This window comes from Canis lupus, chromosome 1 (assembly GCF_011100685.1).
Source record: "Canis lupus familiaris isolate Mischka breed German Shepherd chromosome 1, alternate assembly UU_Cfam_GSD_1.0, whole genome shotgun sequence".
Taxonomy (NCBI): domain Eukaryota; kingdom Metazoa; phylum Chordata; class Mammalia; order Carnivora; family Canidae; genus Canis; species Canis lupus.
Genome location: NC_049222.1, coordinates 31,560,265 through 31,632,353, shown reverse-complemented (window position 1 = coordinate 31,632,353; position 72,089 = coordinate 31,560,265). Strand labels below are relative to the sequence as shown.

The window sequence follows — 72,089 nt, the reverse complement described above, 5'->3', positions numbered from 1 at the left end:
CCTGCCTGCCCGACCCACAGCGCCCGCGCGGCACGCGGAGAACGCGAGCGCCACCTGCCGGAGCTCCGCGGCAGAGCACGCCGCTCGCAGGCCCGGGCCTGCCCGTCACCCAGCAACCGGACTCAAAACCACCTTTGTGCAGCGATTCAGTGGGCCGCGTCTTCTGCCAACAATCCTGGCTGTTGACCACAGTTAGGCTGAAAAAGTCTCAAGGAAGTTTATTCTGTTCCGAACAAACGCAAGCAAACTGCAGTTGGGATCCAGGCTGTACTCCACTTAAGCGAGAAGTGGGCAAGCCAGCAAATGCAGAGTTTGACACACAACACAGTTACGAGGTGCTTAGCCCCGACTGGACGCCGGTGAGGCACCAGGATAGAAGTGTGAACGGCCTACACGTGACGAACAGTGGAGAGATGAAGAATCTGTACCTGCATCCCACGACGGACGAAATTACATGAGGAGCGCAGCCGCGATTTATTCCAGAGTCTACCTCAGAGCATGGAATTTGGAGGATCTGAATTTCCCATTTTTCCCTGAGTTCCGTGGCCACTGTCACTAAGCTTAGATTAAGAAGTCATGATGACTTTTTTATTGTTGTGGGGCTTTTTGTTTGTTGTTTGTTTGTTTTGAGTCACCAATTAACAAATGATATATTTGGAATTTTGTTCTCAAAATAGCTGCTCTGCGATGCCCTAAGCATCCACTTGGCCTGCTCTCATAAAATCTTGCCAGGACAACTCTCAAAGGGCAAAATACTTTCCCTGCATTCACAAACTCTTCTATATGTGCTAATAACAGATGTCTGACAATGATCAGTAAAATACATTTGTCAATATTCTTAATGTCTAATGACATCAGAAAATCTTACTTGAAATACATACGTACCTACTTACATAAGTTAGTCAGTGAACACCCTAGTAAGTCAAGAACTCCACAGTGATTTGGTCACACATGCACAGCTGTGCAGTGAACCTGAAAACCCTGAGGGACCCCTTCCCTGCTGAGAGACTCTGGTGCTTCAGCCATTGTGTGGTCACTGTCCAAGCATATTTTAATGAGCTATACAGGTGTGCCTCCTCCATTAAGAGGAGACCAGGTAAATACAAATGATAGGAAATGGGCAAAGAAGTGTCATGTTGGATGCAAGATGCATAGACTTAAGACAGAATGCAATATTCACAAACTAAAATTCCTTAAGCTACTACTGTGAGAATTATATCTGAGGCCCTGCTAAAGTTTCTGGTATTTTACTATGATTTTACTTTTGAATACATAATATATGATATATTAAGTATGTTAGCACAAATTGCATCCATAAATACTCAACCAACATATTTCCCACCCACCCAGTGATTCAGCTGCTGACCTGATAAGACTTTTCTTACATGTCTTATTCTGTAAGTCTCATAATTCAGCTCGCGGGAGGCTCCTAGAACTGCTGTTGGCTGCTACAAATCCATATTTAGACATAAAATGAGCTGCTGGAAAACAGGCACACACCTCCTGTACATCTCTCAGAATCTTCCACAAAACTCTAAGGCCACTGCAGCCCTCATTCCTGCCAGAATATCTGCACTGTTCTGAGGGCAGGCATCATGGTTTCTGTAGCCTGTCTCTGAGGTATACAGATGGTAAGCACTGGGCAGGACCCCGGGGCTGATCCTTGACTTTTGTTCACCTCTTCTTCCCACCATCCTTCCTGTCCTTCACACTCAGCAAGGCGCTACTCACTGTCATCTGACCAAGGCAAAAATACTCAAGCCTTGGTGAAAACAAACAGGAAATGACATCAAATAAAATAAAATAATCATAGACACTGATATGGGCGGGAACCTTAAAACTCCGATTCAATCTCTGATCTGACTCAGAGCTTTGGTGCCCTCCACACACCCTGCCAAACGGTCATCAACATTTTAAAACACTTGAGTGATGGGAAATTACTCCAGAGTAGCTCTACTTGATGTTTAGATGAGTCTTCCTTGTATCAGCCAGACTATGATGTGTTATATATTCTATTTTGTATGTACGATCACTTATTCTCCTCAATAATGCTGTGAGGAAGATACTAATACCCTGCCCTGCAGCTGAGGAACAGAAGCTTACAGAGGTTAAGTAGCCTGCCCAGAGTCACCCAACAAGCAAGAGATGATGCAAGATTTGAACACAGGTGGTCTGACTCCAGAAGCTCTCTAAATTATGGGTTCTGCATAGCAAAATGATCTCCACCCCCTCTAACTCCCACTCATGGTCCTCGCTCTACCCCCCCAAGGCCAGAGGAGCATCTAATTTCTCTTCTCCGTGACCGCCTTGGCGATTAGCATAGAGGAGGTGCTGGCTCTTCTAGCTGCTATTCACCCGGGTCCTTCAACACGTCTCGTAGGACATGGCTTTTATTTCCCTCCTTCTCCAGGCCCTCTGATCTGACATATTCTACTTAGTCTATGTTCCTCTGAATATGTTACCCAGATCCTAACATAACCATATCCGTGATGTGGTTTGATCAGTGCAGTGTTGAAAGCACGACCACAGTCTGCATTCTAGACAAGTGCCATCCAACACAACTTTCTATGATGATAGATCTATCGTATAGTTGCACTGCCCTACTCGGGAACCACCAGCCATTCTTTGCTATCTAGTGCTTGAAATGTGGATACTAAAACTGAGGAACTAAATTTTTATTTTACTTCATTTAGCTAATATTATTTTTAGTGGGTACATAGTTCTAGATTCTGTATTTTTTAAAAAGATTTTATTTATTTATTTGATGGAGAGAGAAATAGCGAGAGAGAGAGAGCATGAGCAGGGTAGAGAGGGAGGAGCAGTCCAACAGGAGCTTGATCCCGGGACCCCAAGTTCATGACCTGAGCCAAAGGTAGATGCTCAACCAACTGAGTCGCCCAAGCATCCCTAGATTCTATATTTCTAAATCACATCCTGACTCATGTTAAGCTGAATGTTCTCAATAAATATGCCATCCCAGGGGCACCTCTGTGGCTCAGTCAGTTCAGCATCAGTCTCTTGGTTTGGGCTTAGGTTGTGATCTCAGGGTTCTGGGATCAAGCCCCACATCAGGCTCTGCGCTCAGCATGGAGTCTGCTTAAGATTCTTTCCCTCCTCTCTGTGCATGTGCATGCACTCTCTCTCTGTGTCTCTCAAGTAAATAAATAAATCTTTTTTTTTTTTAAATTATGTTATCCTCATCCTTTAATCCTCATGGCTTTGGGGACCTCTGAGTATACTTTACATTTATCTTTGACAGATGTCACTTCATGATCATTCCAGTCTTTTAAAATCATCCCCAATCTGATTTAGTCATTCAGAGTATTTAGGGACTCTCACACCAGTTTGTGTCACCTGCAAGTTGGCTAAGCATACTTGCTACATCTTTAGGAAACACAGCTAATGGTGTGTGAGTAACCAATGTAACTAACACTTACTGAGAGCTCTCTATGTGCTAAGAGCTGTGCTATGCACTCCAGCACTCTATATACATATCCTCATGGACACTCAGGACTGACTGGATCCACTGCCCACACTCACCTGACTAGACTGCTTTCTGTGATGAGGCACGTTCACATATATGGGCGCGGACATGCGCGCACGCACGCACACACACACACACACACACACACGCAGAACACGAGAAAAGCCCTTCCACATACTGAACATTGTCACTCAATCACAATTATCCTTGCTTCCAAGACTATGATTTTATAATATTTCCATGAATTTCATGAGAGTTCTTGTCAAATCTCTTGTTAAAGCACGTATTCACAATCTGTAAACACTGCCCTGAACTCCATAACAACCTATTAAGAAATATAATGAGTTCAATCTACCTTGATTTTTTTCTTAAACTCATCTTGACTCTGGGAACTATTTAATGGTCATTCCTCATTTAGTAACTCACTCAGTCAAGGACATGTTCCCATATCCATGAAGAAGAATTTAAAACCTGAGACATTAATGAAAATTTTGTTTCAGCTGTCTAGCTTGTCAAACAGCAATAGAGAAATGGATTTAAAGTTTAGAGAAAAAAACCAGTTCGCAATAAAAAGCAAGACTTCAAGGAGAACGTTTCATTTTAAAGATTTATTTATTTGAGAGAGCAGAGAGAGAGGCAGAGGGAGAGAGAGAATCCTCAAGCAGACCCCCTGCTGAGCATAGATCTAGCCCAATGTGGGCCTCAATTCCAGGGTCCTGAGATCATAGCCTGAACCAAAACCAAGAGCCAGACACTTAACTGGCTGAGCCACTCAGGTGCTCCCAAAGAGAACATTTTTTAAATGAACATATGTCTAATAGGACATTGAGATTTTTTGCCTGTTGCCCCAATTTCAACTAAAGCCCCAAGATGGAGTACAAGTGATAAAGGACTCCATAATCTTGAATCTGGACTGTCTTTGCAGAACTTTCTTAGGATGGCCTCAAATCACCATCAGCAATCTGCCAGTTGCCTGTAGTCTATATTTAAGAAAATCAGAATGATAAAGAAACGACACATTGGTGGGTGAGGATGTCTTGGCAGTTGTCAGACTGCTGTGCCATCTCTCTCCTATCTATCAGAGGTGGTAGTAGAGGACATTAGAGATGGGTAGAGACTCTGTGAAGCATCTGAAGAGGCAGAAAGAAAATCAGAAGAGTATATTGTCATGGAAACTAAGGAAAGAAACAGTTTCAGGGAAAAAGGGGAGTGAGCTGAGTGCTATTGAGATGTTAAGCTAAGAAGTGAAGGCATTGCTCATATTTAGCAAATGGAACACTGGCTTCCTTGATTAGAGCAATTTCCCCAGAATGGTAAGAGTGGAAGTGAGATCACAGTAAGTAACGTGCTAGTGACAGGAAGTCCAGACAATTTTTTGAATTAGGCTGTGAAATGGGATAGAGAGAAAGACTGATCAGTGAAAGTAAATGTAAATTCCAGGGAAGAATGTTTAACATTTTAAATTATCAGTATAAAGCATTCCAGAGAAATCAATCTGCAGTTTTATATGTACTCCATGGAGATCCCACCCTGGAGTGCAGGGAAAGTGATGAGCCTTGAAGAGAGCTGTATGTATGTACACCTAAATGTTTTAGTAATCTTTAAAACAAGGGTCAAAGTTCATTTGTTTAAGTTCTGCTGCATTAACCAAAATAAAAATGAAATAGAAAAGGAACTAAAGGATCACTCAAAGTTTGAAATTCCTGAAATGTCCAATTTATGCAACTTGTGGAAGATTTTTTTTTAAAGATTTTATTTATTTATTCATAGAGATGCAGAGACACAGGCAGAGGGAGAAGCAGGCTCCACGCAGAGAGCCTGACGTGTGACTCGATCCAGGGTCTCCAGATCACCCCCTGGGCCACAGGCAGCGCTAAACCGCTGCGCCACCAGGGCTGCCCTGTGGAAGACTTTATAAAGTTTTCTGAGAAACCCCGGATTGTTTCAGCTAAACAATTTGCACCTGTGAAATGGTCCCGGGTGAGCCCAGTAAAATAAAATGTTATAACCGCATACACACATGGATATGATCTTTCCATAGGTTATTCATAAAGTCTCAGGTTTCTAAACTGTGCTGTGTAACTAGATAGGACTAAGAACCTTTTAAGTGGAAATTTTATATAGTGTCATTTCAACCAAAAGAAAATAATGAAATTAAGAATACCTATCACTAGGGGGCACCTAGCTGGCTCAGTCTGTGGAGTGTATGACTCTTTTTTTTTTTTAAGATTATTTATTTATTCATAGAGACAGAGAGAGAGAGAGAGAGAGGCAGAGAGAAGCAGGGACCATGCAGGGAGCCAGACGTGGGACTCAATCCAGGGTCTCCAGGATCACACCCTAGGCTGCAGGCAGAGCTAAACCCCTGCACCACCAGGGATGCCCAAGAGTTAGGGTTAGAGTGTATGACTCTTGATCTCGGGGTTGAAAGTTTGAGCCCCACATTGGATGTAGATTACTTAAAAATAAATAAAATAAGAATAATGAAAGAATATGCATCACTGTTGGGAGAAGAAGCAGTGTGTGATGGTGTGGGTCCTGCAGGAGGAGTGGGGTCAGAGCACACAAGAAAAGTTAACTCTGGCTAAGTGGGAAGCATTTGATTTTGTCTGGTGCTTTAAGCTCTGGGGCTGGTCTAAGGCCTCTCTCCAGTGTGGCTGTCCAGTGTTTATCCCAAAGCATTTCAGTTAGCCAGTTTGAGAACAGGGTCATGCTTTCCAGTTTCTATTCCTGCTTTCACAGGGCCAAACAAATAAATAAACCAAACCTTGAAAAGTCAATAGACAAGGAGATGTGGGAGAATCAGGATCCAGCATCTCTGAGGCAGAGGAAGAAAACAGGTAACAGATACTTGCATTAGAGAGGAGAAGAGCCCACTGTTTAAAGATAAGAAAGAAGGAATAAAGTTACAGATGCTTGGGAAGTTGGTGGCAAGAAGTTGAAGGATTTTTCATTTGTTGACTTGAATATCAACATGAAGTCAAAGGCAAGGTTGACACCTGTGAATGGAGAGCTGGAGGTGTAGTGGGAGGTGTTTGAAGAAAATAGAGAGGAGATTTAAGAAATAAATAAATAAAACCTGCCATGGGATACATGACAGGGGAACTAATGAAAAGATTGTAGAGCTGTTGAGACCTGGACAGAGACCAGGAAGGTGAAATGCCCCCGAATGCATAGGTTTGGGGGGCTCTCCAACAGCTGCCCAGGCCATGTGAGGCTCAGAGGTGCTCCAGGATACAAATGCCAGCCAGGATATAAGGAGTAACTAGGAGAATGTTAGCAAGACAGCAATTGAAGCACTGGGCCATGAAGACTAGGCTGGATCGGAGTACCTGTCACTCCATAAATTCTTGTTCACAGAGAGAGAAGAAAACTAGAAACCTAATAGTTAGCCCTCTTCCCACCAAACGTAATTGCCCCACCCTACTGACTCTATGTTGTAAATATCCCTGCATTCTCTCCACTTCCATGATCTCACCACACAGTCATCAGCATCCACCATCAGCATTTCTCACATCCACCATTGATCACAGCAATGAGAAATCTTTTTCTTAAACACCTAAACTTTCCTTTTCAACTCGCTATCTTCCAGTAATAGGACAAAATGACCAACTCAAAGGGGAAGAGCAAAGGCACTGCTAATTGTTCTCTGGGCCTTTCAAAAGCATGGAGTTGTTCCTTTGGCCACATACATGCAAATCTACAAGGAAGATGATTGACATCAAGGGGAAATGGGTACTATTCAAAAGGCAATGCCCCACAAATGTTAGTATGGCAAACGGAAATCTACAGTGTTACCCAGAATGCTGTTGGCATTGTTGTAAACAAGCAAGTTAAGGGCAAGATTCTGGCCAAGAGAATGAATGTGCATGGTGAGCATACAGAGCCCTCAAAGAGCCAAGATAGCTTCCTGACATACATGATGAGAAGTGTTCAGAAAAAGAAAAAAGCCAAAAAGAAATCTACTTGGATTCAACTGAAGCACCAGCCTGCTCCATCCAGGGAAGCACACTTTATGTGAACCAAAAGAAAGGACCCTAAGCAGTTGGAACCATTCCCTATGAATTTATGAGGCATAGTAAGTGTTCAAAACAAAACCAACAAAAACTTCTGAACTGTAAAGACAAAACAAAACAAAAACAAACCCCTAAACTTACTTTGCTTTTGCCTGCTCAGACTTCTTTAGTGGTGTGTGAGACAGGATCTTAGCTAAAGATCAAGGTACTGCAACCACACAGCCTACAAGATGGTTTTCTTTCTCTCCGCTACAAACCCTCTAACCTGACATGCCTCAGTTAGTAAGTGTCCTCTCAAATGTGCTGCCCAAATCCTAGAGAGCATGGGACTAAACATACAAGAATGTTATCAGGGAAAATGCTTCTGAGAGAAAATTAAGGGACAGAGGAAGATAGGAGAACTAGGGGGCCAGAATGCAGTCAGACGTCCAGGGAAGGACAGAGGGGGCGCAGGGTGGGTGGAATGCTCAGATCTCTATGCAGGCTCAGGAAGGTGTAGCATGCTGCAGGGGAGTCATTGGGCTGAAGATGGCCTTTCAGGCCTCCTGTTTAGCTAAATTCTCAAATCCTTAATAAAGTTTCACAGGCCCTATAAAATCTGACCTTCACTCACCACTCCAGCCTTACCCAGCCCTGTTTTTTCTGCTCCAGCTATATCAGACTTCTCTCAAATCCAGGAACACAACACACTACTCTTCCTCAAGGCTTTATACATTCTGTATCCCTTATGGAGAAAGCTCATTCTGATCCCACCCCCACCTTGGCTTATCTATGTTCTTTACTCAGCCTTTACTCTTGTCCTCATTTAAATACCATCTCCTCAACTCCCCTGCCACTATCCCTCAGACTGGATTATGTGCCTCGTGATGTGCTCCTGAGATGGTTAGTTCTCTGATATAGAATAGGTCAGATGATTAAGCATCTGTCTAGTGTCTGACTTTGCTGCCAGAGGAGGTAGCTGCATGACAGCTGGACCCATCTCTCACTCACCACTGGACCCCAGGGCCAATATATGGCTGATGCTCAAGAGATATGCAATAATCCATCTTGACAGGCTGCTCAGTAAAAGAAGATCATGTAGAAGGTGGCTGCTAGCAAGATCAGGAAAATCACAGTCCTACAGTGCCAGCCACGGTGAAGGTTTAGGGAAAAAAATTAGCAAGCAGCCTAAAGCAGGATTAGAAGAGAAAGTCAAATAAAATGGTTTATTCTGTAAAGGAAAATTAAGGCCAAGATCATACTAACAATGTGAGCATTTTGCTGAACTGAGTGTGAATCTAGGATATAACTATAAGTATCTTTCAAACAACATGGCACCTGAAGGCTGTTCTCAGTCAGGATTAAATTTATCTGTATATAGCAGGGAACCTAAATATGAAGCTCTATCCATCAGGGATCCTAGGGATCCATCAAATAGATGGCACATCCAAAAGGGTTTAACCAGAACAAAATTTAAGGAAGGCACTATTACAGAGGTATGGCAGGATGAAGGAAACCAAAAAGGAATGGGTGAGGGAGCTCCCTGAGGTTAGCAAGAGTGAGAAGCCATTACCACCTCTAGGCTGAAGGGACAGTGGAGCAATAGTGTTACTGGAGCCCATCAGGAGCTGGAGCCAGGGAGAAGAGGCCACTGGGCAGGAGCTCTAGCCACAGAGGAACGAGCCTCTGCTAGAACTGAAACAATGCAAGCAGGGTGGTAACAGAAAAAAATCATCGTTTTCTTCTCCTCATTGATCTGCCAAGTGCCTCAATTGGCCAAACCCAAACAGAAGCCAGCGGGCAAGGGGGTGTCTTAGGGTACAGATCATGGAAGTCAAAAGTGAAGAATGGATCTGGGGGAAAGGGATGCAAATGGAGAATAAGCAATACAACAGCTTATTGATCTCAAATTACAGCAGATCCTGATGTAGGTGCCCCATGACCAAGATGCCAGCTCCATGGTCTTCAGCCACCCAGACTCCTTCTAACTTTCTGATCAATTGTCTTTAACAATTGGCTTCCTTCCTTACAGTCATATCATGGTCAAGATGGTTTCTGGTGCTTCTGATAACCATTCTCATTCCAGGAAGGAAGAAGGAGAAAAGAGAGAAGGCTGAAAGAGACTTTCCAGTTGAGTAGGGATTCTCTAGTAGCCAGCCCAAGACCGCCTCAATAGCTCATTCACTCCCCATAGCTGCAAGGGAGCCTGGAAGAGGTATGCAGTACTTTGGCTGGGCATGTTATTCCCAGAAAAAAATCAGGGGCTTTAGTAAAGAAAAGGTAGAATGAATACTAAGTAGACCTTCCTTTAAACAATGATTGAAGAAACATTGCCAGAGATGGACTTCCTGAAAGATGATATGAGTTTTCAGAAGGGAAAAACTTTTTTTTGCCTCATATAACAACTTTATGACCTAATATCTATTTAGGTTTCCACAGGTTCCTGTGATTCATAATCTTTCTAAACCACAGAGACCATTTGCTTTACATCTTCTTACTCACATAGTTCTCAAGGAATATCTGTCAATTAGTGATTGGCTGATTTTCTCAGTTGATGGTAATGAATCATACTTCCAGCTGATGAAAGATGAAAATTCTTCCTTCATTTGCTCAATACATATTGTGTGCTTACTATGTGCTAAGTACCATTCTAGATGCTGAGATACAGCAGTGAACGAAATAGGAAAAAAAAAATCTGTCTTCATGGAACTTCGCAGACTTTAAATATGCATAGATACATGTCAGTTGGTTCACTTGAAGGAAAATAAAGCTTCAAAGGGAAAAGGAGTGTTAGATAAGAGTTGTGATTTTCTGCAGTCCAAAAGACTTATGAAGACAACATATAAGCATACCCTACAAGAGGGCATGATTTGCAGGTAACTGAGAGGAAAGTAACTCAGGCAGACAATAGCAACAGGTAGAAGAGGTAGCTCCCTGGGGTACTTGGGTGGCTTAGTCGCTTGAGCGTCTTCCTGTGGCTCAGGTCATAATCCTGGGGTCCTGGGATCGAGCCCCATATTGGGCTCCCTGCTCAGCGGGAAGCCTGTGTCTCCTGCTCCCTCTGCCCCTTCCTCCTGCTGTGTTCTGTCTTTCACTCAAATAAATAAAATCTAGAAAGAGAAAGAAGGAAAGAAGAAAGAAAGAAAGAAAGAAAGAAAGAAAGAAAGAAAGAAAGAAAGAAAGAAGAAAAGAAAGAAAGAATACAGACGAAAACGAACGAAAGAAGAAAGAAAAAAGCAACTCCTCCCCCCTCCCTCCCTCCATCTCCCCCACTCACACTCCCCACTACCCTCCTCCTCCCTAAGAAAGAAAGAAAGAAAGAAAGAAAGAAAGAAAGAAAAAGAAAGTTTCCTAGGGAACGGATATAGTAGGCAGAATAATAGTTCCCCCAAAGATGTCCAAGTCCTAATCCTCAGAACCTGTGACAATGTTAGATGGCAAAGTTGCTAGTTATCAGACTTTAAAATAGGGAGATTATTCTGGATTCTTGGGTGAGCCCAATGTCCTTAAAAGTGGAAAAGTTGGGGGACGCCTGGGTGGCTCACTGGTGGGGCATCTGCCTTTGGCTTAGGGTGTGATCCCAGGGTCCTGGGATTGAGTCCTACATCAGGCTCCCCATAGGAGCCTGCTTCTCCCTCTACCTCTCTCTCTAGTCTCTCATGAATTAATAAATAAAAGCTTTTTAAAAAAAAAAAAGTGGAAGAGCTGGAAAATTATATCTGATGGATACAATGTGAGAAGAACTCAGCTCACCATTGTGGGCTTTGAAAATGAAGGAAGGGGGCCACATGCTGGGGAAAGTGGACAGCCTCTAGAAGCTGGAAGGGCAAGGAAATCAGGTTCTCCTCTGGAACCCCCAGAAAGGAATGCAGCCCAGCCAACTCCTTGATTTTCACTGAGCAAGACCTATGTCAGGCTTCAGACAAACAGAACTATAAGATACTAAAATTGTGTTGTATCACACATGAAACCAACACACATGGAAACACATCAGAAAGTTAGTGGACTAGCAAGGAAACATCACTGAAACAGAGTGGACAAGGGAAGGAGTGGAATACTTGCCCCTAGAGAAATAATTGGGGGCCAGATCATGTCATTTCTTCTTGGCCATTTTAAGGATGTTGACTCCCATTCCAAAGAGGAGAAGGGAAACATTACATAGTTTCCAGCAGGGCTGTTACATTGAAAATACACTGAGAAGGCAGGGCAGATGCAGTAAGATGGGTTAGAAAGCTATCCCAGTAAGCTGAGCAAGACTCAATGACTTCCTCCACACAGTAGCACTGGGCTGTGTGAAATGATTGGATTCTAAACGTATTTTGATGGCTGAGTTGACAAGATTTTCTAAAACACTGGATATAGAATATGAAAAATAAGAGTTAGGCATGATTCCAAGCATTTTTGTCTACGCAGCTAGAGTTGCCAGCAATTGAAATGGGCAGGAATGAAAGAAGAATAGGTGTGGAAGGAAGATCAGGAACTCAGTGTTGGATATGTTAAGCCTAAAATGTCTACTACACATTCTGCTGCATTATGTTAGTGTTCAAAATAATTCACTCCCTTTTCAGTTGACAGAGTACACTTCCTTGTCACATTGACTTTGGTCTTGACCACATGACTTGCTTTGGCCAATAGAATATAAGCACATGTGACATATGCTATGTTTAAAGGCATCAAAAATTTCCACCTGCCCTCTTGTTCCTACCCTCTGCTACAAGAAAATAGTTCAAGTCAGATATAGGTAATACCTTTCGCCAGTTTAGGGGTCTGAGAATGAGAAGATAAGGAGAGAAGATTCATCTGTGGAACAAAGAAAATCTGGACCTAACACATAGCCTGGAGCTGAGATGTAGCTGAACTGCAAATCCATGAACAAGAAATAAATGTTTGTCAGTGTAAGCCACTGAAATTTGGGGGTTATGTTCTTTTAAACTAATGCAGTCTAGAGTTTAACGGAGAAATCTAGGTTAATATATACATACAAAGCCATGAGACAGGATGAGATCACCAAGATTATGAGTAGAGATGGAATTAAGAAGAGGGTCAAGGGGCACCTGGGTGGCTCAGTGGTTGAGCGTCTGCCTTTGGCTCAGGGCATGATCCTGGGTCCAAGGATTGAGTCCCACATCAGGCTCCTTACAGGGAGCCTGCTTCTTCCTCTGCCTATGTCTCTGCCTCTCCCTCTATGTCTCATGAATAAAAAAATAAAATTTAAAAAAAGAAGAAGAGGGTCACAGGCTGCACACTGGGGTACTCCATTGTTAAGAGATTAGGGAGATGAAAGGGCACCTGGGCAGCAATGTCAGTTAAGCATCTGCCTTTGGCTCAGGTCATGATGCCGGAATCCTTGGACTGAGTCCTGCGTCAGGCTCCCTGTTCAATGGGGAGCCTACTTCTCCCTCCTTCTCCCTCTCCCTCTGTTGCTCCCCCTGCTTATGCTGTCTGTCAAATAAATAAATAAAATCTTTTTTAAAAGGGAGAGACTGGGGAGATGAAGAAGAACCCACTAAATAGGGATTGAGAAGGAGCTAGCGGCAAGATAGGAGGAAAAACTGTAACATGCTGTGTCCTGGAACCGGGAATGATCACTATATTAAATACTATTAACAATTTAAGTATGATGAGGACTGAGAGATGATAGTTTTAGCAGGTGGAGGTCACTGTGAACTTCTCAATAGTTTTAATGGAACAATCAAATGGAAACATCACTCTTTGTGATCATAGTCACCTATGCATTCAATAACTATTTCTTGAGCATCTACTATGTGACAAGCACTATTCTAGATATTTGGTATATACCAATGAAACATACACCCACCCTCCCCACTTCTCTCCCTTCAAAATCAAAACAAAACAAAACAAAATAAAACAAAACCAACCCTGTGCCCTCAAGAGGATTAGATTTTAGTGGAGAGAGAGACACATAAACAAGAAGCATAATAAATGACTCAGAAGGTGATAAATGCTATTTAAAAAATAGTGCAGGAAAGGAAAATATCAGGAATTCCTGAGGGGTTGCAATTTAAATAAGGTGGTCAGGGTAGGCTTCATAAAGAAGGTGACATTTGATTTATAGCTTTAAAGAGCGGATTCTCTGATCCAAGACTTTCTCAGGATTTTACTTTCCATGCCCTGTTTACAGCCCTCAGCTGGCATTAAGTAATCGAGTACATGTACAAGACCTGTGAGTGACTCTAAAGTCTATCTAAAATGTAATTAGTTGAATAAATTAACCAAGGGTAAAAAGCCAAGATTCAATCTTCACTTCTTTTGCTGTTACCATTAAAATAATCCAATTAGTACTGTGCTCTATCAGAAACACCAGAGAAAAATTATTTCCTATTAAGCCTGACAGAGGTTCATAGAGCATTACCAAGAACAAAAATCCATCACTATTAGATTATTTAAAACTAAATTAAGTATATGTTTCGAGGCTCATAGAAGAGACTAAACTGAGCGGGGATGTTAAGAGCGCCAGACTTGACACAGACAAGGGCCAAATTAATCTTTTTTTTTTTAAGATTTTATTTATTTATTCATGAGAGACAGAATGAGAGAGAGAGAGAGAGAGAGAGGCAGAGACACAGGCAGAGGGAGAAGCAGGCGCCAAGCAGGGAGCCTGATGTGGGACTCGATCCCAGGTCTCCAGGATCACGCCCTGGGCTGAAGGCTGCACTAAACCGCTGAGCCACCTGGGCTGAAGGGCCAAATTAATCTTGTGTCACATGAGGCAGACAAGGGCCAAATAAGGCCTTTTCTGTTCCTTCTTGGTTCTATGACTGTTCTCCTCAGGCTGTTTGAATGAACCCTACACTCACTCCATAAGCTCCTGATACACCTCTTTCCAAGGATAAGCAAAAATGAATAACAAGTAACAAAATCATTCCACACATTGTATCCAGTTTTAAATCACTTATTGGAATATATAGTAAGTGAGGGGCCCATCATTAGACACTCTTTAAGGTTTTAAGTGGAGAAAAAAGAGCTTTGATGAAAAAGTCTAGTCCGAGCACGATCCAAGAAACTTTCTCTAGTGATGGAAATGTTTTATAATTGGTGCTGTCCAGTATTGTAGCCACTAGTCATGTGGCTATTGAGAACTTGAGATATGGCTAATGCAACTTAGGAAGTGGATTTTTAACTTAAAAATTTGTTCATTTGATTTGAATGGCCACCTGTGGCTAATGGCTACTGGACTGGATGACACTGTTCTAGAGGTCTTGATTCTAAGCAGTCTTTCTACTGTTTCCCTTTCTTTCCAGAAAGGAGTTTTAAGGTGCCTTCTACCACTGACATTCCTACTTCTAATTTTTTAACCCTAACTACCTAATCTTAAACATGATCACCTTTTTCCTAAATGTGTAAAGGATGAAGGGACTTTTACCAATGGCCCAGAACAGAAGTAATTTCTTATGATCGAGATAGTTTCTTTACTTTTAAAATTTTGATATTTGATTTTCCAAAAGGAATCCCCAAAGGAGCAGACATCAAAAATACAAAACATGATATAATGCATAGTATACTAGGTGAAAAGAAAAATTGTCTGAATTCTCCCACAGGTAGCTCATTTATGTCCCTGACATGTAGAATTGCCAGTATATTCACTTAACATTTAACAGACAGCTAGTGGGTAAGACCCTGTACTGACATTATAAATACAAGATGTCAAGAACATAGGAGAGCAAAATCAATGACTCGATATGGAATTCCATCATATAGTTACTACAGCACAACAGCCTTACCAAGTTCTCTGTACCCCCACGATGGAGCAACTTCATGCCAACACATCATCCTTGGTAAATGCTAACATTGCAATTGGTCAAAGCTGTTTTCATCTGGCCCTGCCCTCCTCACCACACTCCTACACCACCCCACCACCAGCTGCAAAGACACTATTGCCTTTGAAGAGCTGAAAGCTTTCTTCCTTGACCCATATTAGAAATGTGACCTGGGAGTGTATATATTCAAAATGAGCACATCTCCATGAGCCATGAACTCCATTTACTTCATGACCTTTCAGACTTCCTTTCTTTGGGGTATAATAATAAATTTTGAAATCTTCAGACTCATATTTAGTATCTTGTTAACTGAAATTATGTGTAAACCAAGAAAACTAAAAGTACTAAAGTACTTGTTCCAACCTCAAAATAGAAGCGGTCCTAATGACAAAAAATTTCAACTTGATCATTTTAAGAAGAAACATTCTTCTTCTTAGATAAAATCATCTCTTTTGAATTTTAAAACTTAGCAATTTTGAATAAGCTTTCTCACATAGCTTAAATAATTTGCTAGAGATATTTTCTTAAAACTTTCAACTAATGCAAATTTAAATATGCACATCAACTTTAAGAGAAATCATATAAAGTTTTTAGCAACAGAAACAGAATATGCCTGTCACCTCTTCTGCAATATTTTTACCCCAAAAGCTATAATAAAGCATTAGTACTTCTTACACTAGGCATCATATAAATGCTTAATGTTTAAAAAAAAAAAATCCCAATTCTAAAAGAATAAGAACAGCCCATATCCTGCCTACCCAGATACCAGATTAAAGGCATCTGGAAAATGATTGAGATTCCAACACAATTCTTCAAGAAGCTCTTGCTTCTCTGCACACAACATGCTGCATATGCATTAATAAACCTGACAAAAATGTAAATGACAGATATGCCAGGAGTGAAATTCCTTTCAGACTTTTTTCAGTCTAATAAAAATCTTAACCTAAAAACGCAAATCTTATAAGTCAAATGCTCTGTTAGAATTTCAATTAGTTCTTTTAAAAAGGATCTACATTTAAGCTTTCATTTCAATGTTAGGGTAATATCACCAATGAGCAGTCATTCTCAGCAAGAACTATTTTAGGTGTACATAACCTCAAGGAGCTTGTCCTCTCTCATGGAATGATGACACTTCAAAAGTAGAATTCAGTAAGAGTTTTTAAAAGATTTTCACAGCTAGGGATCCCTGAGTGGCGCAGCGGTTTAGCGCCTGCCTTTGGCCCAGGGCGCGATCCTGGAGAACCGGGATCGAATCCCACGTCGGGCTCCTGGTGCATGGAGCCTGCTTCTCCCTCTGCCTACGTCTCTGCCTCTCTCTCTCTGTGTGACTATCATAAATAAATAAAAATTAAAAAAAAAAAAGATTTTCACAGCTATTGAAGAATAGCAGAAGCATGTGCACATAGTACATGCTCAGTAAACAGTGTATCTCAATAAAAGTTGAATTAGATAGCATTTAGCATGTCAAGGTTGACAGGTGAAAGTAACACAGTCACAGCTATTTAAAACCAGGGATCAAAGGCATCTGGGATAGATGCTACTGTTTTAAAGTAGAATTGGGCACCTGGGTGGCTCAGTCAGTTAAGCATCCAACTCTTGATTTTGGCTCAGGTCATGGTCTCAGGGTTGCAAGATCAAGCCCTACACCAGAATCTGCCTGCCCCTCTTCCTCTGCTCCTCCCACCCCTAGCCCCCTGTTTGCGCTCTCTCATGTGCTTTCTCAAATAAATACGCAAATAAACATCTTCAAAGTAGAATTAAATGGAATATCACTGACTTGCTCATTTTAATAATGTCTCATGTCTATTTCTCATTGAAGAGCTTATAAATTAATTTAGCCTATTAATTCATTAAATCTCACTCTAAGAACATTAGAAAGTTGGTATTTGTATTTGCTTTAAAGATTTTATTTATATATTCATGAGAGACAAAGAGAGGCAGAGACATAGGCAGGGGGAGAAGCAGGCTCCCTGAAGGGAGCCCAATGTGAGACTCGATCCCAGGACCTCAGGCTCAAGCCCTGAGCCAAAGGCTGATGCTCAACCACTGAGCCACCCAGCTGCCTTGGTATTTGTATTTTCATGCTATAACAGAAAGCAGATGTTAAAGCATGCTGTAACAGAAAGATTAAGTGATTTGCCTGAGTGTAAGAGGCACAATATAAACCGGAGCCTCCTGCCTCTGAAACCAGTAGCACTGCTGCCAGGCACGGCCCTGTTGGCTGAGCGAGTTCAGATGCCCACTGGGGGGTTAATGACCCTCCAGCATTTCAACAGACATATCTTGCAACCTAGATAGAACACCCAAGCTGGATGGGGCCAGTAGAAGCAAACCTCCAACACCAAAGGGCATTGTCCTGACTAGCAAAGAATGATCATAATCTGTTTCTATCACATTCCAAGCAAGTGTTATCATTTGCAAGTGGCATTCACTGCACTAAGTCATGAGTGTGGATGCCATCCTTCATGGGCATGCTTCAAGTGAAGATATTATCACTATAACAAAACAGATGGCCAGCTCTTTGTTTTCACCACCAAGGGGAAGAAATGAACTGTTTTCCAGCCCAAGAAGTAGGTTTTGGAGCGTAGGTCTCAGTTTGAAGCTAAACCCAAGTGGAGAAAAACAAATACGGCTTTCACAAAATTTCTAACCCACCTTCCTAAATCAGATTTCATGTTTATTCATCCCACAACCTTCTCAACTGCCTTCTTACCTTGCTGCCTTGCTTCACACGCCCACTGATTTTAAAATGTTCACAGCTATTGAAAGCGACCATCCTTCTGAACTAGGAAGACTGCTCTCGAAGCTCTTTTAGGAGTGACATAAGGTCTGCAATTCCTCCATAGTATCAGAGAACACCCTAGGTTTTCAAGAACCCCTCTGTAAGAAGCCTCCAGAGAGCCTTCTTTAGGGTTACCCACTTTTGGTGACACACCAAGACCTTCAGCCCTGTATGCTGATGTGTTGAACCACGTTCTTCACCTATAAAATAAACAGAGTGAGTCAGATAATCTCTGAGTCTTTCCTGCCCTGCCATTATAAGAATGCTTTCTGAAATAACACACATAACCATAATAAGGCACATTTTCAGCACTTACTACATGCCAGGGATTGCAGAGAGCCCTTTATTTACACTGTTTCACTTAACTCTTAGTAATACCCTTGTTTCAGGTAGGGACTCTTAATATTTACAGGTGAAGAAAGTAAGCATCGAGAGCTTCAGCTCTCAACGGACATTTGCTTAGTCAATCCAACAAATGCATGACTCTACATCACTCTAACTCATGTCATAAAGCTGCACTGTGATGAACGCTTGTGGCTGGTAGGCTCTCTGCCTACAGTTTCCCTCCCCACTACACAGTTGTGTGCTAACCAAGGGTTAGTCCATGTTTGTTCCCGAACTTGTTCATGCCAGTTATATTTGTCACTGCAATAATGTAATTTAATACAAATACCTACCAATCACGCATAATTATAAAAAGAAAATACTGTTTCAATAACTCAGTAGGATGTTTGGAAATAAGGCAATTCTCTCACACACATACACAAAAATATTGTTGAACTAAATGTCAGAATAAAACACTTAAATATTAGAGGACAGAAATCCCAAAAGGGTAAAGAGTTATTATATTTATGGTTTCTCCTGTGTCTTTAAGTTCTTGTTCCATTTTAAAGAAAACTCAACAGGAAGTACTCTTAGAGAATGCACCACAAAAGATATTGCAGCAAAGGCAGCAAGATGCCACAACTGCACCATTGTGCAGGAACCACACACTAAAACAAAAGAACAGAATCTGTCATGAATGAGTATTCCTGATTTTAATTTAAATAAAATGTTTATGGTATAGGGCATCCCTTGGTGGGGGGGGAATCTCTCTGCTTTATGAAGGTATAATTAACATAAAATAATGCACACATTTAAAGTACACAAGTTTTAACAAATGTATACACCTATGAAATCATCATCACAATCAAGATTATGTACATATCAGTAGCCCCCAAAGGTTTCCTCCCACCCCTTTGTCACCATTTTCTCTCTCTCCTCTCCAATAATAACTCTCTGCCCAGCCCCAGGCAACTACTGACAGCACACTATAGATTTATTTGCATTTTAGCAAGTTTTATATAAATGGAATCATAAGGTATGTACTCTTGTTTTCCTCTGGTTTCTTCCCTTCAGTGTAATCTGAGATTCACCCATGTTGTTGCATATTATCAATAGTTTGCTCCTTTTTACTGCCGAGTTATATTCTATTGTATACATATCCCACATTTTGTTCACCCAGTCTCCTGCTGATGGACATTTGGTTTGTTTCTGTTTTGTGGCTATTACAAATAAAGCTGCTATAAACACTCAAGAACGAGTCTTCCTATGGACATGCTTTCATTTCTCTTGGGTATATCCACAGAGTAGAATGGCGGGGACACAGAATAAGCACAATTAACTTTTTAGGAAACTGCCAGATGGTTCACCATCAGCAGCAAATGTGAGTTTGATACCTCACAACTTGGCCGCAATTGGTATTCTGTCTATAATCATAGTCATTCCAATGGGTGCGTAGTGATATTTCATTGTGGTTTTAATTGGCATTACCCAAATGATTATGTTGAATGTCTTATTATGTGTTCATTTACCATTCTTATTTTTTTAGCAAAGTGTTCAATTATTTTGCCTTTTTTTTGTTGTTTATTTGTTTTACTATATTTTGGGAGTTCTTCATAGATTCTGGACACAAGTCCTTTTCTTCCGGTCTATGGTTCATCTTCATTCTCACCAGTAACTTTGAGAAGTTCTTAATTTTACTAAAATCCTACTCATTCATCTTCAGATTTTTAGATTTTCTTTTCATCATAACTGTACTCTTTATCCCTATCACCCATTTCACCCATCTCCCCACCCACCTCCTCTCTGAACCATGAGTTTGTTATCTGCAGTTAAAAATCTGTTTCTTGGGGATGCCTGGGTGGGTCCGTGGTTGAGCATCTGCCTTTGGCTTGGGGCATGATCCCAGCTTCCTGGGATCGAGTCCCACATTGGGCTTCCCACATTGGGCTCCCCGCAGGGAGCCTGTTTCTCCCTCTTGCCCTGTCTCTGCCTCTGTGTCTCTCATGAACAAATAAATAAAATCTTAAAAAAAGAAAAAAAGTCTGTTTCTTGGTCTGTTTGCTTGTCCGGTTTCTTAAATCCTACATTGGCGTGAAATCATGTGGTATTTGCCTTTCTCTAACTTATTTCACTTAGCATTATACTCTTAGGTCTACCCATGTTGTTGCAAATGGCAAGATCTATTTTTATGGCTGAATAATATGCCGTTTTGTGTGTGTGTATACCCACACACCGTATCTTTATCCACTCATCTTTTGATGGACACTTGGGCTGCCTCCATAGTCTGGCTATTATAAATAATGCTACAATAAACATAGGGGTGCATGCATCACTCTCAACTAGTGCTTTTGTATTTTGGGGATAAATAGTGCAATTACTGGATCATAGGTCAGTTCTATTTTTATTTTTTGAAGAACCCCCATACTGTTTTCCAGTGGTTGTACTAGTTTGCATTCCCACCAACAGTGCATGAAGGTTCCTTTTTCTCCATATCCTTGCCAACATTTGTTTGTGTTGATTTTAGCAATTCTGACAGGTATGAAGTGATATCTCATTGTAGTTTTGGTTTGCATTTCCCTGATGACTGATGTTGAACACTTTTTCATGTATGTGCTGGTCATCTGTAAGTCTTTTTTGGAGAAATGTCCATTCATGTCTTCTGCCCATTTTTTAATTGGGTTATTTGGTTTTGGGGTGTTAAGTTGTATCAGTTCTTTATGCTTTGGATATTAGCCCTTTATCAGATATGTCATTTGCAAATATCCTCTCCCATTCCATATGCTGCCTTTTAGCCTTATTTTTTCCTTCGCTGTGCAGAAGCTTTTTACAGATTTTACACTTAGATCTATTATCCACTCTGAGTTTTTTTTTAAATATAGTGTGAGTATAGATCCAGGTTTAGTTGTTTTTTGCATATGGATAGCAAATTGTTCCAGCATCATGTGTTTCACTGCCCTTTCTTCACCAAATTCTCTTTACACCTTTATTAAAAATCAATTGGCCACATATGTAAGTATGGGTCTACTGTATTCCTCTAGTGATCAACTAACTTGTCTATCCCTACGCCAATTGTAGGGATCTCTTTTTTTTTTTTTTATAAATTTTTATTTATTTATGATAGTCACACAGAGAGAGAGAGGCAGAGACACAGGCAGAGGGAGAAGCAGGCTCCATGCACCGGGAGCCCGACGTGGGATTCGATCCTGGGTCTTCAGGATCGCGCCCCGAGCCAAAGGCAGGCGCCAAACCGCTGCGCCACCCAGGGATCCCGGGATCTCTTTTTTAAACTAACTTTTCAAATGTGTTAACTAATTCATGTCTGGGTTGGTCAGGGAGCTTTTACCATTATTCCAGTGGTTAAGAAACTTGATACAACAGGACAGGCAGGAGAAAGGACAAGGTAGAAAAGACAGATGGACAGGTATGAAAAAGATAAGGCAAAAGTATCACAGCAGAGGGGAAGAAAAAGATTAGAAAAAGTAGACACTTCTAAAAAACGTCATTTTCCAAACTCTGCCATCGCCAAAGACCACCCCCACCTAACTTGACCTTATCCTGTTCTGAAAGATTATGTCTGTAAAATAAACAGCACTTAATAGGTAGTAATTCATTTGTTTTCTCATATATTATTCATCAGAGACATATGCTACTGCCAGTGTTTCTGATGAGATAACCAAGGTTGCAACAAGTCCTGCCAAAAATAAATTGATCTTTGAGATATTCTGTGCAATCTCTTGGTTGGGCCATGTTACATCCCCATTAAGCTTTTTGAAATATTCACAGTAGTCCCCAGAACTGCCACCATTTTGCTCCTTTGCCCACTCTTTTTTAGAGCCAGGGGGTTCTGGAGCCTCAAACTCTAGCCTAGGGGCTTCACTTTAGCTTTACTTTTTTATCAACCACAACAGAGCTTCAGAAAAATGTGTGATTTGAAAAAAAGAAAAATGTGTGAAGTTAATGTGATGAAAACAAGTATAAGGAAGGCACCGATTGCCCACACATGGTTTTACAGTAATTTGGAGTATTGCTAATTACTACTTCAAGATATAGCCCCTATACCATCAAAAATCTTAAGTCTCTGAAACAAATATATAACCAGCATTTCTAACCCCTAAGGCTGTGTGGAATACAAATAAAGTGCTCAGGTTTAGCAACTCAGAAAAGTCTGAGATATCAGAGCTTCAGACAAAATAGTGAGAAGCTGAAAATGAAACACAGCAAGACAAACTGAAAATTTAGAAAAGAGGAAAACCCTGCCCAAATTGCAGAGACCAAGGCTACCAAATCCAACAGCAGGGCATGTTTGAATCAAAACATAACTGAAAATCAGCTCACAAAGCGAATAAAATGATGGATTCTTAGTGTAGACTATTGAAGTGTCACCTTCCTCTCTCAAGCAATGCTGAACAAAAGGGAACAAATGTCAATAAATTAATGCATGAAAAATGAGGAAAGACACAATTACTGATTTCAAATACTGTTTTTCCCTTTTATAAAAATGTTCCTGCTTATTTTTTTTCTTCTAAAAATAGGGGATGCTTTCAAATGTACTTGTCACCCGGGGATCCCTGGGTGGCGCAGCGGTTTAGCGCCTGCCTTTGGCCCAGGGCGCGATCCTGGAGACCCGGGATCAAATCCCACGTCGGGCTCTCGGTGCATGGAGCCTGCTTCTCCCTCTGCCTATGTCTCTGCCAATCTCTCTCTGTGTGTGACTATCATAAATAAATAAAAATTAAAAAAAAATGTACTTGTCACCCTTATACAGGAATCAGTGGAGCTTCTCAGAATTATTTCCATTTTTGAACCTGTGCAGCCAAAGCAAGGGCTACTATACCTTTTAAATCTGCCTTCTTACAATGAAGAAAGCAAACCCAAAGTTATCTCTCACCTGAAAACAAAATACCCATTTGTTGATCTTATCTGGAGGATTGAGAGGAAACCCAGGCTTACTACTCTCAGCTATTAACCATGTCAATTTATTATATAGATTTAAATTCTCAGGGTCTCTGTTTCTCTCTAAAATAAATACAACAGTCAATGCAATTTAACATGCACTACTGTGAATACAACTGAAAACATAGCCCTTGCTCTAAATTCTGGTATCTCTAAATTCTAGACTTTTATGTTTATGAGTTCTTTACTTTTAGGTTTGTGAGAAATTTAGCTAGATAGTTCTAAACTTGATTTTAAGATATGACCTAAACTATCAATCACGTGTATCAGAACCACTTGGCATGGTATCCATCACCAGGAAATGATGCAATGGTGGCCAATTCCATTTGCTGAACACCAACAAATGTAAACAGTGTCGTTCTACTGAACTCCATAAAACAAAGTGCTTTGTTAATTTTCATTTTGCTGTCCCTGAGGCATAGCAATACCAGATTGAGCTTGTATGAAGTCATTACCACAAAACTAGAGGCCATCATTAGAAGAAAAATATTCCCTAAAAACAAAAAACAAACAAACAAACAAAAACTACTTAAAATAATTTGTAACTATCTTCAAAGATATTTCATATTCATTAAATAGGACTTATCCCAACTATGGCCAGCTAACGAAACATGAAAAGAATACAAGCTCAAAGCCAGCTTTTTTCTTCCAAAATCTAACTCTTTACTAGAGAAATAGCCTGCATAATTAGCAATCTAACTGCTGCTAAATTTGGGTGAAAACAATATAAGCCAGATTTAAAGAAACTGGAAACCACTACAAACAAGATTCTTCTCCCATTAAACTTAATTCTTATCAATCACTGCTTAACTTTGTTTCTTCTTTCAGCTCTGTCACAGTAAGAAGTGTATTTTTCTTACAACTGCAAAGGAATTTTGTTGACATATATTACATCAGCAGAACCCACAATATCCCATGTCCTTAAGCCTTTAAATAAAATAAATTTATGCATAAGATGTCTGTAGTAAGTAAGTGGGAAGTCAGGCCTTTGAATCCACTGGTAGACTAGAGACACTTCCCTCACTCACATTTCCACATCTTATCCTATTCTAATGTTTTTTGTGGATTTCAATCCACTAGCTGAGAATGATATTTGAAATGAAAGGAACAACGAGATTTAAAAGATAAAACATACCTGACCACAGTGCATAAAGTCACAATAGGTTTAATTACAACTCAGTTTTCATTTCTTACAATGAAGAAGCATATGATCAAGTCTTTTCATTATGAAAATTGTTACAGGCCTCAGAACCACAGAAAAATCTGTAGAATAGGACCATTTACCCATTCAATAGAATTCTCTATAACCAGAACAATAATTTTGGACTATCCATATGGGACCAATCTACTAGTACAGCAACACTTATTTTATTGTGAAGGTAGGCTGCATGCAACACACCACCATCAAACAGCATATAACGTCCACAGTTCTTGTGAACTGCAGTAGTGACTGTGACCTTGAGCAGTGATCAAACCCCAGAAAGTCTTCCCTGTCTTTTCTGATCAAACAACCCCAAGCTCTGAAACCTTGAAGCTCAAACAAAAAATTAAGTGACACACTGAAGAGAGTACAATATTAGTTTCTGAAATTTTATTATTTTTAATACATACATTTCACAAACAGAAACCTTCAAACACCACACACAATTCCATAACCAAATGTTTCAGTTTTATCAACATTCTTTAACTATTTACACTGTCTTCCCTCAACAAAAGTGCAATCCAAGACATCTTGACAAGAAATCTTTAGGACAGGAATATATTTTTGAGCTGGTTTTAATGACGCCCATCCATGACATTTTCTTTCAATTACCTGCAAGAATAACAAAGTCAACAGGACATAGAAATGAGCTGGGTTAGGCAGCATCCTATTAAAGGAACCAAAACACTGAACAGATGCACTTTCTCCTCAAGTCCTCCTCAAAAGTCCAACTAAAACTGTTTAAGAGCTGCAAACGGGAGACCAAAGAGGAAAAGCCAAGTGGAGGTCCTGACCTGAGCACAGAAAAACAGACTGTAGGTTAAGGGTTGGTCTTACAGGACAAAACAGATTTCAGCAAATTAGTTTTCAGGGTCTAATAAGTTATGCATCACCCTAAATGTTAGTATTTAAACACCTAATAATATTCTTTCCTGATGAGCTAACGTCCCCTCAAAAGATATGAAAATACTTTTTACTCTGAAAATAAATTTCCTTTGCAAAAACTGGAAATTAGGACTAGGGAGAGCTCTTTCTCACTTAGAATAATACACTCCACTCCTCAATTTCACGGCCAACGTCTATCTTTTATTCAAGCAGTTGATAAACTCGGTGTATCACTTGCTTCAGATGCAACAAGAAGAGAGTAGAGAACTGAGTCAGCCTGAAGAGGAAATGATAAAGCCATCAGAAATGGTTTCTCACTGAACTCAAGCAGGTAAAACTTTATTTGTTCCAGGTACAGAACTCTTAAAAATAAATGATAGGAAAAAAAAAGTTAGAACAGATGAAAAATCACTTTGAAATTATTAAACACTTCTGAGTGGTTCATTTTATTGAACACTATTTATCAGAAACACAGAAAATGGATCTCTTGGGTGATGATATCCTTTAATATCCAAACCATAATAAAAGTAGTCATTTTTTTTTTGACATGCTCCAATTTCCACCAAGGTCTTCAGAGCAAGGTACTTTGATAAAGTGTGGTGAAAATACTCAGGTCAGCAGATTTCCAAACTAAGATTTATTCTCCACACTATTGCATATTCATTATATTTTATTCTCAAATAAGCCAGATTTTCTACTTTAGCTGAGAATGTGATGCTTTAAAGGCAAACAATACCCTCAGATGATAACTCTGCCTCTCCTTTTACAGAACTACAGCATCCACAGAATCCTAACTTTCTTGTCCAAAGAAAGGCCAAAAGCAAACTTTATCTAATTACAGGATAAATCTTCTCCTCCTTATTTTTCAGAGAGTAGAAACCAAAAGGAGGAGAAAATACAGTATGCATCAGATAACACATTCACAGCAGTTTTAGGCCAAGGGGCTTGTGAATGGGATCTATACATAAACTCTAAGATCCAGAACATCAATAATAAGCAATAATAGGGATAAAATCTTAAGTGGATTAAGAAATAGCATTAGAAATATTTTACTATCCGTTGGAAATTCAGAACTGAAATCCAAATATTACTCTCAGGACATGAGAAACTTACCAATTTTTATACTTGGTACATGAGAGAATCAATGGGGAACCAGTTAATTCACAAATGCAGCTTTGTGTATTAAGGACAAATTTGCAAGGGCTATGTCCTACAGATCTTTGCAGTTGCATTGAATACTGTCAGAGCAATATCGATTTGTGGCTTCGCAGAGGCATTGAGCATTTCGCCCCACTGTGAAATATTTTTCAGACCATCAAACACCAAACTAGATGCAGTAAACCGAAGTATAATCATCCAAACTGAAAGATAAGAATTAGTCGATATACTGATTCTTCAATGCTCTCGTTTCAAACAAAACATCAAATATTTCATACAGTAGAACTGAAACTTGCTTGCAGTAATACCTAAACACTTCTGAGAGGAAAAACAGCTGTTTTTCTGAGGGAAAAAAAAATGGCATAAACCAAATGAGTCATACAAACTGTTCATATAACCCCAAATTTGGCTATCCATAAAAGACTGTATTTTCAGCATTTTACTAGCATATGTGTGTAAGACTTGAAATTATCAAATGCACTTATAAGAAGTCATATTCCAATTCCAATTCTATGACGATATGGGATGTCAGTCTATTTAAATCCTCAAGCTCTAATTAACAAAAGGCTGGTTTTTGGAAAGCCCAATGCTCTGATTAATCAAGTTATTTAAATTATCATCTTTTTTCACTACTGGTTAAGTATCATGGAGAGCTTCAGAACGATCTATTTTCAAACATAACGTTAACACATTACAATCAGTGGTTTTGAAAAATGAAACACACTTTAAAGTAAAATATTAAAATTATCATCTTCCTCACATCCTCACAAGCAATTTTTTCCTTTCTTTCTTAAAGTCAAACCTATGATTTGGAAAACAGCATCAAATGGGTAAAATGTGGCCATAACAATTTTGTGGAAGACAAAGCATGGTAATGATGGTTCTGAAACCACCAGTTAGGGTCTATGGCTGTGGGACTGACCTGTGAGAAGGATGTGACATCAAACAGCACTTCGACAGCGCAGCCGACATACAACCATACTACCCAAACCAGGTCATTCGTGGATTCTCCTTATGAGCTCATTTGACCAACTTCAAGGACACAATTCCAAGGACAGGATTCTGCGTGTTCTTGGCCCCTGGAGTCAGTATGCATCACTTCCAAATTCATTTAGCATATTCTCTCTGTTACAGGTCACTTTACCTACAAATATCCGTTAACACCATTGGTTTTCTTATGTCTTATGATTTGGATATATTTTCAGTAGGAAAACTGCCTGCTAAATCACAACAGTGATAGAAGGAGCACTCATGTCCACTTTGAACGATCTGTGAGTCAGTGTGCACAGCTGAACACAGAACCCAGGCGACTACTACGCTGTCAGATCCCCAGGCACAGACTTACATTCACACGTCACGGGGTTTTCCCAGGGCCCAGAGAAGATCTGAAAGTGGGTCTTTGGACAGTTAACATTTTAATAAGACTTTCCTTCCAACTCCTACTATGCTTTTAGTTCCTAACCACAGAATCCCTTTGCTAGTTAAGTTCACCCTATCCTCCCCACCACACCTAATGACAGTGAACCGCTACCCCAGAACCATCTGTTTGGGCTCTCATAGGGACCACAGACTAACACTCAGGAGTTGAGAGAGGGCAAGGGGCCAACCCCATGTTAGTGGCACACATACGCAAAGGAACCCTCCTTTAAATTAGAAAAGAAGGTAATGTCACAGAATGTTTCCCTATAAAAGATATGTAATAAAGAAATAAAGTCAATAAAATAGCTATTACTAAAGCAAAGCTTTCATCAATAAGCTTCAAGAACTTTGAAGGAGGAAAATGGCTTCACGAAATGGTAGTCCAGGTTCCCACAGTGCGGACACTGCTGGACGTTGCTGTACTCGGAGAAGTACTGCATCCCAATCCGCACGTCTATCACAGGCTTCCCGCAGTGCTTACAGTTCAGGCGGGCCTGGGGGGAGGGGGAAAACACAGATGCGTGAGCCACCATGCCCTCCTGCCTCAAGACACTGTCAAGGTCACCTAAGCCAAAGTGCAACACTATTATGCCTGAGAAGCCCACCAAGAGTTTGGCGAAGCATCCCTCTTATGATGGAAGGCAAGGTATGCAGAGCAAAAGATATGTATATTCAAATATTCACCATCAATCTGACAGATTGACTCCTGATTTCTCTCTGGATAGGCAGCCCTGTTAGCAGTTGCATCTACTGGTAGGAAGAAAATTCTAAACTCGCACTGCCTGAACTTCTCCACTGAAGTTCCCCTAACAATAGGACACCCTTTCCCTGTGGGGTTATAAGGAGTGGCTGATGCTGACTTCCCTCATTCAAAGCCTCATGAAACTTCATGGAATGTGTTGAATTTATTTTAAAAATTCATATATATTTCTCATTCCACTCCTTACTACACTTTTCTTTGATGTAAAAATAAAATTTCCTGAAAATACTCCAGCAAAATTAACAATCCACGAAGAAGTGCTCTGTCTATCCTGAGGCTTCTGGAAACCACCACACACCAGATCTTCATTCATGCCTGGGTCTCTAAGAGTACATTCAAAAGGTTCCAAGAACTTAAATGAATAATCAGAAATGATAAATACAACAGACTCTCAATTTAGAATTCATTGTAATAACGTAATAAAAATTATAATCTCGTTTTGTCCTCAATACACTCATGGGTGGTATGTGGTAGTAGATGAATTTTTGATGAAGAAACAGGCACATAGTGATAGATGGCCAAGACCATGTAGATAGGAAGCAGAAAGGCTGAGAATTGAACCAAAGTAGCTATTCCAAGGTCTACATTCTTAGCCATGACATGGACGACCTTTCTGGAGCTAAGATAAATTCCCTTTTAGCTGACTAATCGCTTTGAACAACAAAAGCGGGATTCTGGGCCAACCTCTCTCTTCAGTCTGTTATTCCTTTCAAATAATTAACCATTAGCTTATTTTTGGCTAAAAGTCTTATTAGAAGACTTCTCTTGATTCCTTAGTAGCATCTAACACTTGTACCTTCATAGCGGGTTGAACAATATGGTTCAGCTGTTCAAGCTGACCCTTGAACAACATGGGTTGCACTGCATGGGTCCACTTATAAGCATTTTTTTTTTTAAATAAATACAGTAATACAATACTACAAATTTATTTTCCTTACTATTTTCTTAATAATGTTTTCTTTCCTCTACCTTACTTTATTGTAAGAATACAGTATTAACAAAATAGATTAATCAACTATGTTATCGTAAGCCTTCTGGTCAATAGTAGGCTACTAGTAGTTAAGTGTCAAGTGTTAAGGAGTCAAAAGTTATATGCAGATTTTCGACTGCATGGGGGACAGGGCCCCTAACCCCCATGTTGTTCAAGAGCGAACTGTAGTTGACTGACATTTTTCTAAAAGCCAAAGAGTAATTAAACATGTTTTCCATTTTAATTGGAGGCCCAAAAACAAAGGCCTGGGCTTACATTGTTTTAAGGAAGAAATACATGAGTACCAACAGGTTAGCTATGGCAGGATGCCATTCTACTTTCCTCCTTAAAGATAAGGAAATAAACTCGCTGCCTTTCAGTGGTATAGTATAAAGAACAGTAGACTGGGAACTATAGGTTTTAGCATGGCTGTGACACATTTGTAAAGACTTGGGTAAAAAGACCTCCACTATGTGTGGAAAACAAGGAGGCTGAACTAGCTCTCCCAGGTCCTTTCTAGCACCAACAAATGGCCCCAAATTCTTTCACTTCCTTAGTTCTTTTAAAAGAGAACCCTCTCTTGTGTGTGTAAAGAGAGAGGAACCACTTCCTTCTGTTTCTCTCATCTCAAGACCTGGCACTGCAGCAGTGAGCATTACAAAATCCTACAGCACATACTAAATGACTGAGATCCATTTCCAAGGCTGATGGAATTTTAAAATGGAAATGTGGTCAATATATTAGAATAGCAGAAAAGTAGTCAGTCCTATCTGGAGTCAAATGAAAGGCTATGGATGGCCATTTGGGTCTCTCATGGCCATACGTCTCTTTGAGAACACTAGTAGAGACAAAGTAGAGTTGAAATACTCACTCCACCAAACTTTTCACTCAGCCGACAGTTTTTCACAGGATATTCTTCTTAAAAAAATCAAACCATAGTCTAAAGATACAAAGCTATGTAGTAATTAATAAAGGTGTTTATCAGTTATTTCTATTAAAAGCCAACTCGGTGACCAAAGAGCAAAGGAAAATTCTTTCCTATCTGTGAATATTAAGGAATGACAAGGCTTTCTCTTCCCTTTCTCTTTCCCTAAATGAACCCAATGTACTTTCAAGGATTTTGTTTTGTCTCTGGTGTTTCCATGGACTTATTTAATGTGTTTTTACAGGCTATTACTTCCCTTTTTTTCTGGTGACCCCTAAGTTTTGGAAAATGCTTCCTCTTAGCAGTACTTTAAGGATTACAGATCTTTCAACCTCCAATACCACGCAGGCAGGCAGTTCTTGGGTAACTGTGCTATCCCACAGAAAGGGAACAAAAAGAAAATCATGTCTATTAAAGAAAGTAAAACCTCCTTCTTCCTTTTAAATAATAACTTTTTCTTACTAGAACCGAGGTATGTGTTAATCATACAAACCATAAAAAATTACAAGCAAAAAAGGAACCACTTAGCATCCCACCATCCAGAGACAACCTTTGGGTTACAGGTTACTAGATCCCTTTCCATAGTCACTTTTCATACTATTAGGCTATTTTATAAATTACCTTTTTCACTTAATACACTAAAAATATTTCCCATTAATTGTACATGATTCTACAATGTCTCCTCTTAATGGCTGCACAGTATTCCAGCAATTGCTTCATCACACTGTGCTAGGTCAGCCGTCAGTCCTGGACTTTGTGTGAGATTTAGGACTGCTCACTACCTTCCTCACCCTCTCCCTATTTAACTACATTCACCAGGAGACAGAAGCCTGAGATCATCCGCTGCTCGCCCTGTGGGGTCCATACCAACCTGACAGCACGGAGAGGCGGCTAGGATGTCGTAGGTGTACATGGTGCCCAGCTGGTGCCAGCTGCCATCCCATCGCGACTTACACTTGATGCAGATGATCTTGTGAACCCCTTCCAGGCAGTCTACACACACCGCATATAGGTGCATGAGTCTCCCTGTGCACAAAAGACACAATGCTGAAGAGTGGCTGTCATGGGGCTAACAAGTGGCTTATCTACTGATTATAAGCAGACATGTTATGATCCAGATAAAATAAGAAGCAAAATAGGTCATATTTATCACATATCTCCATGCTGTCCTTTTAGAATAATAATGAATTACTAACTACTGTCAATGGGACATATACTTAAAATTTCTATCATATTAAATACTGCTTCAATTCACTTTTCTAAAAGGCATACTGCCAGGTTTATAATATGGACATCCAAATTCAAATGACCAAGCCCTAAGTGCTAAAAACCAGCTAGCAATCATGAAGGACTCTCTGCACAGAAGTCCATGTGTGGCACAGAGACCATCCAACAATGCTGGTCTGCAGTCACGAGCTTTCATCCACTGACAAGTCCCGTCATAAAAAATTCAAACGTCTGTCTTGGTATTGGTGGCCCAGAATTATACCATAGCCACAATTACTGTGTTGAGTGTCCCTGTCTCCAAAATTTCTCAGCCATCACCATATTTAATTTAGGAACCAGAATCATATGCTATTTTTAAGTAGTTATTTAAAAGTTCAATGTCTTAGTATTTACTGGGCTCTTAAGAGATACAACCCCATTCCTCCATCATTTGTTTAACATCTAATGCTTGTGACGGAAAAGATGTCACCCTTGTTTACATGGAAGGGTTAAGATTCAAATCATTAGGAAAGACTGGTCATGTCCAGGATCCACCTCAACAGTGTATAACAGCAACACTGCTACTCTCTACGTAGAGACCAGGTAGCTCCACCATGCTGAAAACTATGCTCAGGAGAACACGTAGCCCTTCAGGATGTGCTGCTCCTTGCCAGCAGCCAGATCATGGGTCTTCACCTTTCAATGGTTAGGACCAGCCTGCTCCTTACCCACTGGAAAGGTATACGGTACTTACAGCATAGCTTTTTGTTGCATTTGCTTACAAAGCTCCCTCTTCCTCCTTGAGGATAGGAACCATGTTTTCACACATCCATACAGACACTTCCCAGGCCTATCTCATTTTCATCTTTCTCCATCAATTCCACGACAGGTACCCTTCAGATGTAGTCCTGGGCTTTGTCACATACTCTTCCCTTGCCCAAAGTCTAACACCCCTTCAAATCCAACACATACCAATGCCCCCATCTTCCTTCCCCTAAGACAGGTCCCCCTTCCCAGGAGCAGAGGCTCCTGTCCATTGCAGCATCATTTATCTGCTCTAGAGCCAAAGGGAGCCAACCAGGATGCATCTTCATCCTCTACAGGCAAGTTGTCCCCAATACCATAATTTTTTATTTAAAATAATATTTTGTAGCTATTCCTTTCAGTTCCCACTCTTAGCACCCAGCAGTCTCTCATCTCCTGCCATCTAGGTTGAAGATTTAAGTTCCACCTCTCTGGAGATAGGTTTCACCCCTTTCAAACAACTTTTCCCCCAAGAGATCATCTGCTTTGAAGAGAAAAAATGAACTTCTTCAGTTCTTAAAGAACATAGCAAAACTCTTATTATGGCTTGAAAGGACATCCACAATCTGTTCTCCCTATGTATCCTACTTGTTTTCCACTGGAGAACCTCTACTCTCACCAGTCTGTTCTCTCCAGTTCTCTTAGTCTCGACTTTTTTTTAACTACCATTCCTTTGCTCGCATTGCTTCCTGTCCTTATCAACTAAGGCCTGATGTGGCCAGACCCTCTGCTTATCAAAATCTAGCCCCCCTTCTGATATCTGCCTTCACACCGCCTCCTTTAACTACCCAGGCCAAAGTGAAATTATAGGATGCTTAAAGTACATCATTATCCAAGTTTTATTAATTCCACAGGGGGTACTAGAGCCTTAGGCCTGGCGAAGTTAGTTACACTTTTCTATAAGACTCTTATATCCTAAGATTATAAACTGATGAAAGGCAATGACAGAGTACTCAACACATGTATGAAATTCATTAAATTTGATTCACTGATGAATGGGTTAAGTGAAAAGAATCTGTCCATCACAAATAGAAAAAGAACAACACTCCTCTCTTGTATGCTGAACTGAACCCCTGTACTCTCATCTTCACAGAAAATATTTCCAGCCTTAAAATGAAGTGAATGTAGTTTCCACCTACTTCCCTCTAAAATTATCCCCAACCAAGATCAAGAACAAGAAATAAAACACAAACTCCATCTTCCAGGAAACTAGGAGATATCTGCAAACCTGAATCAAAATAGGAGGTCAGACATCAGATGAAGGAATTTTAAATTGCTTAGCTCTGAAACTGGACAGCAAACAGAGTGGAGAGTGAGACAAGGTGCCAAAAGGGAAAGAGTGTGGTAGACAAGTAACCATACATTCTATGCAACTTTTTCCATCAAGAAGTAGAATCTATTTGATCATCCCGTAAATCTGGGCTAGCCTTATTTTGAAAAACACAATGTGATGGAAGTGATGATACTCAGTTCCAAGCTTACACCTCTCGAGAGAGAATGCAGCCCCCATACTCACCACCCTGAATGCAGGAAAAAAAAACAGTCTAGCCTATTGGAAGATAAAAGATCACACAGAACAGTCATGAGCCATTCATTCCAGCTGAGGCTCTCTGCCAGGCCAACCAGTCTGCCAACCATCAGACATGCATGTAAGAGGCCATCCTAACCAACTCATAAAACCATGAAAAATCATAAATCATCACTCTTTTAAAACACTGAGTTTTGTAGCTGTTTGCCTTTAACCAAGGCTAAAAGATATAAAGGATTAGGTGAAACTCTAGAAAGGAATGAGGCCATTCCCTGTAACTTCACTTCCTCTTCCCTACTGAGAAAGTTAAGACAAGAAATTGCATCCATGTAACAAGAACAAGATGCTATTAAAAAGAGCTCTTGGAAATTCTAAATTATCATTTATATATTTACAGAACAGAAAATCTGAAGCTCAGTAAAAATACTCGGATATGAAATCAAAGAAATCTTCCAGAAGGCAGGATAAGGATAGAGATAAACAAGAGGATATATAAGAGCTCTCTCCATCTCAATCAGTTTAAGAGGTCCAATATTGGGTGCCTGGGTGGCTCAGTGGTTGAGCATCTGCCTTTGGCTCAGGTCGTGATCCTGGGGTCCTGGGATCGAGTCCTGCATCGGGCCTCCTGCAGGGAGTCTGCTCCTCTCTCTCCCTCTGCCTATGTCTCTGCCACTTTCTCTGTGTCTCTCATGAATAAATAAATAAAATATTTTTTTAAAAAGAGGTCTAATATCTAACCAATAGTTTCACGGTTGTTTTTAAAAATGAAAGAGGAAATCATCAGAGAAATAAATCAGAGGAAAATGTCCCCAAACTAGGCCATACATTTATACAGCCAAAAATCCAAGAAGGGTGCTGCACAATGAATGGGGGTAGAGGGGAAGATCTATGTCACAGTGAAACTTCAGAACACTCCGTATAAAGAGAAAATCCTGGGACGCCTGGGTGGCTCAGTGCTTAAGCACCTCCCTTCATCCCAGGGCATGATCCTAGAGTCCCGGGATCGAATCCCACATCGGGCTCCTTGCATGGAGCCTGCTTCTCCCTCTGCCTATGTCTTTGCCTCTCTCTCTCTGTCTCTCATGACAGACATTTATTTATGATAAATAAATAAAATCTTAAAAAAAAAAAAAAAAGAATCTTAAAACCTTCAGGGGATGGGAGGGGAGAACAAAAAGACAGGAATAAATCTGACTTCCCAACAGTGACACTGGAAGACCAGAGACAGTAAAGAAATCAATGACTTCAAATCCTACGGGGAGAATATTTATAACTTGGAAAACTATACCCAGCCAAACAGCAATCAAGTGTGAAGACAGAATCAAGATATTACCAGATTTTCAAAGTCTGAAAATACCTATTCCCATGCTTCCTTTCTCAGAAAGCTCCTGGGGATGTTTCTTAACAAACTGAGGAAATAAACCAAGAAAAAAGAAAACATGAGATCTAGGAAACAGAAGATAAAAAACAGAAAAGCAAGTAGAAGGGCAGCCATGTAGTATAGCAGGTAATGAGTGCAGCCCGACAGATGGGAACAGGAAGAGGAAAGGCTCATTGAAGGGAATTTCTACAAAAAGTAATTCATTAAATGGGTGATAGGTAGTGCAAATGCCTCTGAAAGCTCTGTGGGAGCTGCTGGAGAGTGGGAACAACCAGACAATGTTTCCAAAAAGACTAAGCAAATGAAATTGTGAAACAAATATTAGCTGTAATAACAAAACAAAAGATGTCCTAAAATATACTGTATTCTATATAAGAAATACACCTATACATCTTGCTCAGCACTAAATATTTACATAATCCTAACAGCAAAAACATTAAGCATTTCACCAAGAATGGTGATATGTTATCCTGAGAGAAAGGAGATTTAAGAAAGCACAGTCATCCACCTTAAGAGTCAGTCAACAGACAATATCAAAAATTGGATATGAAGGGCAGCCCGGGTGGCTCAGCAGTTTAGTGCCGCCTTCAGTCCAGGGTGTGATCCTGGGGACCCGGGATCGAGTTCCGCGTCAGGCTTCCGGCATGGAGCCGGTTTCTCCCTCTGCCTATGTTTCTGCCTCTCCCCACCCCACCCCCCACCTGTGTCTGCCCCTCTCTCTCTCTCTCTCTTTCTGTCTTTCATGAATAAATAAATAAAATCTTTTTAAAAATTGGATATAAAGATAGCGGTTTTCAAATTATGATGGTAAGAACCTGAGAATCGATTATAATTGAAAAGTGCTCATCCCTGGGAACTGAGACAGCAGGAGCTGGTGAGAAGAAGATAGGTATGGATATACTGTTTCTAGCACAGGTTTTTTAAGCATATTTTTAAAGTTACAAACAGGTTATATACATCATGTATCTCACCTTTATGTAAATACAATAATTTTACATGAATTGACAGATTTCTCATTTATACTAACCAATCCCCATCATTCAAGTTGTGGCTGAAGTTATCCCTACATTCTTAAATGTCAGCCACAGCATGAAGTTCCCCACCCCTGCCTTGGCCACCAGGGTGATGTCTCAGCTTTCACTAACCACCCACTTTCCTTTTGCCACTATCAAGAAAGCCTGATCTTCCATAAACTTCAAGATTAATCCAACTAATCTAAAAACACTTTAGCTGGGATCCCTGGGTGGCGCAGCGGTTTAGCGCCTGCCTTTGGCCCAGGGCGCGATTGCTCCCGGTGCATAGAGCCTGCTTCTCCCTCCTCCTGTGTCTCTGCCTCTCTCTCATCTCTCTGTGTGTGACTATCATAAATAAAAATAAAAAAAAATAAAAACACTTTAGTCCTCTCTGATATTCCTTTTTCCTTACTCTGTTATGTTTACAATGATCAAAAGATAATACACAGCATACAGGGCACATTACTACAGGTTTAAAAGGCAACTATTTTACACCATGACGTAATTATGCAATTCCTAGTCTAAATTCCCTCCCAATTATAGAAAGCTATACACGAGGCATCCCCCCTTCAAATTACAGCAGAAAAAAAACATAAAATTACCCACCAGAAAAACTGTATTTCGTACAGTGACAGCAGAATAGAGAAAAAAAGAGCCAACGCCAACTACCTCCACCACCTCAATGGGCAAAGCTGAAATATTCAAACATTGCCTGGCATCTGACTAGAACTAAAAAGTACCATCAGTAAAAACTAAGGCAGAACAGAGTAAATTCCATCTTGCTTTTCCATTTTTTAACAAAGCAGGCAAGGTGAATGAACACCTGTACCTTGAAGATGACACGGAACATCATATTCGATCTCATCGTGTCTCGATGGGCTCAAGAACAGAGTTCCGTCCACCAAAGGGAACTGTTCGAACACCGGGAGCGCCCGGTGGCACAGGGCACAGTTTACCACGTTCCTGTGGCTGGCGCTGAGGGCTGCAAGAATGAACTTCCGCAGATCCTCGCCCTGGCCCATTTGGGCATCGTCTTCCATCCGCACGTGGAAAGTGTTCAACTTATGCCTGGGGATGTGAGTGAGCAGCTCGGACAGGTCCAGGCGCCGCAGGAACTGCACCGGTGCGTCGAAGTGGCCCCCCCTGTGCACGGATATCCCAGCCGGACTGTAGTCAAAGTGGGTGTTTCGGAACACGTGGCCCCCCGCCATGGCCTTCTTGTGAGGCTCCAAATGGATGGCATTCTTGAGGAATTCCCCGAGGTACCTGGAGGAGCGGGGGCCGCTGAAGTGGGCGGGGGAGAGGATGGAGTAGCCGGTGGGCGGCGACTGGCCCGGGGAGCCGCAGGGCGAGCGCGCCCCGTAGGCCACTGTGCCCACCGCCTTCTCCTGCGAGTTCTGCCGGTCCATGGAGTGCCGCCGGGGGAGGTCGTGGCTCAGGCCTTTCTGGGGCTTGTTCGGCGGCCTGCACTTCTTGGCCTCCTCCCCTGCTTCGCCGGAGGGCCTCCCCGTGTTCTTCTCTGACCCAGCCTTCTTCTTTTTCTCATCCTGCATCCGCTTCACCTGGTACCAGTCTGTGTCCTTTTTTAAGTGGCCCTGTCCACAACGGCAAGAGCAGAAGCGGAAGGCCAGGTCGTAGCCCTTCTTTGTCCACATGTTTTGGCGGCACTGCTTCTCGTTCCAGCTGCGGGCGCGGCCGATGCAGTTAAACTGGACCAGGATGCTGCTCTCCCACTCGTAGAAACACTGCAGGTGCATCCAGGTGCTGTAGGGGCAGTGCTCGTTGTTACACACCACTTTCTGGTAGTCATCCTTGTCTAGGTCCACAGGCCTCCCGAAGCTGCAGATCAGGGGTGTGGCACAAGGGGCTTCTGGGAAGAGACACAGAGAGAGAGGTTCAGCACGCAGGGGGCCAGGGTTCCAGCTGGCACCGAGTCAGAGACCAAAGCCACCATCCTCACGCTAGCCCATGCACGTTGTTCTGGTGTTAACATTTCCACCACTGGAATAACACCAGATGGGATTAAAAAACATTTACTACTTTCTCCTGGTATTAGGTTGTGCCAAGGGATTTGATTTTCAAATATTTGTTATCGCCTGAAAAACATACCAGTAAGCTTCAAAAAGTCCAAATCCTTCATAGTACAATTAGCCGTATGTCAGTACTTGCAACAGTATAGTGTAGTATGAAGTTTTTCCCAAAGATGTGGGCGTAATGACAGGCAGTTCCAAGGTTCTTTTAAAAAGGAATCACTTCAGTGAACTAGGAAATACTATGATGAAGCCACTTAATCAACCAGCTCCAAAAGGACCCTCAAAGCCCTTTATCACAAGCTTTAGGTTATCCTCAATACCACAGAGAAGCTAGAAAACAGAATTACCTCGTCCCCTCTTCTCTTCTAGAATGGTCTGAAACCTGATGGCAGGAATGTTTGGTCCAATTAATTGTTGGTCTACACAGAATAATTACACTGCTAGGACATGGAAGGAAAAAAAACAGAATTCTCCTAAAGCCATCAGGACAGAAAGGAAGAAGACAGAAACACCAAGATATTTCTACCCTATTTAGCCACATGCCGCTCTGGACATCTGAAAAGCCAATCAGTTTCCCCAAAAGGAGAGAAAACTTGGTGGTACAAAGCAGAACCCATTTCTGAGATTGGAATTCCACTAGATTCCAGTTACTCCAACATCCATAACATTTTCAAAAGGTTCTTTTGGACAGCAGTTAGTACTCCTAGTTGGGAACCACTGGGCTTGATCTAGAAGGTTCCACATGCCAAGCTCAGTTTAGACTTTATCTGTTGTAGCTGAGAACGCTCAGAGTTCTTAGAAAGCTCCCCCTGGTTGGCAGTATGGGACATGAGGCTGATGAGAGATGCGTGCCTGAGCTACAGTAGCAGCAGAGTAAAATGGCATTCAATGTTGGGGGTGAGCAAATGCTGAAGGACAGCAAACATGGTTTGCACCATGACAACTTTGGGCTGGCCTTATTTTGGACTTGCTGAATTGAAAGTGCCTGTGTACCACTGAGGTAGAGAAAGACAAGACAAAAGAGTCAAAAGAGCTGGAGACGAAATACAGATGTGTGGCCACACACCCAGGGAAGTTAAGTCCCTGGACTGAGGAGCTAGCCCAAGAAGAATGGGAGAGGAAAAGAATCCGGAGAAGCAACAATAAAAAGGCTAGAGGAGTCCTCCACAGAGGCTGGTCAGTAATGAACTAAGGATTCACCACAAGGCAGGAGAGAATTATATCAAGACAGTTGCAAAGTTATAAAAACAGAGGACTGACTCAGAACAACTGTGACATCCAAAAATATCTCCAGATATTGCCAGATATCCCAAGGGAAGAAGCAGCAAAACTGCCCCTGGTTGGAAACTACTGGGGCAGTTAAAAACCAAAAGGTCCTCACCAGAAGAAGCAGTAAGCCAGTCAGTGACACCTTAGTAAGAACAGTTCCTGTGGAGTGACAAAGGACAGATCAGACATGGATGGTGAAGAGCGTACAGTAAGATAAAAAAGTAGCAGCAGTTTGGATGATCTTCCAGAAAATGCTTCCCAGAAGTACAAGGAAGGGAAGGAAAAACAAGGGGAAGAGGCCAGCAAGGGCTGAGCCCTACACATGTTCACCCACTCCAGAAATGAATGCCAGAAATTCAGGACAGCTTGAAGAGGAGGAGGCAAGGGGCCCTACAATTCCAGTCCTCAGGGACCTTCACAACTTCACCACTGCCCACTGAATTACAAATACAACATTCCACTCGCACAGGTGATGGGATCCCCTAAAGCCTCTAAAGCCTATGACACTTGCTCTTGTGTTACAATCATCCCCTTCAGTGTGGGACTCCAGGGCATCAAAAGGCCCTAACCAACTTGTCTGCCTCCATTCCTTTGATCATTGTGGCTCCTCCATCTATTGCCTGGGAGTCTTCATTTGTCCAAATCCCGCTCATCTAGTGCAGTGACTCACAACATGGACTCCCAACCAGACTGCCTGCTAGAATCCTGGCAGTACCATTGTTGAGCTGTGTGCTCTTGGACAAGCTACTTCCTTTAATCTTAATTTCCTGTACAGAATGTAGATAACAAATGAATGTACTTTATATGGTTGTTGTAAGGATAAAACCTACCAATACCCAGGTGGCGCCTCAGAGCAGGGCCTAGCACACAGTAAGCCTTCTCCCCTTCCTCCCATCCTTCCAGGCCCAACTCTAGACACTGATTTCACCAGAACCACCCCTTCCCCAGCTCGATCTGGTGTGAACCTTACTTGAGTCTCCACTGTGGTCCTACCAGGGTGGTGACTCCAAATAGGATTCATCTTTGTGTCCCTGCACCACTGAGCTTAGGCCTGACACACATCTCATGCTGAATAAAGCTGCATTAAAACGACACTGGCACATGAAACCAAACATGACAAACACGGCAGAAGAAGAGAGCAAGCTAAAATCCTAGACAGAGAGAGAGACCTACATGTACTGAACCATGCAGAAAAAAAGTAGAAAAATGGTCTGTAAACTGAGTAAATTAACCGTAGTCACCTGGGCTGTGACCTTTTGTGTCCTTTAAAATGTTAATTAGTCAATTAAACAAAGTTCAGTTGCTTTTATCTTCAATTCTTCAGAGAAACAGCCTTGGAGAAGTGTCTCTGAAATGTAATGACAGTAACCAAAGTACTATTAACCCAGGAATAATGAAATCAAATTGAAGAATGGCCTAACTATATCTTTGCATTTACAACATCCAATATCTAAAATTTTAAATGCTGAGATCAGCCTGATTTTTTTTAATGTCTTTTCATATTAAAGAAGGTAGACTAAGAGGGGAAAAGTCCTTTTTATATCTTTCTCAAAAAGCTGCAAATGTATCATTTAACCAATACTGAGCACTTCCTGTGCACCAGGTCTTTGGAGCTGAAGAATCAGCAAATGGTGCTAGGGGCTCTAACAGAAATATTTGTGGGAATCAAAGAGGAGGCAGCACTACTCCAGGTCCCTGTCTCTCTAGCATTGCCCATCCTCACCACAGCCGTCCTCACCTGCACTCCACCCCCCTCCACAGCTCTGCAATGAAGAGCTCCCACTCCAACCTGCCAGCCTGCTTGTTGACATCTCAGCCACTCTGATGTGGTCTTTGTGGCTAGGCCTCAAAAACAAAGACAAGGTCTTAAGACCAAATACTATGTGTAACAGATACCTGACCCTGTTACATACCTCCAGCCCAAGGGTGAGGCTCCAAGGAATGGGGCGAAACAGGGGGAGCCTTGGGTACCACACAAGGGCTGCTGACATGCTTTTATATTTCATGCAGCCTTCTGATGAGGCCACAATGGGCTGGCCTCTGAACTCAGACATGATTACCTTTGTGGCTTAGTCCAAACTTGGCCTCTCCCTCCCACTGTCCACACTGGAAAGGCAGCTGGAATAGTGCAAGAGGGGTTTGGGTGACTAGTTGTTTGACATGGAGCAGTTTCCTGCTTCCTCATCTGTAGAGTGAGGACAAAAATGCTTGCCTTCATTCACCTCAAATGTATATGTGGAAGCGCTCTATCAAGTTTCCTCACAACTCTCCAAAGCTATGTCTTCTGTAGCTTGATATCCATGTATCTGGCTCCACAACTAAATGCAAACTGCTCCAACAGATTTCCTACTTTTTCTATCTAATGTTTTAGACATACAAAAGGGGTTCAGTAAGTAACAGGCTATGCCTCTTCTTCAATTTCCTAAGTCTTATAGTTGACTAAAACATACAGGAAAGATTTTGAAACTCTAAAAAGCAGCACAAGATCCCTTCAGATCACACCTATAACAAATGAGCAGTCTTTTTATTTTTTTTTTTTTAAGATTTATTTGAGAGAGGTGTGGGGGCATGAATAGGGAGGAGAGGGGCAGAGGGAGAGGGAGAGGCAGACTCCCCACTGAGCAGGGAGACCAATGTGGGGCTCAATCCTGGGACTCCAGGATCATGACCTGAGCTGAAGGCAGACACTTAACGGACTGAGCCACCCAGGTGCCCCACAAACAAGCAGTATTACAGAAATACATTTGATTACTTCCTGAAAGTGGTCTCTAAACTTATAAAATTCCTAGCTCTTAACAACTGCAGTCCCACAAAAGTAAAGGTATAAATATAATATAGACTGATCAATACAACAAAACCTCTGGGAGAGAGATGAGAAAGGAATCCCACATCCAGTGAGGGTTTGTGTCATGTACACCCCTTAGGACATTCGTCAAAGCTGTGATGGTTGAACTAACAAGCAGTATGAGAAAATGTTCCTTTATGCAGTCAGCACTGCTTTACAAATGTATAGAAACTCTCCACTGTGTTTGTACAGCTTCACTGTCAGATATTCAGTACTCAGCTTCTATTTCTCCCTGCCCAAGTATAAATAATTAGGGATCACCTCATTCCAGGCAAAAATCTCATGTAGTTTCAAGTCTGGACAATAAGATAGGTACGCTGACATCACTTAGGCAGTCACTCCTCCCAGCCTTCTCATCCTGAATCCTGCCTCCCACACCTATTAAAAAGGAGGGATCTGACAGTAGTCATTTACACTGGCTGCCCAACAAAACCCAAACCCTTTGACACACCCATTCACACCAACAGGAGCCCTATAAACCAGGCAGACATTGCCACTGTCAGCTTAACTGTAAAATTAAATGTTTTCACCCCTCTTAAAATAGTTGCATCACAAGCAGGTGGAGAGTTCAGCAGGGTGGTGGGGTGAGGAGTGTCTTCTGAAGTCACAGAAGGTTTCCTAGGTGAAATCTAAGGTAGGCACTTGGTCATATTCAGCCTTGTAAGCCCACTACTGTAAAAATCCTATCAAGTGTTGAGTGAATGTCTTATTGAAGGAAAATACAGGGACTGAAGTGCTGAAGGATAGAGAAGGGAGGAAAGGTGAATCCCTGAGGAACACTGTTCTCAACAGGTCTTCCATACTCAGCCCCAGGACTCCCACCAATTTCAGAGCACAGCCTGGCCCTCATCACCCCCAAACTTACCAAAATCTATTCTATCCTCCTTCTGTATGCAGTTACCAAACGCAAACCGTGCGGTTTCTGAGCCGCTATTTTATTACAATTATCTTTTCCATACAGTAATTCTCTTACGTGGGAACATAGCCCCTTGTTTTTAGAGCAAATTCTCTTCAGGGTACAAAGTTGCTGACTAGAGAATCCTCAACTCCAGATTCCTGAAAGGCCACAGAGATTGGTCAATGAGCATATAGAGACTGGAGCCAGCCTGCCTGGATTTGACTCTGGCTCTGCAACTTAATAGTTTTTGGATCTTTAGCAAGTCACTTAACCTCCCTGTGCTTCTGTCTTAACGTGTAGACTGGGAGAAGAAATAACAGAACCTATCATCTCAAAGGGTTGCCATGAGGATTAAAGGAGTTATTAAAGCAGTTCACACTGTGCCTGGCACATAATAACCACCATTTAAATATAAGCAATTATTATTAAAAGCCCTATCACTTTATATTACTTGATGTAAAAACTAAAGAACTTTAAAAGCATTTAATGCAAATCTACAAGCAGGAAGTGACCATCCTCCTTTCAGAGGGTGGCATGCATAAAATAATTGACTATTTACTGACAAGTTTTAAGGGAATAGATGCAAAATTTTCTCCTTCTAACCCCTTAAAGATATTCTACTCTGTGTCAAGACAAATAAGTACCTTGCTATATGTATATTTTTCAACCTAAGAAATATTTTCCAGTCTGGGCAACAAGGTTTCATAAAGCAGGGCTGCAAATATACAACACAAACAACAACAACAACAAAAACCTAAAGCATGGCTGCATCAGATTCATGGGATGTGTCCCTGAAGAACTCACATAATTCAAAACTGATTATCCCAAAGTCTGGGGGCAGGGCAGGGGAATGCATCCTCAGAACACATAAATCTGCAGCCATTGTGTTGTATTTTTCTTTACTGCTACTTTTTAATATTAGCATTATCGCTAATATTTCTCAGTTTTAGCTCATAAACTGACAGCATGGCATATCAGTGTTTTTATCACATTTCTGTTCAAAAGTTACTGATTTTCAGGATATTTTTCAGCACCAGCATTAGCACACCTGGGTATTTTGCAAGATAAATACTTACTTTGTAATAATTAATTTAAAAATAACACAAAGGTCACTAAAATCCTTGAAGAAGTTCTATAAACAAAAAGTTCACATAATACTGCCAAGGGTTAGAATATATTTCTCTTTATAAGAAAAGGTGATGCCACTGGGTATCAAAGTATCTTTGTAATTCAATGGACCTAACTTTGAAAATATGACATAGCTTGATACACAATTTGAAAAGTAACCACTGAAATTTTGCACATCATATGAAGCTTTTATTAATAGTATTTGTGACATTAGTTGAAATTTGCATACAATGGGATCACTGTACCAGGAAATCTTTTAGCAGGCTGCCTTTTCTTCTGCTTAAATTTTTTGATCCTAAGGATGCTGGATCACAGAGAACCACACAGCACCCTAGCATTACATGTATCGCCTGCACTCACCCTGAAGGAAAGGTAGGTTCAGGAGCTCTCAGAACCAAATCACATTATCATAAAATGGAAACACAACTCCAGATTAAGTATGTGTGTACATGCAGGAGTGTATGTGCATTTGTATGTAACTGCAGAGAAACTGTCCAGACAATTGTTAAACTATCCCATTTCTTTTATTATTGAGGTATAATTGACATGCAAGGTTTTTATTAGTTTCAAGCGCACAACATAGTGATTCAACAATGTGAATCTGTGACCATCTGTCACCATACGATACTACAATATTACTGTCTATCCTGTACTTTTCATCTCCAGGACTTATTTTAGAACTGGAAGTTCATAGCTTCCATTCACCTATCATACTCATCCCTTCATCTATCATATTCATCCCTTCACCCATCTCCCATATTTAACCAGTTTGTTCTCCATATTGAAGAGTCTGTTTATTTTTTAAATTCCACATATAAATGAAATCATATGGGATTTGTCTTTTCCTGACTGGCTTATTTTACTTGGAATACACTAGATCCATCCATGTTGTTGCAAATGGGAAGAGCTTACCCTTTTTTAGGACTAATATTCCACTGTATATATTTGCCACATCTTCTCCATCCTTCTACGTACAGATGCTTGGAGTGCTTCCATCTCCTAGCTATTGTAAATAATGCTTCAATGAACGTAGGTGTGCATCTATCTTTTTGAACTACTATTTTCAATTTTCTTTAGGTAAATACCCAGTAGTGGAATTAATGGATCATACGGTAGTTCTATTTTTAATTATTTGAAGGACCTCTGTACTGTTTTCCACAGTAGCTGCACCAATTTACATTCTCACCAACAGCGTAGGAGAGCTCCCTTTTCTCCATGTTCTTGTCCACGCTTGTGGTTTATCATCTTTCTGACTCTAGCCATTCTGATAGTGTGCAGTGATATTCTCATTGTGGTTTTAGTTTGCATTTCCCTGATGATTAGTGATGTTGAGCATCTTTTCATGTGTCTGTTGGCCACCTGTAGGTCTTCTTTGGGAAAATGTCTATTCAGGTCCTCTGTACATTTTTTAATCAGATTGTTTTTTTGGTGTTGACTTGTAAAAATTCTTTTTTTTTAATTCTTTATATACTGGATATCAACAGTTTATATTCCAATTTTTAAAGCATTTTCCTTGCTCTTCTGAAACACCACAGAACATGATTATCTTTGTCAATGTCCTCTCCTTTGCTGGCACAAATATTCAGAATGTGGCCATAATCAAAACTCCTACATTTCTTTTGTATGTGATACCCATTTACCATCTAAGTTATAGCACAACATCCCCAAAATGATGGCTCACCTCTTCTCTCTTGGTGGGCCCAAAATGATGCCTGGAGACCAAAAAGTGGAATCGGCCTTCTCCCCTTAACTCTCGATCCTGATAGAATTTGCCCTCTCCCCTTACCTCTAGATTCTGATGCAGTTCAAGGCAGGTCACCCCATAATGTGCCACTCTGGCATGCAAATTATTTTGAGCTTAAGATAACCAAGGTACAACAGACTCAAGAAGAGCTTTTTACCTCCCCACTTATCTAAAACAATTTTGACTAGGAGTCTGTACCAGGAAGAGAGCTATTACCAAAGATAACCTTTTTTTTTAACATAAGAAAGACCTCTCTGTAGGGTAAACACTTGCTTACCAAACATTTGCTCTTCCCATCTTCCTGTAAATAGTCTTCCCCCTCTCTGATGTCCCAAATTCCTTTACCTACCTCTCTTTAGCTCCTGGTGGCATATAAACTTCAATTGTCTGTCAGCCTCTCATTTGTCTATTAAATTTGTTTTGCTCCTGTTAATCTGTCTTATGTCAAATTAATTTTAGGCCAACCAAAGAACCTAAAAGGGAAGAAGGAAAAAGTTTTCCTCCCCTACAATTTCCAGTGGCCTCAGTTGAAAAGACAAATGGCTTTAACTCCTCCCTAGTCTGTCCAACAGGTAAAACATATGGCTGCATGATTAACTGGCAACATGGGTCATCTGCAGACCAGGTACCTATCAGAGAATACAATCCGTAACTCATTGCTGTTCAATATTTTCCAAAAGCTCAACTGAGAGAAACACTTTTTTTTTTTGAGAGAAACAATTTTTAAGAAAGATTTCATAGGTGATATCCACATAATCTAGATCAGAGTTCCAGTGGGGTGTGTTGGCCTGCAGTGTGACTTCTTAGACCAGTACAAGTTTTTTTTTTTTTTTGTTTTTTTGTAATGAAATAAAACCCAAATGCCTATTGGGGTGCATCTCGTACTTTCCAGGTCGGTCATCCAAGCTTCCATTCTAGCCCCATTCACACTTATTCATGCCAGGGCTCTGGAGGCATTTGGGTGTAGGACTCCTTTGCTAAATAAAAGCTATCCTTCATCTAAGCTACGTGTCACACAACTGGTTACTTAGACCACATTATTTCATTCTCTGAACAGACTGCTTTTAATGATGCAAGCAAACCTAATAAAATTCTTATATTTATAAAAGGATACTGTCATGGACATTGCTTAGTATTTTACAATGCCTTATAAACGGCTAAGTGACTGTTTTTGTTTTTTAAGATTTATTTGAGAGAGAGCGAGAGGGGGTACATGCACATGAGCAGCAGAGAGGGAGAGGAGAAGAAAGAGAGAGGGAGAAGCAGACTCCCTGCTGAGCAGGGAGCCTGGCCCTGGGATCACGACCTGAGTTGAAGGCAGACACTTAACCAACTAAGCCACCCAATCACCTTGTTTTTGTTTTTTATCTGATGGATACTGTAAAGTATACACCGCTTCTGTTTGCCTCTTCCTTTTGTTAGAAATATGAAAGCCAAATTTGTGACCTACCTCTTAAAATGACTCAGGACATCCATTATTTTTCCTAATAGTACTGCTCCTAGTACTAATATTCTCATTTATTATTTATCTTATGGTATTAAATGTATTTTTTTAAACACCATTTTAGGAAGGAGAGTATAAAAGATGAAAAAGAAAAAAATCCATTTGCCACCTCTCTCCAACTTTACAGTCAGTCTTGCCTACTAGATATTAAAATCTATACTTGACTGGTGCCAAGGCACCCCCACCCCTCCTCACTTTTCAAAATCAACCAGAATAGAGTGCAAAGGAAAAGGAGAGGCCAGGGTGACCCACTGACCCCCGAGGTCCCAGAAACATAGCACCTTTCAGGAAGGCCACTCTTTCTGCCATGCCCTGGGCTCTCATCCTCAGAGAAACATGTGGACAAGCCAAGTACTCTCCATCCTTGAACCACTCACCTCATCCATTGCACACCTCTCCTCTCCTTCCCCTTGGCTCAGCTCCCTCCACCTCAGACTCTGCTATTCATACCCAGGTCTCCACCTATTGCTCTCTCACCTGGTTTATTTCTCAGCATTTCTCTTCTCTCAGACTCAGCTGGGCTGTTCCTGTCACTCTACTCTGCCAGCCAACTCAGCCCTCAGTCCACCCTATCCACACAGGTGCCTCTCCCTGCCCCCCACCCCCGACCTGCTCCCAGACCGACTGGTGAAACTGAGACAATAGTGTAATGGGCTCAAGTTGCTCCCAACTCTACCCTGCCTTGTCTTCTGTCAAGAGATCCCCCCTTGGTTCCAACCCACAAAAGTCAGACTTTTTGGGGTACTTATCATCCTCATGTGGGCCCAGTCTTGTCTTTGCTTCGCTCTTCTCAACACCATTATCTTTATATCCTTTGTACCCATTCTCCTCCCTCACCTATCAAACCTGGGAATTCATATTCCACAAATACGAAAAGGAGAGTCTCACATTTACCTCAAAGACTGTATCTATGGGATGAACTGAGAAATGACAAGTGATAAACAAATGGCCACATAATTTGAATGTACACCTGTCATCACCACTGACAATTATGGGAGACCAACAAATTCCACCATCTTAGGATGGCTACTCAAGAAATATCAGCGTAGGGGCACCTGGGTGGCTCAGTTCATTGTCTGACTCTTAATTTCAGCTCAGGTCATGATTTCAGGGTCATCAGATTGAGCCCTGTGTTGGGCTCTACATTCAGCATAGAGTCTGCCTAAGATTCTCGCTCTCCCTGTCCCTATGCCCCTCCCCCTTTAAAAAAATTTTTAAAAGAAAGGTCAATCTAGGGGTACCTGGATAGCTCAGTCAGCTGAGCATCCCACTCTTTTAATTTCAGCTCAAGTAGTGGTCTTGGGTTGGTGAGATCAAGCCCCACATCAGTCCCCACCCTCAGTGAGGAGTCTGCTCCTCTCCTTCTTCCTCTCACCCACCCCTCCCATCACACTCACAGTACACATGTGTGCTCTCTCTATATATAAAATAAATCTTTTAAAAAAAAAAAAAGAAACGTCAATGTAGTAACTTAGTAGGGAAAATAATAGATTATTGAAGTTATCTAGTCTTCATCAGTGGCACTAGCAATTATAATGGCAATTTGTTTTAATAAGAAAAAGTCATATCCATTGGTAATCACAGATACATATACTCATATATAATAGTTATAAATTTATAACAGATGTCAACTGAAATATGGCACACCCATATGTTCATCAGTGTATCTATAAAAAACTAGATACAACCTTATCCATGTAAGCTTATATATACGTACATGCATACACACGCATATGCACACATCTATCCATAGACAATACCATTTCCATAGTGAAAAACAAACCAAAAAAACCTTGCATTTTATTTTTACGTACTCTAGTACAGAAAACCCAAACTGTGGGGTGCCTAGGTGGCTCAGCCAGGTAAGTGTCTGCCTTCAGCTCAGGTCAGGATCTCAAGGCCCTGGGATGGAGCCCCGCATCAAGCTCCCTGCTCAGCGGAGAGTCTGCTTCTCCCTCTCTCTCTCTGCCCCTCGCCCCTGCTTGTGCTTTCTCTCACTCTCTCTCTCAAATAAAAGTCTTTAAAAAAAAAAAAGGAAAGAAAACCCAAAATGCTCTTTCACAAGAAAATTACTTATTATATGTTCTTATACATTTACAAACAGAAAATTGTGAAACAAAAACTACAAAGAAAGGGCCTTCAACTTATTATGAACCCAAACTAGTCCTTGAAAGGGAATTATGGTTTTGCTAAGCAAGTTCCTTAACAATTAAGTTTTAACTTCAGGATCACTTCATGAACCCCAGTCATTTCTGGCCTTGTTTACAACTGCCAGTAAACAACTGTTTATGGGTCCCCTTTCCTGTGTCACTCTGGACAATGACCAGCACAGCATTAGCCACAACAGACATCTGTCATCACCATTCAGAATGCTGACCACATTCTCCAAGACCCTCATCAGCCTCTGCCTCCCTGGCTGGCATCAATGCAAATTCAATCCACATCTTCCCCTTGCAGTGACGTAGGAGTTTGAAGCTTGTCAGTCTAGTAGATTTACTTCATCTTTTATCAGACACTAGAGTAAAAAGAGAAGGATGAAAAATATACACAAATGAGTATTTGGAAACAGGAAATATTGATAACACTGTGCACAGATGTGATGACTTCAGTGTTTCCAGTTTCCTTTTGTCTGCTCCTGGAATGAATCAGGGAACATCAATATGGTACATGACAACCCTGAATATATTCCATCATCACAACTGATCATGAAAATGGTAAAAGTCTGCCATCTACAAATACTACGGATTTGAGTTGAGGCCAGATTTTTTTAAATCAGCATGTGCTGTTAAGCAGTCTTAATTCACTGGGTCTGACACACCAAAATCCTCTGAATCAAATAAATTAAATTTAATTTAAATAAATAAATAAAACCAAAATCCTCTGAATCATTAAATGAAGAAGTCAAATACAATATAATATGAGTACCTGACTATAGGTCACTAGAGATCTGGACATCTGAAAACAAAGTATAATAATTATATTCACAAAATCCTTTAAAAATTCAAACTATAAAGATAAATTTCATATAGGAAACATTTCAAAATGATCTGGTCTCTAAATAAGTCAGTTTTCTTATCATGTTACTGTATATAATTGCCTAAAGAAAGAGCTTTCAAATTTTCCAGGATACTCAATCATCACACAGTTGGGCAAATGTATGACTTTTTAAAATGTCATTTAACAAGGACCCTGTTCTAGGAGACATAATAAAAATGCCAGGGTTTGTCTTGGGGTTAAACACTTATTTCGGAAGAAAGAAAATACATAGGGGCTCTCAAAATCAGCTAATTACAACTACTTGCACATCAGTTCAAATAATGTTTTTGAATACCTATTATGTAGCCAGTGCAGAGTTTAGCACAGGAGATGCAAGTGCTGAATAAGATCATAAGCCATACTTCACTAATTCCTTGAGTATCTTATACTTTTGTTGAAAACTGAACACTTTAAAAAATATAAAGTGGCAACTCTGAAAACCAGATTCCTTCTCCTCATGGGACATTCTGCTGTTGCTATTGCTGTTTATTGGTTTAGTGATTTTCTTGGGCTAATTCTGTAAAGTCTGGGGTTTTGGGTTTTTTGGGGGTTTTGTTTTTTGTCATATGCAGCCACCAAAATTCCTGCTCAGCTGACTTAGTGATAACTGAGCTAATAACTGAACAGAGATTGCCTTAAATGCCTTGAACTGGTAAGTCTCCCACTCTTCAGCCAGGAGCTGTATGTGTGCTGGGACATGCTTTCAATGCTTCAATAGTTCACAACTGTTTCAGCCTCTACTTGCTGATAGTGCAGAGCCTCAAGGCCAGAGGTAAGAAGGAGGACCTTCTCAAGTATTTCCTGGGCATGCATGCATCCCTCCCCATGGGCATAGGCTTCTAGAGCACCGGAAATACATCAGAGCTTTTCATATGCCCTCTATGGACAGCTCATTCCCAAGATTTTCTTTTCTCAGTTATTTGGCCAACCTCTTGTTTGCTCCAACTGCTATCACTGCCACAGGCAGTTGTGATGTTTAACAACTGCTGCTGACTGTTTTCAAAAGAAATCCTAAGAATAGGACTTTACCACGGGGCAATTTTTGAGCCAGGTTAAATAAAGACAAGCCCTATGTATGAGCTTTTACCAGGGAGCTTCCAGGAAAGTCAATAGTGACAATTCTCGGGGGCTAGGGCTTTTGGGGAAGCTCCAAACTTGTTTTTTCCCCTCCAATGACTACTAGGCTACTTGTTTAAAGCTACCCCGGAGCCAGGGAGAGGGAGTGGGAATAGAGCAAGTTAAAACACAACAATATTCAGTGTTCTTACAATGATTGAATCCTTTTCCCTGAATAAAGACTCCTAGGAGTACTGCAAGCCTATGGTTAATTTCCAGAGTTCTGAAAAGTTGATTTTATTGTTGCCTTTGCTCTCTTTGATTTTATGGCGATGCAGATCTCTAGAGGTCCTTACTCTGCCATTCCAGAAGTGCTTCTTAATACAAAATTAAGTTTAGGATGCCTGGGTGGCTCAGCCGGTCAGGTGTCTGTCTCCGGTTCTGGTCCATGACCCCAGGGTTCTGAGATTGAGACCCACATCCCACTCTCTGCTCAGCTGGGAGCCTGTTTCTCCCTCTCCCTCTGCCACTCCCCCTGCTTATGCTCAAGTGCGCGTGCTCTCTCCCTGTCAAATAAATAAAATGTTTAAAAATAAGCAAAATGGGATCCCTGGGTGGCGCAGCGGTTTAGTGCCTGCCTTTGGCCCAGGGCGCGATCCTGGAGACCCGGGATCGAATCCCACGTCAGGCTCCCGGTGCATGGAGCCTGCTTCTCCCTCTGCCTGTGTCTCTACCTCTCTCTCTCTCTCTCTCTCTCTCTCTCTCCCCCTGTGACTATCATAAATAAAAAATTTAAAAAAAAATTTTTAAAAATAAGCAAAATAAACTTAAGTTTATATACATATTTTGTTACAGAAAAATATGATAGAATAATCAGTAAAAGACTTCCAAGCAGGGCAATATTTGTTTGTTTGTTTTTTAAAGGTTATTTATTTATTTATTCATGAGAGACAGAGAGAGAGAGAGAGAGAGAGAGAGAGAGAGGCAGAGACATAGGCAGAGGCAGAAGCAGGCTCCATGCAGGGAGCCCGACATGGGACTCGATCCCAGGACTCCGGGATCACACCTTGGGCTGAAGGCTATGCTTAACCGCTGAGCCACCCAGGCGTCCCACCAAGCAGGGCAATATTTGGTCTTAGAATCAAATTATGGGTAAGAATTGAATAAAAATAAAGAAAAAATGTAAAATTTCTGAGTATTATTTTTTAAATAGCTAATAAATGGTCATCAAGTTACTATGATATTGGCATTCTCTTTAAATATATTTAAATGATATTTTACAGTACACTGGAAATGGTAACCTCTGCATTTATTTAAAGCTTTAAAAACTGGGTGTAATATTAAATGTGCAAGAGAAACTCTGTGTTTTTTATTTCTTTTAGGGGTCACAAAAGCAAAAGCGCTGGACAACCACTTTGAAATCAGCCTTCTAAAAATTACCCTATGATTATATCATATACACATTCAGGAAACTCAGAAACTCCCAGACTAAAGCCCCAAGTCCCCAAGTCCTCTGAGTATGTTCAAGTAGCTCCACGATTAGGCCCTAGACTGGCCTTTCTCACCAGATAACCCACCAGGCCCAAAAGCGAAGCCTGTGCTTTAGCCATGATCTCTGGCTGTGGTCGCAGCCTGCACAGAAAGCAGATTAGAGGGGAAGGGACGGATACAGCCTGTAGAAGGCTAACTGCAGCCCACCGCTGCCCCACACCACACCTCAAATTGACTAGGTGTTGGCATATCATTTCTTGATGAACTGGTATTTTTTTAAGTGAAAACTAAAAAGTTTTCTTAACTTTCTCAGATATTTAAGACCTTTTCTCTATTACATAAAAAAAAAAAGACACTAAGTTTTATACATAAAAGAAAGCTAATACAAAAATATTTTGTCAACTTGTTTTAATTAGTACAGGAGCTACAAATAAGCTCACTTAAGCACATCTGTCTTAACCTCTGATTTAGATTATCCTCCCTTATGTTATTTTAGTATCTGAGACTGCTCCAAAGTGGGTAGCAAATCCAGTACACAGTGATTACATTCTATTAAACATGTTTTTAATGCTTTGAATGGGGTTTAAACATATGCTTTTACTCAGACAAGCCACTCTATACAAATAAACATGGAAGTTTTACATTAAAAAAAAGAGCTCCTCAACTATATTTAACAACTTGGGTTTTTAACATTCTCTCAATATATTGTTTCTTCTCTGTGACCTATGCTTTCCTTACTTTCATTTAAAACCCACAACCTATCTAGCCTCAAGTTCAAACTAAATCGAAAGCTACAGGCTTCTATTATACCTGTTTTTTATTTCTATTCTGGCTTTATCATTCTGTTATCGGTTAAAAAAAATCGGTATCAGGGATGCCTGGGTGGCTCAGTGGTTGAGCGTTTGCCTTTGGCTCAGGTCTTGATCCTGGGGTCTTGGGATCAAGTCCAACATCAGGCTCCCTTCAGGGAGCCTGCTTCTCACTCTACCTATGTCTCTGCCTCTCTCTGTGTGTCTCTCATGAATAAATAAGTAAAATCTTTAAAAGAAATCTGTATCAATTATGACTATAAAATAGAAAAGTCATTTTTCCTTTTCTTAACAGAGGCCATGTCAAGATCCCAAAGGACAGAGACCCAAATATGCCTGGTTTAGGCTGAATATCAGAATGAAGATAATGGTTCCATAGTTTTCCAGAATGTTTCTTTAAAATACTGAAGTTCAGGGCACCTGGGTGGCTCAGTGGTTGACCTCTGCCTTCGGTTCAGGTCTTGATCCTAGGGTCCTGGTACTGAGTCCCGCATCAGGCTCCCCACAGGGAGCCTGCTTCTTTCTCTGCCTTTCTCTCTATGCTTCCCATGAATAAATAAAATCTTAAAAAAAATAAAATACCGAAGTTCCACAGAACAGAAATAAGACAATGTCTTCATTCACATTCTACAAACATTTCCTGAACCCCCAGTAACCTTTAGTGATTTGCCCAAGGTCACTCAGTTGGTAAGAGGCATTCCTTCTTCCACTCATACCCATCTGCACACAGATCAATAAAGAGCATAAAGTCACCTTATAAAAAGAGGCAGTGACCAACAAGCTTTGCGAAACCAGATCAAAATAAGCGGTTCTATAATTTGGAATGGTGTCTCTTTTTTTTTTTTAAGATTTTATTTATTTATTCATGAGAGAAACAGAGAGAGAGAGAGAGAGAGAGAGAGAGAGACAGGCAGAGGGAGAAGCAGGCTCCATGCAGGGGGCCCGACATGGGACTCCATCCCAGGTCTCCAGGATCCCGCCCTGGGCTGAAGGCAGTGCTAAACCACTGAGTCACTGGGGCTGCCCTGGAATGGTGTCTTATTCAAAATTGTAGCACTACTTACTGTGATGTGATTACCCAAAAGCTTATTCAAAATGTTCAATACCCATATTACTCCTCAGACTTACCTTAAAACTAGGTATAAAGAAGGAAACCCAAGTTAAGGAAGCAATTGCTTAAACTCAATTATGATATAAAGATTTCCTGACCCCATCTTTGTACTTCTTAAAAACACAGAGAGGGGCACCACAGTGGCTCAGTCAGTTGAGCATCAGACTCTTGATTTCAGCTGAGGTCATGATCTCAGGATCCTGGAATCAAGCCCCAGGCCAGGCTCTTCACACTTCATAGGAAGTCTACTTAAGGATTCGCTCTCCCTTCTCCTCTGCCCCTCCCCACACACAAGTGCTCAAAGATAATTACATCTTAAAAAAAAAAAAAAAAAAAAAAGACGATGTGATAAATCTACTCTAGCTAACAGAACTGCTAAACTCAGGAAAAAAAAAAAAGTCATGAACAAAGGTTTACATAGTCATTAATGAGAATAAAGCAATTTTCCTTGAAAAGAATGTAAAGAAACATACCATTCTTTTGGTATGGAGACTAGTGAACTACACAGCAAAAAAAGCAGATGTTGAGAAACAGAAGCTCAGCCTGTCTTGCCTGAACCCTGTTTGAGTCAACAGACTGGGTCAATATACCAACTCTCCAGACTATTTAAGACTAGTGTATTTAAATCAATAAAATCGTAATACACCGTAACTAAGTTCATTTCCCTACCCTATCCATCCCCCAAACTAAACTAAAACCTTATACTCTTGTTTTCCATATGCCTTTTCTGCCCTGTTCAGCTCCCTGAAAAATACTTTCTGCTCCCTTGCCTTCCCTTCAAAATAAAGCTGGGAAAATGCTTCATAGCAATCCCTCCCAGCCTGGCAGTCACTCTGCTGAGATCCAAGGAGAAAAGACAAAGCTTTTGCCTGGGGGCTGCACTGGTCTATTTCTGAAATGCTGCATCAGCAACCAACAAGCAAGTTACAGAATCTATTGCAACAAGAAAAGACTTGTCAAAGAAGAGAGCATGTCTAAGTCTTATACACACCTTAGTAAGAATAAAAACTAGACTCAAGAATCAGTCATGTCTCCTGATCCAACAGTTTACCACATATTCACACTCAACACAACCTGCTGTTATATGACCTGTTTTCAATATATATTTCATAAGATTTTCTACTGCTAAGGAAACTCAGTTATAGACTGCCACTGAGATATTAAGCCAGTGATGTCATTCTAGCCAGACATTCGTTCTTTTCTCAACTACTTCTGTGGAACAAAGATATAATTTTATAGTACGGCCACTGTCAAAGACTCAAAACTATTCATTTCTACACTAGAGGGAAAAAATAATGTATGCCATTTATAAAGTTACCAAATATATCTAGAAATTTCTTTTTGCTATAGGAGAATATGTCACAGTAAATATAATTCTACTGAAATATATATAATGTATATGGTTATATGTTAAATGAATTCTAAATAGTATTTCCAAATCTGTCAAGAGAAAAACAGTTCCAATTAATTTTTTTAAATTGGAACATTAGGAATGCCTGGGTGGCTCAGCGGTTGAGCATCTGCCTCCGGCTCAGGGCCTCATCCCAGGGTCCCAGGATCGAGTCCAACATTGGGCTCCCCCCAGGAAGCCTACCTTCCCCTCTGCCTGTTTCTGCCTCTCTCTCTCTGTTTCTGCCTCTCTCTCATGAATGAATAAATAAAATACTTACTAAATAAATAAGTAAATAAATAAAATTGTAACATTAAAAAGTTATGAGGAGGGATCCCTGGGTGGCTCGGCGGTTTAGCGCCTGCCTTTGGCCCAGGGCACGATCCTGGAGTCCCGGGATAGAGTCCCACATCGGACTCCCTGCGTGGAGCCTGCTTCTCCCTCTGCCGGTGTCTCTGCTTCTCTCTCTCTCTCTGTGTCTCTCATGAATAAATAAATAAAATCTTAAAAAAAAAAAAAGTTATGAGGAAAACTGATTTAGTCCAAAGTCAAATTTCAAATCTGAATATCTCAAGGATGAAGCTTACAAAGTGTTTTTAATCAATCAAATCTCAAGAAAAACAATCATTCTATATAGATATATTGATATATTTATGCATACATTAAAACTTACATGTAACCAAGCAACATATGCCTATAGAAGATACTTTGATAAAATCTATAATATAGTTTGGTATATCCAAAATTCTTCAATGTAATTTAAAATGCAAAATCTAAAAGGGAGTTAAGGAAACAAATGAAAGCCACATATAAGCATTTCAAATGTTTTTTACAGTAACACAAACTCCTACTCCATAGGACCCTAGAGGCAGGTAAAGAGCAAAAAGTAGAAAGGCCTGAGTGAATCAAGGTACAAACTAAGTGAGGCAAGATTACAGATACAGGCAAATACATGTAAATCATGAGTACAATAGCCAAAAGCAAGGCTCTGTTAATAAAATGGTTAAAATCACAGTGGAAGTTGCTGTTACTGATGAAACCTGGTTACAAGATGATTCACAGATCACAACAGAACAATCCCCAAGTTAGCCACCCTCACTCTGCTGAAAGAACCTTACCCAACGCTTCACCACAGTCATTCCTCATGGCAGGGTCAGAAAGCCCTTGCAGAAACTCCTAAGAGCTCCCTCAAGGAGCTGGACTTGCCCTGAGAACTGCAGGCAAGCACTGCAGATTCTCCTGGAAAATCTGCACAGCAGAGCTCCTAGACCTGAATGTGGAGAGAAACTAAAGGCTTCCCCAATAAGGATTTTGGAATAACATTCACTGCGAACTTAAGGAGGCAAAGCCAAGGCCTGCCCTGGGTTCTTCGAAAAATTAGAGTATGCAATCAACACAGCGGGAAGCAACCACACTACCATACAAGTAATCAAGGACCAACAATTCACCTAGTAAACCCTAAAACTCCCAAATCATGACCCAACAATCTGCTTTTTCAAATAGCTCTATATTTTGTTTGCAAAGAATTGGTCACAAACGATGTATCATTATCATCTTTATTTTCTACAGATTAGAACATTTGGGCTGAGGGACACCTGAGTGGCTCAATCAGTTGAGTGTCTAACTCTTGATTTCAGCTCAGGTCATGATCTCAGGGTCCTGAGATTGAGCCCCACATGGAGCTCCAAGCTCAGGACAGAGTCTGTTTGTCCTTCTCCCTCTGCTCTTTCCCCTGCCCTCACCGCCCCCACCCCCAATACACACTCTTTCTCACATAAGTAAATAAATACATAAATGAAATCTTTTTTAAAAATAAGGGGAAAAAAGAGCATTTGGACTGAGAAAAGTTCATTGGTCTTGCAAAATGCCAGATCTTAAGTTATGACCCGTGTCTGTCAAATCTCACACTCTTTAGAACAAGCAGTGAGTTTGGGAACCTCTTCCAAATCACAGACATTTGAGAAGCACAAGGGCTGACTGGATCAGCATGATGGAGATGCGAATAAATTTTAGTTCAGTTGAGTGCTATACCTTCATTTTACTAACATACAAATGTAATTTCAATCCAAGTTGTAACAAGAAAAATGAGAACTTTCTTGTGCTTGGCATTTAGTGTGTTATCACAAAGAAGTTATGGGCAATTTTAGCCTTAAGAGGACTCGGTTTGCATCTTTATTCTTGAGAAGAGGTGGTAAGTAACTAATGGACCTTTACCTACAAGTTTCCAAGTCCTCTGTAGCTGGAATAGAAAGTGCAAGGGACTTTAGCAGTGTGCAAGAAGTGACAGGTATTGAGCACTGCAGCTCAGCTGCCAACTGGATGGACAATAGCGGTCAGGGAAGTGGAGGGTCAGAGAAGCCAGCAGGAACTGCAACGCATTCTATGAAAACAGAGCCTCGAAAATTAAATACAAAAAGGAAACAGAACCTAATGTAAGAGCACTGCTGTGCACTGATATCCCAGTGAGCTCAGTCATTAAGCTTACGCCATGCTCACACTCCTTTTCCTGCCGGTACCATCGTCACACAGGCTACTTTCCTCATACTCCCTACCTTTCTCTCAAGTCCTCTCTCTATGTGGATGTTCTCTGATCATACAAAAACCGTAACATTTCTAACCAGGAAGGACACCTGAAATAAGGCAAAAGATGAAAAAAATAAGCCAGGGGAAATGTATATGAAAAAAGTATCCTAAATATACAAAACCCTTGTGTCAATCAGTAAGAACACAAATGACCCATTTGTAAAATGACGAAAAAGCACAAACAGGAAAACAACACACAGAAAGGTACTCACTCACTGACAATCCAACAAATGCAAATAAAAATAACAATGACTTGTAATTTTTCAAACTATCTGATTGGTGAAGATGAAAATGATCCTCAAAACCCATGCTGAGGGGCAGCCCTGGTGGCGCAGCGGTTTGGCGCCGCCTGCAGGCTGGGGTGTGATCCTGGGGACCCGGGATCGAGTCCCACATCGGGCTCCCTGCATGGAGCCTGCTTCTCCCTCTGCCTGTCTCTCTGCCTCTCAGTCTCTCTCTCTCTCTCTCTGAATAAAATAAATAAATCTTAAAAAAAAAATTAAAAAAAAAAAAAAACATGCTGAGGACTATGAAGAAAGGCATACCCCATGGAGGGCAGCGGTCACACAAACAGCTAAACCCTTTCCAGGGGGCAGTTTGGCAATTTGACTTGAAGCCTTAAAAACCATATGCCTTGTGACCAGTGATCCCACACCTAGGACTTTACCCTAAAGAAGATAATCACATCCTAGTTACAAACAGTGGTCCATTAAGAACAGGAAGCGTCAGTTCAAATGTTTCACAACCTTCACAATTCCAAGACCAGGAAATCCTTCCATCATAATGAGAAGGAATCAGATCAACATGAATGGAAAATGTATGAGCGAAGTGCTTCCTTCGTCAAGTGTTTTGCTTCACAAACTTGATCTTAGTTTCAAGTACCCAAATGGTGAGCATAAGGCCTTTTAAAGGTAATTTAAACAGCCCCATTGCTTCCTTGATGTTTATATACTGCATTTAAGTCCTCAACTTAAAAATTCACTCATTGGGCAGCCCTGGTGGCGCAGCGGTTTGGCGCCGCCTGCAGCCTGGGGTGTGATCCTGGGGACCCGGAATCGAGTCCCACATCAGGCTCCCTGCATGGAGCCTGCTTCTCCCTCTGCCTGTCTCTCTGCCTCTCTCTTTGTCTATGAATAAATAAAATCTTTTAAAAAAAAAAACTCACTCATTTATGCACATGTATGTGTGTCAGTCAAGATGGACCTAATGCCACACAGAATCAAACTGTGGCTTCAGGGTCAGGCACATTTCTGTAACCAAACATGCCTTTTCTACAAAAAAGGAAAGAGGTCATACGTAACTCAGGGACCTCATCTTTAAGTCCAGACTGCCGACTGCAGGGTTTTGTATCTGGCTCCTAGAAAGCACTTAACAAAGGGCACTTGTGGTATCATCATGGTTCTGACTGCTAGAAGCAGCTGCTTCTCCTTTCTGTGGATTCTATGGGTTCTGCAGCCCCAACACACTTACCACCCAGCAACCTTACCCAATTTGCTCTGGAAGCCAGACATTATCTACACATCTAAAACTAAATGTCAAAAATAAATAAATAAATAAAATAAAATAAAAAATAAAAATAAATGTCTAGGGATGCCTGGGTGGCTCAGTGGTTAAGCATCTGCCTTTGGCTTAGGGCGTGATCCCAGAGTCCAGGAATTGAGTCCTGCATCAGGCTCCCTCTAGGGAGCCTGCTTCTCTCTCTGCCTATGCCTCTGTCTCTCTCTCTCTCTCCCCGTCTCTCATGAATAAATAAATAAAATGCCTAATATAGTGAAACCATATCATTCATTACAGAGCTAACAGTACTGCAACACGTAAGCACTGCCCAATAAGAACAGATCTGAGGAGCTGGAAACCATTTGGAATAGTTTTGGAGCTGCCCCGTATGTTAGATGTACACATTTCTGCCTCTACCAGAAAAGGACACTTCGTATTTCTCAATACCAGGCTCTCTCCATGGCTTCTGGCAGCAATGTGTGTGTTCAGTAACAACCATCACCAACCATCCTCGGCTCAGCCTCTCAGATTACAAACTGCACATGCTGCCAATCAAAAATAGCCAGAACTTGATTCTGTACATCCCTGTTTCCATTTCTGCCCAGACACTGAGCTTCGTCAGGCACTGAAACATAACAAATAATATGTCACTTTAATAAGAAGCTGTATTATAATAGTTCTACTAAATATTATACTGAAATAACCACATTCAGGAATGCTCATTTAGAAACCTAAAAGAGTTTGTAATTGAGTTTCAACATTAGTGTCAAAAGACTCTTCTGAGATGCATTTATAACTTGAAAGGACATGATCTGAAGTATCATCAAACTTATGCTTATTCCTAGGGAAAACATACTTTTTTAAACAGCTTCCTTAGTTATATGTGTAATTTGATACCCTGTTAACTTTTGCCTAAACTTATCCTTTTCATTGGTTTTATAAAGGCATATGCTTTAAGACCATCTATTTCTAATAAATTTCCAACAAAATTAAAAATAGAAATCCTGAATTATGACAGTCTTTTGCTATCTGACCACCTGCAATTGTTATTACAGGGGTAATGTAATCTGAACTGCAAAATATTTTGAAGAGATCAATGTGCCACTATAGCCTAAAAATTAGTTTCAGCTGAAGGCATCAGAGTTCCTAAAAACCCTTATCTGACTAAAAGCAGAGCCTCTCAAAGGAACTGATTTAAGTCTCCTTCCTGGGAGCAATCAGGGAAGACTGACTCTTATCACCAGACAGAAGTCTTGACACCAAACCTAAGCAGCCACTGTCACTAACCATCATCTCTCTCATCTATTCTCTAACGGCACATTTCTTTTCCAGAAAGATATTTTTCCCATAGGTGCCTTTTTCTTCTCCACTTCTCTTATTAAGAAGTCCTCTGTTCTCTCCATAAGTGATCTCTCTCCTCCCCTTCTCTTAAGTTGGTATAGAAGCCACAAATTCTAGCTCCCTACTTTGAGTCGCTTTTTCTGTGATTAAATCAGTCTTTTCTCTTGTTAGTCTGTCTTTTGTCAGCTTAATTTGCAGACTCCAATTCTTACACATAAGAAGATAGAGGAAAATCTCTTCCTCCTGACAAATTAAACCTACAAAATACATTATGTGAGTGTGTATGAGAATCATGCTTTTTTATTAATTACCGTCAATGCAATTATGATTAACATAACACTTCCTCTTTAAGTCTTCCTCTTACCTTATTTTAAACTTCCTCTTAATCTTTGTTTCTAACTCTTAGATTGTTTTCAAGTATTATCCTCCTAAGTATAATTTAGCAAAAAGAATTTGTTCCCCTTTTGTACTTCTAATAAATTAGGACATAATTAAGCATTAGAAGCAATATTACTCTTTGCAGTTTTATAAAAACTCTCTAGTACAATCAAACTGAAACATCTTGTTGATTAAATAAATCAAGTAGCTATTTCAGCAACCACTGAGAACTGGAAGCTTTCTAAAATACAGAATGGGGCAGCCCGGGTGGCCCAGCAGTTTAGCACCGCCTTCGGCCCAGGGTGTGATCCCAGAGACCCGGGATCGTCAGGCTCCCTGCATGGAGCCTGCTTCTCCCTCTGCCTGTGTCTCTGCCTCTCTCTCTCGCTCTGTGTGTCTGTGATGAATACATAAATAAAATCTTAAAGAATAAATAAAATATACAGAATTAAGATACACACACATACACAAAGTTACTTTGTACAAAACAATGAGAGCCAACCTCAACCAGAGTTTGTTTTAAAACTGATCCAATGATAATAAAAACGATTAATTTTCTTGGTTTCTCATTCTGTTTTTGAATGGGGCAGCCCCGGTGGCCCAGCAGTTTAGCACCGCCTTCAGCCCAGGGTGTGCTCCCTGCTTCTCTCTACCTGTGTGTCTCTGCCCTCCTCTCTCTCTCTCTCTGTTTCTCATGAATAAATAAATAAAAATCTTAAAAAAAAAAAAAGATGTACTTATTCATTTGAGAGAGATAGAGAGAGGTGGAAGGGAGGGGCAGAGAGGGAGAGAGAATCTCCAGTAGACTCCCTGCTGAACGCAGAGTCCAACATGGAGCTCATGACCCACAAGATCATGACCTGAGCCAAAACCAAAAGTCGAAGAGTCGGAGGCTTAACCTGAGCCACTCAGGCCCCCCATAATAATCCCAATCTTTTAATTCAACTTTTTACCACCTCAGAAGCCCTGGTCTTTATTTCTAAGCTGCACTTGTGTACTGCATGTAATAACCTACTTGTACTTGTTTCTATACAGGCTCCCAAGTAGACCATAAGCCCCTTGGGCCCAATTCTTCTGTCCCTGTAATCCCAGAGCCTAACACAGTGCCTGATGAATAAATATATGAGATGAATAAATAAATGAAGAAAGGAAGATGTAACCGTTTTCACATTCTACTTTTTTCTTTTCTGTTTCTTTTCTGCTAAATCATCTGATCTTTCCAGGTAAACTATAATCAGAGATGATAAAGGAAGAATAGATCATTTGTAATCAAATCAGTGCTTGAATAAAAACCTGTATGATATCCATCTTTTCCTATATTAATATTCACAGACCTTTCACCACCATCTTATTGTTTCTTGGTATCTATTCTCAATTCAGAATAGTTGAAAAAGTCTTGTAATTGAATAAAGTTGAACAAATCAGAAAGCTTATAAAGCTATTACTGATAGAGCCCATATGTGCCAGGACCTGAGCCAAATCTTTAGTACGGTTTTTCTTCATTTTCAAAAACTCACTAAAGGGTTGTATTTAGAAAATGGAGTCTGAGAAAGATTACATAACTTGCCCCAAAGTCACTTTGCTAGTAAACTAGGGCACCTAGGTTTGTACCCACGCCTCTTCAGATTGCGTGCCTGTTGACTAAAACTTTAAAATTTTTAGACCTTATTTCTTAAGATTAGAATAGTGGTGCAGACAGAATTTGAAGAGCTTATGCTTTCATCTTCATTATTACCAACTACCAAAATGCCATTCACCATTATCAGGTATCTTGTTGAATCCTTGTTAACCACCAAATCACTAAAGAGCACAGAAGTCCCCGAAAGAAATAAATGCAGTCCCCTTAAGTGTGGTAGCATCTGCTCCAGGCTCCCAATCCCACTGGGGCCCTCTTATTGCTGAGACATTCAGGTATACCAGCAATTCTCCCAGCATACCTTTAAAACAAGAACTAGAGACTAGTAAGGCTATGGGGAAAGGGCACTCTGACCACAGCAGGGTCAAACTGCTACAACTTTTTTACAGGACCATCTGTCAGCATGTATTAAGTAATAATTTTTTTAAATGTATATCCTTTAACACAGAAGGTCCACAAGTAAAAGTTTATCATAAGTAACTGGATAATGCCTACAGATGTCTAAATAAGGACCTAAAGATCAGACAGAATGATCAAAGTATCCAAGATGTGGACATAGGACGGCCTGTTATGCAGTCATGAAAATGGTGATGCACCTGCGTATTTACCACCCTGCTAAAATGTCCACAAAATACTGCATATGTAAAATGCAGATTATAAAATATACTATACTCTTTTTTTGAAAACTATATATGTACTTTTAAAAATTTGTAAGAGAAAAAATTAAAAGTGTACAAGAGTATGCATCAAATGTTAACAGTGGTGATCTATGCAGTATGCTTATGTGTTAGACTAGAAAGTAAAACAGAACTTTGCCTATTTTCTTTATTTTTTTTTTAATTCTTTTCCCACAGTGGTCATTTTATTACTGGTAAAATAACGAAATAACAACATTTGTAATTATATCAATCCCTTAAAAATGCCTAAGAGAAGGGCTCCTGGGTGGCTCAGTTGGTTAAGCATCTGCCTCTGGCTCAGGTCATGATCCCAGCGTCCTGGAGTTGGGCTCCCTGCTCAGTGGGGAGTCTGCTTCTTCCTTTTTCTCTGCTCCTCCCCCCAACTCGTGCTCGCTCTCTCTCAAATAAATTAATTAAATATATATATTTTTTTAATGCCAAAGAGCTGGTGAACAAAATCGATCAGAACAGATTTTTCTCTTCCTAAAGTTTTCCTTTTGATGCCTTCAAGTTTTTTAAATTGTTCACAGCTAAGCCTGGAGTAAATTCATAGGAGGATTAAGCTGCAAGAGACTTCCTAGTTTTATATCCTGTTTTCAATTCTCTATGGAATGGGCAGCCCCAGTGGCGCAGTGGTTTAGCGCTGCCTGCAGGCCGGGGTGTGATCCTAGAGACCCAGGATCGAGTCCCACATCAGGCTTCCTGCATGGAGCCTGCTTCTCCTTCTGCCTGTCTCTGCCTCTCTCTTCGCTCTTTCTGAATGAATAAATAAATAAATCTTTTAAAAAAAAATTCTCTACGGAATGATATATATTCTTGGACTTACAGGAAAGCTGACATTGAAGGTTTAGTTCCTAGAATTTAAACTCAGGTCCTCTAACAAATAAAGAGTAAAGACTGCACAAAACTCCATCCGCAGAGCAAAGGATAGTCTTCTTAAAAACACACAAAATAGATCTTTGATGGATGAGGCAATATTTTCTACCAATCCTCATTACAAAGGTGAATTTCAAAAGACAAGATCCAAAAGTAGCAGATATTTTTAAAGACCTGACAAAATTAACTTCTAAATAAAAAAAAATATATATATATTCCGAGATGACAATCGTACTCGACATACCATAGACCTGCAATAAATATTCCTTGATTTGAAAATAAACAGCACTCTTTTTTTTCTGATGAATATAGATAATTTAAATGTAGTAAGAATTCAAGTAAACACCTAAAAAGAGAAACTATTTAAAATGTACTATAAACCTAGGGTTATAAAAAAAAAATGTGTTCACTGGTCTAAGTACAGAGAAAAGCACAAATCTTGCTTATAGGAACAGGTGGGAGTCCCAAAAACCCATTTGTAAAGAAGTATTTCCCATCAAAACAATGTCACGCTGGTAGTGAACTCCCAGCCTGATCCATAAAGGGTAGTGAGAACTATTTATCCAAAAACTGTGTCTTAGGTGAATGGCACTAGTGGTCTAAGAGAAGAAACAGATATAGGGGAATAAATAAACCTTTCAGCTGAGCCCCTCTCCACAGAGGGCTCTCCAGCTAAGAGATGCCACTCCCCAAGTCATACCCTCTTTCTGGGGGCAGCCCATGTCCAAATGGTCAACAAAGGAGAGCAAGTTTAAAGGCCCCGCCTCCATGCTTCAAGGTGAAAGAATTCCTCAGGACCTTCCCCACTAAAGAGCTCCCTGTTCTAACTGTGTGGCAGTTCAACTCCTCCCTCTGCTCAATCCTGCTTCCCTCACTGTCCAGCTAGTGCATTTCCAGTAATATTCCTACACAAAGATATTTCTAGAATCTAAGATGCATTTGTAATTTCCTTGCTGTCAATTTTGCACGCAGATGCCTTAGCATCCATGTTCAGTCATCAACTGCAGTGAGAGGTTCTTCAAATTAAGGTGGATCATTCACGGAGACTTCATCATGTCAGAGCCAAGTGGGGCATCGTAAAATACAGCTCACTGGTCAAAGTTTGTGCCTTCTCTAACCCTGACTATGGCAATGTTTGGCCCATTTCTTCCCTTTTTCCCCATTCATTTCATAAAACAAGCTGCAAATAAGAAATACACAGCTTCACACAGGTATATACATAACTGCTAAATATACCTGAGTTTGCCATTTCAGAGGAAAGTAATAATAGGAACGCCATAATCAGCTTGAAGTTTACAAAGGAAGAGGTATCACCAGCCTAATAAAAAATTTCCTCACACTGCCTTAAAGTGGTCTAATCTTTCGGAGAAAAAAGGAAATAGCCAACTTGAAGATTCCGTACAAACAAAAAATAAAAAGGTAAACCAGACCACCAGGACTGGAATGCAAGCCCCATGAGGATCAGGATGTCTTCCCTTGATTACCACTGTACCCTTTAATACTTAGCATAGTACTGGTAACACTAAGTGCTTACTATTTTTTGAAGGAGTGAATAACAGCTATCGTTCACAGATCACTTCTCTTGAGGAACTTTGCTAAGCATGGTAGAAATGTAACAAGACTTTAAAACAAACTTCGAACTGGGCAGGAAAGTGACACTCTGAGCCTCACAATAACCCTATGAGGGAACCAATGTAATAAATACAGATTTTTTTTTTTTTCCCACTTTAAAGGCGAGGAAATCAAGTCTGAGAAATCAAGTTTGCCAAGAAGGCAGAGCTCTAAGGGGGCTGAGCCACAAGTTTGTCTTCCTTCCCCTCTGCCACATCAAGACCAAAACAAAGTTGAGAGCTTGCAAAACCAGAGAACATGGAGAAGACTGCCTGGCCAAACACTGTACTACCAAACAGTCAAAACCAGGATTCCAAAAACAAAAACAAAAACAAAAAACCAGGATGCCTGTTCCTGGAAAAAAGAAAAACGTTCCTATTTCAATATTGCAGAGACACAGTCAGTGGGGCCTATGCCTCTGTTCTTGGCAGGCTACACTTCAACCTTCCACGTCCAGAGCACTGTGGGGTTCTAAGAAGCACAGGGGTCCGTTTAAAAAGTGACTGATCTGCATAAAGAATGGCTTCAAAAGCTGAAAAGCTACAAGGTAAAAGCCAGATATAAAGATCCTAACCCCCCTTCATTAAAATACACCTCTATTCCCTTCCCTGAAAAACTGCCTGACTACAGGAATTCAAAAAACTGTCCTAGCAAGAAAGAAGTCCCTGCCCTGCAGGCACCCTGTGGCGGAAGCCACGTCTCTGGAGTGACCAGGGCGGTCCGGCCACACCTTCCTATGCCCTGAGCGCCCCTCGGAAGGTGCTTCCAGGCTCTGCCTGCGACCAGCAGGCTTCCTTCCACAGCTGTAAAACAGAATCATATAGAGGATGATCTTTTTTTTTTTTTTTTGAACTCCGGCCTGAGAACGGAAGTCAAGTTCAGATTCTCTTCCTTCCTTGAGCGAGCAGGAGAATCGAAGAGCGCGCGCGCGCACAAGCACAAGCACGCACACGCCCCGGAGCAGGAAGGTCTCGGGGCCTCCTCACCTGTGGGACCGCCGCCGGGAGGAAGGACGGGGGCACCGGGCCGCGGGGCAGACGGGGCGGGTGTCGGAGCTGCCGACCGGGTCATCTCCGCAACTTGGGCAGCTCTCCCCCTCCCTGCCCCCCTGCCCCCACGGCCCGGGGCGCACGCACTCGGCCCGCGCAGCACCCGCAGGGCCCGAGGGGCGCCGCCCGGGGTCCCAGGCGCTCTGCACCCCGCGGCGCGCACCCCGGGCGCCGCGCAGACCCCGGGCAGGGGCAGCCGCCGCGGGGCGGAGAGGCGGGGTGAGCACTTCCTGACTCTCGCATTGTCCGCGCCCCGCCCGCGCCCGCCCGCGCCCCGCGCCCCGCGCCCCGCGCCCCGCCGTCCCCGTCGGGGAGGAAGTTGGCGCTCGCCCCGCCAGCCCCGTCTTACCGTTCCTGGCGTCGCCCGCCGCTGCAGCCCCCGCGGCGGCCGCGGCGTTGGCGGCGCCAGTCCCCGCGCCTCCGGCGCCCGCCGCGCCCCCGGTGCCCGGCGCGCCCGCCGCCGCCGCCCCGCAGCCGGCCGCCGCCGCCGCCAGGCCCCCCCCGGCCGCCGCGCCCGCCGCGCCCGCCGCTGCCAGGGCCCCGGCTCCATTTTCCTGCTCGTCGCCGCTGCTGTTGGCGCGCTTGTTTTTGCGGCCGCCTTTGCTGTTTTTGGGGTTGGGCATCTCGCGAGCGTCCAGGTGCCCGGCGTCAGGGAAGGCGGCTCCCCGCCGCACGGCCGCTCCCGGCCCGCGCGGAGCCGGCGCCGGGGGGCAGAGAATGGAGGGCGCGGGCCGGCGGCTCCTCGGAAGCCCGTCTAGCCGCGCGGCCCGCGCCGCGCCATCCCGGCCGCCGCGCCCTCCCCGGCTTCCTGGAGCCGGCGCGCGGCCACCAGAGGCTCGCAGCCGCGCGAGCGCCGCGGGCTCGGGACGCGAGCTAGGAGCTCCCGAGCCGGAGGGAAAAGGCGGGTCTCCGGCTTGTTTTGATTCGGCTCCGCTGACACGCTCTGGCCCCGCCCCCGCCCGTGACGACACTGGGGATTCGGCCTGGCCGCGCCCACCAGGTGACCTCACGGCGGAGCGGACCGGCCGCGTGACGTCACGCCCGCGCTGAGCCGGCCGCTTTCGAGTGACGTCATCCCGACGCCCTCACCCGGGGTCCGCGGGGCTCCCGGGCCTCGGCGAAGCGGGCTTCGTCCGGTGGCGCCTAAGCCAATCCGGTGGCATCTCAAGTAGTTATTGGGTGGCCTCCTGACCTCCGTGTAATTGAGGCTTAGAACAATATGATCCGGAAAAACAGGCGGCTGTCTGGAACAAGAAGTGAAAACAAAGGATTTCGGATTCATAATCCATCAAAACACTTTACCCTGCAAGAACAACCTTAGGCTCAGTGACTACAGAAATAAGATTGAGTTCCCAGACAAGGGGAATGCACAGCAGGGTCATGAATGCGAAGCCGGCACAGCACTGGGGTGAAAGGACCCACCAGCCAGGGCTAACACTAAACGTTGCCTGTGACCAAGAAGCAGGCCTTGCCTGGTGGGGGGGGTGGGGGGGTGGGGAACGGGGACCCACAGCCGCCACGGATAGGGCTGAAGTGTCCTGAAGGAGAGATGGCTGCGTTGCGAGCAGCCTAAGGTTAGAACATGACACCTGTGAAGACAGGTGGTGGCGTGAGGGCAGGAGACAGCCCCTGGGGAGGGTTTTCCATGGGCTCCCGTTACTGCAACTTTATTCTGCCTTTTCACAGACCAGCTTCTTCCCAAACCTCAGGTCCCAGATCAAACACACCCCTCCTTCAGAATGTTGTCACAGAAACACCTTCCCGGAGGAGCTATCACAAGTATCACTGTTTATTTTTCTCATCCATCTCTCATTAAGTTGTCAATGTACATGTTTACTTATTCCTATCTGTCTCCTTCTCACTCACATGAAAGCTCCAGAGGTAATAGATTTTATCAGTCGTGGGCACCTCAGGGAACAACAGCTAGCTTATATTTACTGAGTATATAAATGAGATTCTTTTTCCCATGAACTATGGAGGAAAACTATTTTAGCTGACAATTTATAGTTTTCCCCTCCTGTAGTGCAATCTTCTTTAATTAACCCAGCTCTTCAGTAAAGGCTCAGGGGCTCTGTGGTAAAGCATAGAGAGACAGGCAGGGAAGTCCAGGGAAGAGAACCCTCCCCATGCTCAACTTCTGGAGGGGTTCTGATTGGGAGCAGAGTCCACAGCAGAGCTCAGAGCTACTGGGAGGAGCACTGGATACCCAGAAGCAATTGCCAGTTGGACTTGCCCGCAGGAAAATGATGAACCTTTTAATTCCCTAGTATACATTGATGGTTACATTAGATATTTTGTGCCTATATTATCACATCTATTTTTCCCCCACTCTGACTTCCTCTAAGCACTTAGAGGAGCAGGGAGTGAGTCTGTCTTTCTACCTAACTCTGCAAAGTCTAGCAGAAAGCCTGATCCACAGTAAAGGGGTCAATAAAAATCTGTTGAATGGAGAATGTCTAATGCACTTTTCTTCTGGCTACATCTTTCTGAACCTTGAAGTCTCAACTAAATCATCAATTCTCTAGGATATCTCCCAACGACAGCCCAACGTTAGATTTGCCGCCAGGTTCTCCCTATAACTTCCCGACCAACACAGCTTGCACACAAGGTATTGAAAATGCCTGTTTACTTGTCTTTTGTCTGGGCCCCTACTGGACTGCCAGCCCTGTGATGGCAGAAGCTGTGTCTGTCTTCGTCATCCTTGATGTCTAGCACGGTGCGTGGTACACAGTAAGTATTTAATAAATGCATGACCAGTGCATGAATAAATGAATGGACAAATGCTTTGAAGGTATTTGCAGGAGGATTTGGTCACCACCTGGGCCCGTGAAGTCAAAATATTCTGAAAACTGGAGGGAATTTTGCCAGTGGTTGATTAAGTGAAAACTTCAGGTAGAGAATGGAGGAGCTGAAGATAATGAGTTAATGTGACCCATTCAGACTTACCTTAATTTTGTTACTGGGATCCTTCACTAGAGGCGGCTGAGAGATCTCACAATATTTTGGTGACCTTGGCTTTGACCTTTCTCTCTCTTTCTTTCTTTCTTTCTTTCTTTCTTTCTTTCTTTCTTTCTTTCTTTCTTTCTTTTTTGAATGGTGAAAATAAAGTCTTGTGTTAGGATACAAGAAAATTGAGATAACTGTTTTCTTGAATAAGCACAGTGCTGTCATGCCATATTGGATCAGAGTATGTATGTACCCTGCAGACAGATATTCACACCAGCTGCCTCCCACCTCTACATAACTGAGACTGAAGAATTGGAAGCTTTCCCACAAAAATATCATAATTGGCTCAAAGCACACAGTCATCCAGCCGGTTGCTGTTCTTGTTCATTGTGTAAGCCACCTCCTTCTCATTCAAAATAAAACAATCAAAAGGAGGAAAGAGAAGCTGGGCCACTGCTTCCATGCTTAACCTTGCTCATCTATTTTTAGCCTTAAGCAAATTGGATGCAGAGGCAATGGTTAAAATTTTATTTCTGAAGAAAAGTACTAAAATCAAGATATTAGAAACAAAATTTAGATAAGGTTAAGAATCTCCATTTCCTACTTCCATACAAC

At 41.6% G+C, this 72,089-nt stretch overlaps 1 protein-coding gene across 7 annotated transcripts; it reads right to left on the bottom strand.

The window, feature by feature from the left end:
• Positions 1-17,946: 17,946 nt before the first annotated feature.
• HECA (hdc homolog, cell cycle regulator) lies at positions 17,947-69,252 on the bottom strand. Of its 7 annotated transcripts, none has more exons than XR_005353589.1 (5): positions 68,878-69,251; positions 37,396-38,436; positions 31,506-31,660; positions 27,483-28,473; positions 24,886-26,763 (listed from the first exon to the last, which is right to left on the bottom strand). XR_005353589.1 is itself a non-coding variant. In XM_038526186.1 (5 exons), exons 1-4 carry the CDS (start codon positions 69,149-69,151, stop codon positions 28,309-28,311), a joined length of 1,635 nt encoding a protein of 544 aa, XP_038382114.1. In that variant the 5' UTR covers positions 69,152-69,252; the 3' UTR covers positions 24,886-27,704; positions 28,293-28,308. The 7 variants fall into 7 exon arrangements, 6 of the variants coding, with proteins under 6 accessions (XP_038382118.1, XP_038382114.1, XP_038382113.1 ...); XM_038526186.1 differs by having other exon boundaries at positions 24,886-27,704; positions 28,293-28,473; positions 68,878-69,252; XM_038526190.1 differs by lacking the exons at positions 24,886-26,763; positions 27,483-28,473; positions 68,878-69,251 and adding exons at positions 17,947-18,239; positions 68,466-68,587.
• Between the last annotated feature and the right edge of the window lie 2,837 nt (positions 69,253-72,089).

Coding starts and splice junctions, on each gene's coding strand:
- HECA (XM_038526186.1), bottom strand. CDS start 69,151: ATGCCCAACCCCAAAAACAGCAAAGGCGGCCGCAAAAACAAGCGCGCC. Junction 38,437..68,877: donor GGCGGGCGACGCCAGGAACG/GTAAGACGGGGC, acceptor GTCTCTTCCCAG/AAGCCCCTTGTGCCACACCC. Junction 31,661..37,395: donor TGTTCCGTGTCATCTTCAAG/GTACAGGTGTTC, acceptor TTTTGTGCACAG/GGAGACTCATGCACCTATAT.